The 72,089-nt window shown below is 34.4% G+C and overlaps 3 protein-coding genes and 1 pseudogene across 3 annotated transcripts in view; 2 read left to right on the top strand and 2 right to left on the bottom strand.

Moving 5' to 3' along the window:
- The first annotated feature begins 7,495 nt into the window (after positions 1–7,495).
- LOC120123657 lies at positions 7,496–10,811 on the top strand (annotated as a pseudogene).
- A 19,563-nt stretch (positions 10,812–30,374) lies between these two features.
- Positions 30,375–38,856, top strand: LOC120123603. Its single transcript, XM_039142453.1, has 9 exons — positions 30,375–30,763; positions 31,030–33,702; positions 33,790–33,893; positions 34,616–34,685; positions 35,329–36,141; positions 36,572–36,774; positions 37,677–37,800; positions 37,934–38,140; positions 38,465–38,856. The coding sequence occupies exons 1-9, from the start codon at positions 30,608–30,610 to the stop codon at positions 38,603–38,605; spliced, it is 4,491 nt and encodes a 1,496-aa protein (XP_038998384.1). The 5' UTR covers positions 30,375–30,607; the 3' UTR covers positions 38,606–38,856.
- A 986-nt stretch (positions 38,857–39,842) lies between these two features.
- LOC120123628 (probable WRKY transcription factor 29) lies at positions 39,843–54,942 on the bottom strand. The gene is made up of 4 exons (XM_039142476.1): positions 54,921–54,942; positions 40,748–41,094; positions 40,543–40,656; positions 39,843–40,230 (listed from the first exon to the last, which is right to left on the bottom strand). Exons 2-4 carry the CDS (start codon positions 41,056–41,058, stop codon positions 40,041–40,043), a joined length of 615 nt encoding a protein of 204 aa, XP_038998407.1. The 5' UTR covers positions 41,059–41,094; positions 54,921–54,942; the 3' UTR covers positions 39,843–40,040.
- A 15,538-nt stretch (positions 54,943–70,480) lies between these two features.
- LOC120123655 overlaps positions 70,481–72,089 on the bottom strand; it is a 14,064-nt gene continuing 12,455 nt past the window's right edge. The window contains exon 12 of the mRNA XM_039142497.1: positions 70,481–70,497. Coding sequence (XP_038998428.1) covers positions 70,496–70,497 — 2 coding nt within the window. The 3' untranslated portion in view covers positions 70,481–70,495. The remainder of the gene's footprint in view (positions 70,498–72,089) is intronic.

Raw genomic sequence — 72,089 nt, 5'->3', positions numbered from 1 at the left:
TTGAACCTGGAGAGTACTTTGTTGATGTACTCAGCCTGTGATAACATCAAAGTCCCTGACTTTGTGTCTCTCTTGATCCTCATCCCAAGAATCTGCTTTGCAGCGTCCAGATCCTTCATAGCAAACTGCTTCGACAATTTTTGCTTCAAGTGTATAATCTCTTGCATGTCTGAGCCTACAACGAGCATGTCATCAACGTACAATAATAAAATAATGAAGCTGTTGTCGAACCTCTTGATGTAGCAACAATGATCTGCTTGGCATATGATAAAACCACTGCTACTCATGAAGCTATCGAACTTCTTGTACCACTGTCTAGGAGCTTCTTTTAAACCATAAAAGCTCTTCTTCAACCTGCATACCAGGTTTTTCTTGTCTGCCTCTATGAAGCCTTCTGGCTGCCTCATATAGATTTCTTCCTCCAAATCACCATGAAGGAAAGCTGTCTTTTACATCACCAAATCGTCGGTGGATGACATTATTCCAACGTGATGAGGACGTTTGGCCATCTTTAGGGATAAATTGAGATAACACGATTCCTACGCGATGAGGAAGTCTGGCAATCTAAGGAGGATGGCGCGGCTCCTACGTGATGATGAGATCTGGTCGGTGGATGACACAGTTTCTACGTTATGAGGACGTCTAGTCATCTTTAGGGATAAATGGAGATAACACGGTTCCTACGTCATGAGGAAGTCTGGCTATCTACGGGTGACAGGACTCCTACATGATGAGGAGATCTGGTCGGTAGATGACATGGTTCCTACGTGATGAGGATGTTTGGCCATCTTTAGGGATAAATAGAGATAACATGGTTCCTACGTGATGAGGAAGTCTAGCTATCTAAGGATGACTCGGCTCCTACGTGATGAGGAAATCTGGTCGGTGGATGACATGGTTCCTACGTGATGAGGATGACTGACCATCTCTAGGGATAATTTGTTTCAAGAGAAACTGTCTCAAGAGAGACAAAATGTTTTTCAAGGGAAACAATCTCAAAGGTTATGTTTCAAGAGAAACTGTCTCAAGAGAGAAAATTTGTTTCAAGGGAAACAATCTTAAAGGTTTTATCAATTTTGTTTTTAGTGAAACTTCAGAATTTGCGTTTTAAAGAAAAACTATCTCAAGTGAGACGAAATTTTTTTGAGAACAATCTCAACTGAGATTAATTTTGTTTCAAGTAAAACGAATTCGAAATTTGCATCTCAAAGGAAAAATGTCTCAAGCGAGACAAAATTTATTTTGAGAGAAATTGTCTCAAGCGAGACAAAATTTGTTTCTAGAGAAATAATCTCAAGTGAGATCAATTTAGTTTCAGGTGGAACGAATTCGAAATTTGCATCTCAAAGGAAAAATGTTTCAACTGAGACGAAATTTGTTTTGAGAGAAATTGTCTCAAGCGAGACAAAATTTGTTTTTAGAGAAATAATCTCAAGTGATATCAATTTTGTTTCAGGTGAAAAGAATTAGAAATTTGCATCTCAAAAGAAAAATGTCTCAAGTAATACAAAATTTGTTTTGAGAGAAATTATCTCAAACGAGACAAAATTTGTTTTTAGAGAAAAATGTTTCAAGCGAGACAAAATTTATTTATAAGAAAAACTGTCTCTAGCGATACGACACTTTGTTTCAAAAGAAACAATCTCAAAGGCGACAGACAGTCTACTTGTTCCTGCATAATGCCTTCAAAAGATCTGATTGTTCACTTTAGGCTGTTTGAATCTGTAGATGACATTGTTTCTTCATGTTAAAGACATATGGTCATTTCTGAACTTTATTTCCTGAAAGATCAATAAATGATGCTTTTATGAATGATTATCTTGGATGTTATGATGGATGCCAAGATGAAGTTTATTTTATGTGTTTGATTTGATGAATTTTTGAATTTGTCCTCATGAGAGGGGAAAATGTCTTTATTTCACATGATGATGAATGTATGATGCAAAGATGCAAACTCATGTAACATGTATGTATATGTTGATGTATGTTTTCTCGATCTGGAATGGGAATGGTTGCGTTGGTAGTCTTCATTCTTTGTTTGCACCAGCGTGCATCCTGGCGAATCTAGACTAGTGACAATTTCTTCCTGCACCAGCAAATTTTTCCCCTGATAAAAAAATTGGATTTCTCTGTCTGAACTTGTTTAGAAATCCAACAAATCTTCCCTCCTGATGCCATCATCATCCCTGTCAGATGGTTTGAAAAGAGAATACATCATTTCAAGCTTCGGATATTGTGTATGCACAGCTGCTCTGTAGCGAGAAATAAAATACCACTGCTTGGAGTTAACCACCACAGTAATTGATGGAGTATCAGACTGCCCCAAAAAACCATGAGACATATCAATGCCAAGGATGATAGTTGGACCCTTAGAAACAACTGAAATTGAAGGTGTTTTCTCAATTGTTAACATCGAATTCATTCATCCAAGCTTTGTATTGATTTTAAAAGCAAATTCTTAAGGTGTTGATCATTGACTCTAGTTGGAGCCATACACAGTGTGACTATGCCAAACTCCTTCAAATTTTTGTAAACTTCTTATTCGATCCGATTATTCGAATATTTTATCGAACTTTATAACTTAATAGACTTTTATACAAATCTCGAATAAAAAATCTAAAACCCACGAAAAGTTATTCTTGGGGTGAACTATTCATTTAAGGGCCCAAAATATAAAACTTTTAAAAATTACACTTTGGTCCCTAAACTTTTACAAATTTATACTTTGGTCACTAAACATTCAAAATTTATATTTTAGTCACTAGCAAAATTTTTGGGATATTACAAAAAAGCAACTTGCTTTTGCTCAAATATAGAAGGATAAATAAATGGAGATAGAACAAAATACATCTCACAAAAAAATCATTCATGATCTACAAAATGATGTAGATATTGATGTTTAACAAATTCTCTAACAGCTATACCTGATCACGTAGGATGATCCAAGTATTCTAATTGTACACTAAATTCTAAAGTGAATTAGACAAGTCAAACCCTAATCATACATACTAAACAAGAATAATTTAAATTTAAACAAGCATCATGCATTTTCACATCAACATAATCAAACAATCAACCTACTTTTATTTAACAAGTTGATGAGATGCTTAGCCTATAAACAAATATTAAAATCAACTTCGTGAATATAAATATAGGGGCAGGATCCTCTTACACAATGTAAAACTCTTTAGTTTTACACAAATTTAAGGCTGTTGAATGAGTAAAAATAGATAGTTGATATTGACTTTTTTTCCAGTAAATATCTTTACATTTCACGTAAGGTGGGTATTTGATACAATACTACCTGTGGAATATTTATTTTCTTAAACATTGTTTAAATATTGTTATTCCTAAGCCTTAAAAGCTAAATCTTAAATCATAATCAATGAAATATAAATCCTAAACTCTGACCCCTTAATAAAAAATATCTTTACATTTCACGTAAGTGGGTATTTGATACAATACTACCTGTGGAATATTTATTTTCTTAAACATTGTTTAAATATTGTTATTCCTAAGCCTTAAAAGCTAAATCTTAAATCATAATCAATGAAATATAAATCCTAAACTCTGACCCCTTAATAAACCATGTCAATCCATTCAATCCTGCTTGTGGAGTTTCTCGACTCCAATGTTTGGGAATGTTTTTCTAAACGAGTTTTTCCAACGTAAAAGCATCATTTTTTCAGTTTTTTTGTTTGAATCAATAATCACGTTTCAAACGTGAATTTTTGGCTGAAAATGAGTTGTTTGGGAATGCTTTTGCGTTTCATACGGAATTTTAAATGAAAAAACACTTCAATAAGTATTCCCAAATTACCCCTGAATAATCGAAGAACTCAAGGTGTTAGCAAGTAACGTCCATTCTCAGGGAGAAGTCCAGAACCAACAGGTCTTGAATACGTAAAGAGCTGTAATATTGAATTTTATATCTCTCACTGATAAATGTTTAAAAATATCTTGTTGGCTAATGTTCAATGGCGGAACTTCAACTCCATCTTCATAACCAAATGCTAAATGAAATAAGAAGTTGAAAACACAAAACGTTGATGGATGAATCGAGATTAACCATGATGATTGTGACTCTCAAAGAATATGAAAATAATTTTATATTTAGGGTTTGGATTTTATTTGATTTCTTAAACATTTTTTATCGAGTTTCTTCTAATATATTGTTATATATTTTAACAAGATTGTATAAATCGAGGAAGCCAACTTCTTGAATGTTAGCTTGTTAGAACGAAAAATGTTTAAATATATACTAAAAAGATATATCCAACAAAACTAAGATGTGGTGTTAAAATTAGGGTTGTTCATAAACCGATCGAGCCGTAATTTTTTTCCGTTCATCAATCGGTTAATTTTATGTTCGGTTGGTTAATGGCTAATAAATTTTTCAAAGTTCAGTTATCGATTAATTTAGTTCGAAATCGATTAATTAATCGAATTAATCAAATATTTTAAATATTTAATATATTATTTATATATTACTTAGTTTTAGGAGTGTTTAAGTTTTGATTTTAACCGAATTAATCGATCAAATTAAATAAATTAATCGATTGAATTAACTAAATTAATTGAAAATATTTAATATTTAATATATTATATATATAATTTAAAATTTTGGTTAATTTGATTTACTGATCGAATTAACCAAACTTTTTTTTATTCAATTAATAAAATTTCAAAAAAAATTAATTAAAGGTAAAAAAATTCAGTTAATGATTTTTTGTCAGTTCAGTTTAATCGTCTAACCAAACCGACCGATTGAACACCCCTAGGTAAAATTGATGATTAAGGTTTTGTTGTGATGAACAAATTTGCTGTCAAAAAACAGTGAACAGACTTTTCAATTAATTTTTCATTTATTTAATTGAAAATGAAATAAATTTTAAATAAATTTTTATAATTATTTAATTAACTTTTATTTATAATAAAAAAATAAATTTATTATAAATTTTAAACCCTTTGTTTGAGGAAATATACATTTCAAATTGAAAAAATTTACTAACAAACAATTTATCTATTAGATGAGTCGTTAGGTCTATTATATTTCAAAGTTTAAACTCAAATGTTATGAATGTAGAAAATCATAATTGGAGGATTTAGTGACGAATCCAAAAAAAAAAAAATTGTAGGTCGGGCCAATTTATACATAATAAATAATTCATGCATATTTTTTTAGGGTAAACTACCTATTTGGTCAACACATATTACTTAATTTATATTTTGTGTCTTAACTATTATTTTTTTCAAAATCATAGTGAACCTTACAATTTGGTTCTATTTTGATCACCTACCGTTAAAAATTTAAAAAAATTAAGAATGATGTTAATATGATATTTTTTAATTATTTTTCAATCATGACATGACATTATCTTATAATGATACGTCAACATCACATCTAATCTTTTAAAAACGAGTGACAAAGATAGAACCAAAATGTAATATTAAATATGATTTAAAATAAATAATGATTGAGTGGCCAAAACATAAACTAAATAGTAAATTGGTGGCTGAATAAATCATTTATGCTTTTTTGGACAAAGGGGGTACATGGCCTAGGTAGGTCTAGACCTAGATACGCCCATGAGAGGTTTGCCTCATGGTTGGTATGTACATCATTCTATTTAAATTAATTACTCAATAAATAAAAAACTAATGATTAAATAAAATATACGAATTTTTTATTATTCATTCATATTTAATTAATTTTCTAAGTCAAATTTTACAGAGTTTTATGTTTCTTAAATAATGTCTCGAGGTCGAATATTTTGGACGAGAAAAGAAGCGCAAGGAGAATATGTCATCAAAAACAAAGTCAGGCCCAACTTCTCTCTCAATTTAGTTGAGGCATTTATTACTATAAGAGATGAGTATGGGTTAGGTTTGGGTCAACGTGATTCGACCCGAAAATTTTACATCTTTCATCTGATCTGATCCGATTAAAAAATATATATTCTACTTCACTCGAGCCGAACCCAATCTAATTTTTTGAAATAAAATCCAAACCCGATTTGACAAGATCCGAAATAATAAAAAAAATATTATTTTTATTCAATAAAAACAGTGATTTAATTGAAAAAAAATAATATATAGAGTGATATTATTGTAATTATTCTTAAATATATAAGGTAACATTTTTTTTCGGTTCGGGTATTTTTCACCCTAAACTCGAATTCAACCAGATCTGAACCAAGTTTTTTAATAAAAAATCGACCTGATTTAATCGAGTCGAATCAGAATCTGTCGGGTTCGGGTCCTATGCCTATCCCTAATTACTATAGTATATGATCAGCATAAAAACGGACTTTTTTAAATCAATAACATTTTTATTATTTTATTAAAAATGACCCCAATTAGTATTATTTAGAAAAAACGAAGTTCAAATAGCCCACGCAAGAATACCTTGAGTTATGCAAGAGGTAAGGTCTAATTTCGTGTTATGTAGAAAGCGAGTTTCATATATTTTTTGTGCTTAAATTCGTTTACATCAATGGATTTCGCATTTTGCAAAAAGTGAATTCAGACCTCAGGTTCGGCAGATAGCGAGGTATTCATACATAACCAATTAAAGGTCATTTTTCAAACAATTTTAGATAAAAGTTATTTTTGTAATAAATTAATAACAAAAGGTTTTTTCTAATAAAAAAGTCCATAAAAACACATTCAATACAAGAAAATATAATCTGATTCACGAAAATATAACTTCATCTTTCGTAATTACATTATTAAATATTATACAAGCATATAGTTTTTCTGTTAATACTTATCATACCCCCAAACGCATGACCTTTACTACAATCAAGACCTACAAGAAGTCAAAATAATGAGGTATTATTAAATAAAAAAACTATATTTATTATTTTATTGAAAATACAATCCCAAACAGCATTAATTGAAAAACAACCCCTAAGCTGCACACGTACGATGATATCGCGTTATGTAAAAAGCGATGTTAGATCTCGCGCTTTGCAAAGCGTGAGATCTATCAACTTTTTATATAACTTCGCTTTTCATAAAACGCGAGGTATGACCTCATTTTTCTCAGAACGTCAGGTTATCTTATGTGAACAGTTTGAGGATATTTTTTCAATTAATATTGTTGGGAGTTGTTTTTCTAATAAAATAATAAATGAGGGTTATTTATTTAATAATACCAAATAATGAGCTAATAAAATACCGTAATTTTCCCATATTTTTTATGGATCTCAAAATTACTTATAAATATTAAGGGTTAGATTTATTGCTTTTTGAGTTAAAATTGAATAGATTGATTATGTAAATATAAAAAACTAAATATATTATTATATAATTTTTTAAAAAAACTTTCATATCATCTTTTAACTGTAGAGTTTAATGATTTAATAATTATAATCAAATCGATCTTATAATTTAGGGACTATTTTTATAGTTTACCCTAAATAGTTTTTTGGATTAGCCTAAAGCATTTCCCCCTCTAAATGGACTTGTGAAAGAGGTGTAGCACAATATCGGTCCCCAATTCTCTTAAAACACCATTCGCTGCTTCTCCATGAATCACCGATAAAGATAAAGGAAACAAACGACATCCGATTTAAGAATAAAGGGAATCTCTTTTTTTTCCCGTTCCCGTTTGAGAGAAGAAGAAAAAAGGTGGTTCGTGTTTTAGGGTTTCTTTTAGATGGACGAGAAACTGCTGGATAATATCATAAGGAGGCTGTTGGGGACAAAAAATGGGAGGACTACCAAGCAAGTGCAGTTGACGGAGGCTGAGATAAAGCAGCTTTGTGTTGCCTCCAAAGAGTGCTTTCTTAGCCAGCCTAATCTTGTAGAGCTTGAGGCTCCTATCAAGATTTGTGATAATAATTACTGTTAATTTGAAGTTTTCCCTTTTATTGTTATGTAAACGTGGTTAATGGTTGTTAATCTTGTGTATCGTCGATGTAAGAATTTGCTAATTTTATACCCATATCCCGAGCTTCTCATTGTAATAGAGTTATTGAGATGAAATTGTGAATTATGGAAGATTATATTGACTTGATGTAAATGTAATGGAGACACGTAAAGGAAATAATTAGTAAGATTGTAAAGAGCAGAAAATGTATACTAAAGGACTTTCGACTTAGATTGTAAAATTGAATTGTTATTGGCATTTGGTAATGCATTGTTGGGAGATAACAACCCAAAGATACTTTATCGATTCGCTTCCAGCCAAGTCTTTGCATTCCGAGAAGATTATGCTAGTTCTTTATTTGGTTCCCCCAGCTTTTCAAATGTGAGTTGGGCAATTATTTACATTGAGTTTTTGCCTATAATGCAGTCTCATATTTTAGTAATACAACTCTAGGTTGTTGCTTGGGAAGCAGTAACATCATTAATGGGTGAATTTTGTGTAAAGATACATAAATTGTGCATGTCACCAGGACTCAACTATTATAGCTAGTTGTATGTGATTTGCATCATCCATATGACATATGGAGGTGATGCTTTAGCCTATAAGAAGTTTTGGATGTATTAGTTACTACTTAGTGTCTTATGAACACTGGTTTTTGTTATTGAACTTTGATATATGCAATCTGGTGGAAAATAGGGATACTTTTCTTTGACAAGAGTCTCAGTTTTGAAAGTTATGTGCCATCGGGAAGTTAAAGAAATTATTGTGCCTTCCATGGTGGAAAATAATAAAAGCATTTCTGGAAAGTCTTGCTTTTGTTCTCATATCAAGCAGAAGTTAGAACTTCATATTATGAGGAGAAACTGTTTTGATGACACTGATGGTCTTCATATGAAGATTCTAAATTGCCAGCATTATGTTAACCCATAGATGGAGGGCATGGAGCTTGAAATGCTTTGTGTCTGGTTGAATTTAAAGTAATACTTTAAAGCTGCACTATTCTGTTTGTTTATTTGTTCCTTTCCTAAAAGCTGGACTTTGTCCCTTATTTCCTATTCTTTTCTTCTCTTCTCTTGTATTTTATTTTTGTTTGTTTGCGTGTGCGTTGGGGTAGGAGGCCTAGTAAGTTGTCATCAGTACAGCATATGTCAAAAAGGGTTCATTACAGTTAAGAGTTTCTCCGAAGCTGTTGGGTGCTGTGATTTTTGTATTTTACTTTTTGGTGTATAAGATCACAGTCTCAATAATTTTAAGGCCTTTTAATTTGGTCCATAAGGTATGTTTGATGATTCTTTTACCTCCAAGAGGCTTGGACTTCTACCTGATCATCATCGGACAGGCTCGGTGTGCATGCTTTTATTTGCATATATGTGATTTGATTCCTGTTTGTTTAGCATGCTTCAACAAATTGGGCATGTCATAATCTTCATTTACTTTCATACTATTTTGGCAGGAGATGTTCACGGTCAATTTTCTGATCTTCTACGCTTGTTTGAGTATGGAGGATACCCTCCTACGGCAAACTATTTATTCCTAGGTGACTATGTTGATCGTGGCAAGCGGAGCATTGAGACAATACGCCTTCTCGCATACAAAATCAAATACAAGGAGAATTTTTTTCTCCTTAGAGGCAACCATGAATGTTCATCAATTAACCGTATATATGGTTTCTATGATGAGTGCAAAAGAAGGTTTAATGTTCGTGTCTGGAAGTTGTTCACCGATTGCTTTAACTGCCTTCCAGTTGCTGCACTAATTGATGAGAAGATACTTTGCCTGCATGGTGGCTTATCTCCTGAGTTGAAAAAAATGATTCAGATCCGAAGATTTCTCGCCCTGTTGATGTGCCAGATCAGGGCCTTCTCTGTGATCTTCTTTGGGCTGATCCTGATAAAGATCTTGACGGCTGGGGAGAGAATGATAGGGGTGTTTCATTTACTTTTGGCGCTGATATAGTTTCTGAATTCCTTAAAAAACATGACCTTGATCTCATTTGTCGAGCACACCAGGTATTGTCATTTGCATTGACCTTTTGAATTGGCTTACAGCATAGGTGTATGGAAGCTTCCACTTTTTTTTGTCTTTCTAAATTTTCATTAATTGATGACAGAAGAAATGGTGGGAAGTATGTGAAAAATGTAGAGTTCAGTACATCAGTAGAGATAATATCTTTGCACGTCAGCAGATGCACTTATGTCCAGGTTCCTCGAAACTTCATGTTACTGGCAGAATAAAAACATGGGCAGACTAAATTCTAGTAATAAATATATCTGCATCCATGTATTCTTAATGACTTGTAAATTTTTCTTTTTAATGCTTTGTTTAGGTTTTAGAAGATGGTTATGAGTTCTTTGCAAAGAGACAGTTGGTGACCATATTCTCTGCTCCAAACTACTGCGGGGAATTTGATAATGCAGGTGCCATGTTGAGTGTGGATGATAGTTTAACGTGTTCATTTCAGATTCTTAAATCTTTAGAGAAGAAAGTGAAGGGTGGATTCATTGGCAACAACGCATTCCGACCAGGAACACCACCTCACAAGGTAAGAAACCTTGGTTGCAATGAAGCGATAAACTGAGTCAGTGGAGGATGTGTATAACTTTGACCTGTTGTTTCTGCACAATGGATCAGTTATTACCGATTGACCCTGTGACCCATGTCGGAACATGCCACTGATAAAAAGAGATTTAATGCTATCAAAATTTTCAATTCAACTTCACATGTATTTGTATAGGTTTCTGAACATCCTCTTCCCTGGACTCAGCTTTAGTTTGTCGGTGATGGGAAGTGCAGTTTTAATTAGAGTATCCATTTATGAGAAGATCTTTCCTTCTTCCCTGTTTGATTCATTGTAAATGGCTTTCAGTTGTTGATTGCAAGTGATTCTTTCCTGGAGGTTGTTGTTTAGTTTTTTGGTGCAAAACAATTCTCCCCATTTATCTTCTCTGTTTCAGGGTGGGAAGAAGGCGGGGAAGCGCTGATTGAAACCGTGGAGTTGGTATTCATGAAGTCCGAAGCGTGAGACTAATATGTTCTTTCTCGCATCTATCTGCTCGCTGTTCCATTGCTGGAATTGTGATGCCTGGCATGGATGTGGATTGATGATTGTTGGATTCAAAGGGAAAAACTGGGAAGGTAATTAAATAGGAGAAGAGCTAAGGAGCCCATTTACTAACTGGAACTCAAAAAGTTTTTCTTTTCATGCGTAAAACTGAGGGCAATTCATAACGGATGTCTTCCACAGAAGTTACTCTCAACCTAGCATTGGGGGCAGCCTACTACCCTACCTCCCCTTATCCTATTACATATGGGAATAGGGTCAGCTAATTTATTTATGATTAAATGAGTTAAAAACATATAGTTAAGGGAGTTTTTAAATTTTTATAGAAATTGACCAAATTTGTAATCTACTAAATTTGAAGATTTTTAAAAATGCAAAAAAATGAGAAATATTGATTTTTTTCCCACAAGAAATACTTTTAAAATATCTTAAACTTTTAGGATTTAATGTGATGGTTTAATACACCGAAAAGTGATTATTTTATTTAAAAATTTAATTGACGAGGAGGATTTTTATGTTGCAAAAAATTCTTAATTATATTAAGATATAATATTTTTACGGAGGGCATTTCATAATTTGGAGGTCTCCTACGGAAATTGCTCTTAACCTAATGTTAGGGACAGCCTATTATCTTACCTTCCCTTATCCCATTACATATGGGAACAAGGGACAACCATTTTTTTTATTTTCTTGGGAGTAATTTTCCCTCTAATAATGAAAGATGACCTCATAATAACAGGTGGGGATTTCTTTTCATATTAGGTGAAACGTAAAAAAGTTACTAATGCAAGTATGAATTAACTTATCTCAGTGGTTAAAGGAATTGTTGTTATTCGTAGAAGTTACGGGTTTGAGCACCAACGACTGCAATAAGATGATTGAGTGTTCATTATCAAATTATTGAGAGTATTTAGAACAAATATTATTTTGTAATCATCTTAGTTTAATAAAAAAAATACTAATACAAAAAATAATTACTTTGATTAACGGTATTAACTATTTGCATGTTTAATGTATTTATTCTTTTGAAGTTTGTTTTATATCTTTCTAATATTCGAGAAAAATCACGATTTATTATAATCTAAATAAGTAAAAAAATTAAATGAAGAAAGTTGAGGGAGAATCCTTTTTGAAATACATATGGTTGGTTAAAATATTGTTTTGATTATTTTGATATATTAAACTTGTGAAATTTATAAATAATTTTTAAGATATTGTTCGATTAAAATTATAAAGTGTTTTTAGTTTTAAAATTCCATTTTTTATTTAAACACTTTGAATAAAGCTTTTACATGTTGAAAACGAGTTCATATATTTTTCCCCAAGTGTTTTTGGCTTAAAATCTATCAAAATTGGACTAAATGGTATTTTTGGTATCGATACTCTTCCTAAAATACCAATACTATAAGAATAGTGTCGATATTGCTTATATAATATCGATATTGACTTGAATTTTTTTTTTTTGAATAAAACGAAGTATTGATAACCTCACAAAAATATCGATATTCATTTTTCTAAAGTGAATTTTGAAGCTCAAAATAATATTGATACATCTATTAGAGTATCGATACTCCACTTATTTCATCAAACTTCGAGTATCATATTAGTATAAATATTTAATTCAAGTATTGTTATAGTCCAATAGAGTATTGATACTCCACCAAGAGTATTGACACTCAAGGTTATTTAATGGTTATAATGTTTTATTAGTGCAAGAGTATCAATATTTCACCTAGAGTATCGATACTAAGGCGTATGAGCATTATTTATTGCGTAAAAATTGCTCTCTCTAACGATTATAATCACTTCCACATCAACTCAAACGGCTAGAATTAAATGAAGGGTATATAAATAAGATCTTGTGACATATTTGAAGACAAAAAATCATAGAGAAAACTTGTGCAATCATCTTTGAACTAGAAAGAGTCGTTTGTAATCAATTCTTATATGTTTTCAAAAGAATACTAGCTTGTGTATTCATTGTAATTCTCTTTATTAGTATTATAGAGTGTTTTAGTGCTTGAATTGTGCAAACACTCTTTTCTTTTGAGGATTCTTATAATCTATTAATTATAATTTTTCCATTTGAGGGAGTTTAAGATTTTTAGGTATAAATCTTATGGGGATTGTAAGGTTACACTTTATCCTCAAAGGTTGAACAAAGTAGTGAGTTTGTAAAAATCCTTAGGTCAAATAACTAAGGTAATGAATTTAAACTTCATTGAGAAAGTTGAATCACTCTAAATTATTGCGTTTATTTTAATATTTTTCTCAAAGGTTCCATAAATTTTTATTTTCCAATTCACCTCCTCTTGACTATTTTCATTAATTGGTCGATTCAATAATTGACTTCGAAGTTTAACTCATTAAGATGTATAACAACCTCTTGAGAAAGATCCAAAGGGAGTTCAATAATCTTCTAGTTCAACCTCTTGGCTATTTTTATCTTCTAGTTAAAAGATTAATGATGATGATGTGTAACCATAAGATAATCTCACACCATTATTATATTATTATAAAAATAAAAAAAATTCACACTAACAATTCTGTTTATTTTTAACGGTGAGTAGGGATGGGCATCGATCGGGTCGGGTTGGGTTTTTGGTCTACTCGACTCGAGCCAAAAATTATATGTCCTTTACCCAACCCAACCCAACCTAAGAAATATACACCTTTCACCCGACCCAAACCTGACCCGTCGTTTTGATACAAAATCCAAACCCAAGCCGACCCAACCCGAAATAATATATTTATTAAAATTATTTTGGGCCAGATCAAGTTGGGTATTTTTCACCCCAAATCCGAACTTTGCCCGAACTATAACACCCTAATCTGATCCAACAGGAAGCCGATGGACTATGATGTCACATGAAGCCACCTAAGTAACCAACCATTTTTTTAAACTTCTTATCAAAAGCAAAATAATATATCATCCAAATACCATATACGGGCAAACTAATAGTAGTTTAAATATGAGGAGCTCCTGAATAAGTATCCAAAATATGATAATAACAAATACAGAGTTTACGACTCAAATACTCATAAGGGTCTATGACAGTGCATGCCCACTAAATACGTGAGACGTACTCTGAAGGGATCAAGTATGGAAGCTCTGAATTGACGACGTGCTCCTAGAAACAGCACCTAAGGACCTGCGCACAAAAACACATTCCACACGCTAAGCTCACAAGCTTAATGTCACATAAATGACCTTACTATACTACATGCATCCAACACATAAGCATGATACAATATGGTCGTGAACGATTGTAAACACTTAAGCAAACAAGTAAGTATCATGGTGTAGTTCAGGGTCACTTTGTAACACCCTAAACTCGATTGGGCTTAAAGTGCCACATTGGGCTATCGAGACAATCCCTGATTTTCAAAACATGTTTTCCTTTCAAACATACTAAATGATATCATAAATAAAACTTAAATAATGATTATAAAACATTTTACAAACCGGAGCTCTGTGACACGAATTTAAAATAGAATAATACATCTTAAGTTTACAACTCAAATATTAACGATTATAAAACATTTTACAAATTGGAGCTCTGTGACACGTAATTTAAAACAAAATAATACATCTTAAGTTTACAACTCAAATACATAAGTAAGGTCCTATGAATACACATGGCCACTAAAGCTACAGTATAATACTCTGTTTGAGATGCTGAAAGTCTTGCGGCAATGGTGCTCCACGAACTGCTCAAGCCACTGACTTACCAACAGAAAAAATCTTAAGGCTGAGCTTACAAAGACCAAAAATATAATCGCTAATCTAGAGCAGCATAAGAATTTCATAAACTAAAGCATGCTAGAGATGTGGTACTAAGTACTAGTTACATGGATTATCCCAATCAGTGTTGCTTACTTAAGGTTCTCCAGTTCTACCTCTTGAATGTCAGTCTCATGCTTCCCTTAGTCTCCACTAAGAGCCTCGTCAGGAGTAGACCTATAGCAGGTCCTAACCTCATTATTATCCTATAATGCATCATCATGCAACAAACAATGTCGGTACCCAGTATAACAAAGACGCCTCGTACCATCGCACAACAACAAGTAAGTATCATGGTGTAGCTCGAGGGTCACATAGCGTTGCAAGACGCACACCCCTATTTATTGATAGAGATTCTACGTATTTATATACAAGAATGAGAGAAACTAATTTAGGAAATACATAAATGATAATGCTAGAATTATGCTATAGATTATAGTGGACAGGTGTACAATACAAGGATAGAATCAGTTACACGTATGGAATTTATGACCAAATGTTTGTCATGATTTTAGGCTGAACATGCTCTGGTTTGATTGAGCAGAATCCACGCTTGTTTCCCTTATAAGATCTGGGTCACATAGCATCAGCATCTCATGAGTACCTTAAGTAAGGTCAAGATGACAAAGCATCGACACCTTATGGTATCTTAGGCTAGCTCCGGATCATATAGCGTCGACTTCATGCCAACATAGTCTACTCCTCTAGAGTACTTAAAAGTGTCTGGGTCACATAGCATCAACACAACATTCAACTGGTGACTAAGTGCTCTTGTACTAACTTGGATATATCCGGATATTCTATTAACACAAGACGATCGACCTACTACTAAAGTAACTCGGGTATCCTTACCGTTTCCCGTTTGACAAACAAAGGCATAAGTTTTATGGAATCTTACATCATAAGGCTTTTATGGTTATCACAGAATTAATGTTATTATCTCATTATTATAATAAGTCTTTGCTTTAGAGCGAACATCTTAACCCACGTTAACTGATGCCATACTAAGGCGATCGAAGTAGCTCGACTACTCGATACAAACTTATTAAAGTCAAGTGAGGTTATTTCCCCTTACCTGAACTATCCAGCTCGTCCTCTCACCTAGGACGTTATGGAAAGGTTTATTTATTAACCGTGGAACTGGCTAGATTGATACACAGCTCGGGTTCATATTTGAGTAACAACACTTCTAACACTATTATCGTACTTCTCCCAATACAACTTGAAGTAGCAGAAAGGCTTATCCATTTTCGGTTCAATGACATTCTCAAAGCACCACGTTCTTTGTCAATATTGAATCGAACATATTCTTTGTATTGTATATCGGATATCTCTTGTAACGATCCTTGATCCCAACTATCTGTATACATCCTTGATTGAATATACTTTGGCGTATTATGCTTAATATGGTTATACCCGACGTAACTTACTGCTACAAGTGTTTTAGATACGTTTGGTCATTCATGTCCTTCACAGACTAAGTCTTACTATTACAGGTCGTCCTTAGTCCTTAATGGGCTTAACTGGGTCAAATATGTCCATTCAAGTGAGTAGTATCGATACTATACTCGTAGTATCGATACCCTAAGGTCAAGTATCAATTCCAAAATGAGTATCGGTACCAAAAATACATTATACTGTTAAAATTAGTGCTCGGTCTCGAGACCAACACTTTCAGTCTTGAGACTGAAGGGGAAATATTGATACTCCCCTAGCAGTATCGATATTCCCTGCCTAATATCGATAATGTTCATCCCAGTATCTATACTCAAACCCATAAATTGATATTTTAGGCTCAGAAAAACACCCAAAATCATCATAAATGACTTGGGTTGGTTCTTAACTTATTTTGAAGTTTTAGTAAGTTATTTAGGGTTTTAAGGTGTCATAAAAACATGTTATTAACAACTAAACTGTGATTTGCTTGATAAATTAAAGATAAACCCTAAAATGCTCAAATCACCAAATCCTAGCCAATACTTAAAATTTATGAAAGCTTATTACCCCAAAGGATTATAAATACAATGCCTTGATTTAAAAACCCAAAATGAACCTCCTTTTGCTATCAAGCACTCTCCCATTTGAACTTGGTTGATTTTCAACCCCTTTTACTCAAACCAAAGATGAAAATAAAGATTCTTAGCATAAGGTTGAAAGGAGAAAGATTATGGACTAATTTTGAAGCTTATAGGAGCATGTACGAACACCTAAACACTTACCTTGAATTTGCCCTAGCTATGGAGGAGAATAAAGGAATAAATGAACAAAAAGATATGAGAAATGAGAACCCCCACGTCTAAAACACTCTTAAAAGCCAAAGATATCATCCTCTTTCTTTTAATGGTCTAATTATACTTTTAGTCCTTGGTCTTTTATCCTTTATTAGAAAATCCCCATTTTATGACTAATTAGGACCTAAAATCAACCCAATTGAGCCCAACAACTTAATTCATAAAATTTACAGGGTCCACTTACTTTTCGGGTAAGCTCGAAACTACTAGCCCGAAATATGGGGTGTTACAACTCTCCTCTCCTTAAAAGAAATTTCGTCCTCGAAATTTATTCAGTCCAAACAACAACTTATTCTTAAGCTAAACACTGAAGAACCTCGAAGCACCCAAACTCATATAAAAACTAATTCTGAAGGAATAAGTCCTTACAATTGGCATATATCTTGGAAATCTCAAAATTGATCTACAGTTTTCTTAAGGCGCTACCATAATGAACTTTACGTGAAAGTCCTTGAGAAGCTCAAGGATAAAGAATTATATTCTTGTTATCTGTCACTAAATGCTCAAAGCATTCCATAAGAATTACGCTGCCCTAAGATTTACTACTATCGCTAAATCCTTTTGTATGGTTAACCCTACTCAACTGAGTTAACTCACTATATAACCCAACAACCTCTTTTACTTGTTGAACAAGGGCAACTCATCGCACTATACCCTGATATCTTATGGAACTTGCCAACACTGTCCCGATACCAACTACTGAAGAGGTGACAATAAATTTTTTACCAACGTCTGTCTCAAAGCTTCTGCTACGCAACTTAATTCATACTCATAAATAAAATCTGATTGTTTTTCATACACTTTACGACCTACATAAACTTTTCTTACCTGATCGAGCCTCTAAGGTACTCATAACTAAAAATCAGCCACTCATCTAACAAAACTTACAAAACCTCCTAGAGAGTACATAATACAAGGCATAGATTTTTTTACAGTTAAACTCTGACTGAGGGGTTCTGAGACTCTACATCTTGCACTCTCTAATGCTTACCATCATGGAGCTAGTTGATGACAGCTAGCGCTAATTACACAACGCTTAACAAACTTGATTTCCTTTAATCTGAAGCACCCTAAGTATGTAATACTATGCAATACTACATACAACTATGTGTTGTATATAGCTCGCATTCATATACCAACATGAATACATAACTAACGAGGTCTTGCTCACTTAGCTGATTTACTTACTATTCAAGAAAAAAATATCATGGTGATGCATGATGGCTTACTGTACCTCGAGACTCATAACTCACTATAACACCTATATTACCTTTAAAATCTGGGTAAAATTCTAGAACTGCTGCATCGAAATATACACATGGCTAACTGACTCCTCCCGAATACTTGAAGCATCTGTGCCTAGTTAGAAACTGAAGTGACATGGCACCAACTGAGACATATCCCAATTGATTATATTAAAATGGTGATTAACATACTGACTTTGGTATTCTTAACACTCTCGTAGAGATCCTTATGTCCAACGCTAAACTTGGGATTTCAAAATTCTCTACGAGTCGAACGTATAAACCCTTAAAAAATCTAAAATAAATTTATTTGTTCCACTAGGGTCTACCAACTCGACACTTAGATCCTCAAGCGAAGGTTCTCTTTATCTAGTTCACGTAACACCACAAAAGAATATATGCACTCATGCCTACTGAAGCAACATTAATAGTTGAGAAATCTGAAAACATATCTAACAACTCATATGCGATATCAACATCAACATCCCAACCCTGCCCTCTAGCAACTTACAAGCAGGATCACGCACCGCTAACTGAAGGTATGTTGATCTAATCATCTGCACTTCTAACAAAACATAGAACCAACACTAATCAGACTAGGACAATCATTTACTATATGTGCAAGGATCCGCATCCATAGCACTCCCTAGGGAGCTGGGATCATCTTCCTCAATACTTCTTACCATAATGCTCGCACTCTGAATACTCCTTAACTCTATTGGAGTTCCTAACACCCGGCTCAGACTGTGAAACTGATGGGCTTTTATGAGATGTTACATATACACTCTGGCTCGACTGGAGTGACAAGGTTGATGTCACTCTCATATATTCACGTGAATCTATAGCCCTCTTGGCCAACGACTAAGGCAGATCCATTGATACACGAATCCTCAAACTTGGGCTACCTGATTCGCCCAACAAACTCTTCCTCATAGCCTGCATCCTATCTACGGTCTTAGCCTACTGTGATAACTCTGAAAATATTCTAGGTGGGTATGCTGCCAAATGCTCATGGATGTCAAGAGGAATCCCTCCAAGGAATCTCTTGCACCTTAAAGACTCGATCACGACTAACTCTAGGGCGAAACAACTCAATCGAAGAAAATCAATCTCCTACTCAAACACTAAGTGGACACCCTAAACTGACTAAGAGAACTATATCCTCAAACCATCTATATGCTCATCCCTGATATATTTTCCTCTCAACTTACTCAAGAACTGATCCCACTAGGTAATTCTGACTGTAGATCTATCTCTACAGTCTCCCATCGGTCGATAGAATCATTCTTGAGTAAAGCGATGACACACTCTAACTTACTCTCTGGCATAAGGTGAAGTTGCCTCTAAGTCCTCATGGTCTCTCTCAACCACTAATCAGTTAAAATTGGATCATCATCGCGTTAAACATAATAGTTGATTGTCTTATACCTTCTTAGTCTTTCTACTGGGGTCTCTGATGGCACTAACGCACTCTGGGTGACCGGTTGAACAGGATGTGCTCTAAAAATTGTGTCCACTATTTCTTCGAGAGTGGAGGTCAAACCTCTGAAGAATGTCGCCTTACAACTCATGTGCCTAATGGAACCCCACAATCCTCTGCCCTAGGCAGGAATTCCTCACTGAAACTGTTTGGATGAGAAGCTCAGTTCTCCATCTTATTCTCAAAAACATGCTCAGAATTATCGACCATAACTAATTTCTATGACATAGATTTAGAAAGGAGGCACCATCAGGATTCCAGACTTATACGAGTACCTTGAGCACCTATGGGCATGAATTCATTGAAACTTTACTAAAAACGACCATTGGGTCCCAGGATCGACTCAACCTGACACTCTAATACCACTAAATGTAACACCCTAAATTCGATAAGGCCTAAAAAGCCACATTGTGATACTGAGGTAACCCCTAATTTTCAAAACCTATTTATTTTCCTTTCAAGCATACTGAATGATATCATAAATAAAACATTAATAATGATTATAAAATATTTTACAAATTGAAGCTCCATGACACGTAATTTAAAACAAAATAATGCATGTTAAGTTTATAACTCAAATACATAAGTAAGGTCTTATGAATACACATGCCCACTAAAACTACAGTACAATACTCTATGGGAGATGCTGGAAGTCCTACAGCGACAGTGCTCCATGAACTGTTCAAGCCACTTACCTACCAACAAAAAACATCCGAAGGCTGAGCTTACAAACCCTAGCAGTATAATTGCTAATCTAGAGAAACATAAGAATTTCATAAACTAAAGTATGCTAGAGACGTAGTACTAAGTAGTAGGTACATGCATGATCCCAATCAGTTCTACCTACTTAAGGTTCTACAATTCTACCTCTCAAATGTAAGTTCCATGCTTCCCTTAGTCTCCGCTAAGAGCCTCATAAGGAGTAGACCTATACCATGTCTCTAACCACAATATCATTCTATAATGCATCATCATGCAACACACAATGATAGTACCCGGTATCACAAAGACCCCTTGTACAGTCGCACAATAAGTAAGCATCATATTGTAGCTTGAAGGTCATATTACGTCACAAGACTCAGATCGCTATTTGCTTACTAAGGTACTTTAGGTAAGATATGGGTCACAAAGCATAAACATCTCACGAGTACCTTAAGTAAGGTTCCGATCAAAAAGCATCAACACCTCACTAGTATCTTAGGCTAGGTTTGGGTCATATAGTATCGACACTATGCCAAGCTAGTCTACTCTTCTAGAGTACTCGGAACTTGTCTGGGTCACATAGCATCAAAACAATGTTCAACTAAAGGCCAAGTGCTCTTGCACTAACTTGGATGTATCTAGATATTCTATGTACACAAGAAGATCGACCTACTGCTAAAGTAACCTGGGTGTCCTTACCATTTCCCGAGTGACAAACAAATGCACAAGTCTTGTGGAATCTTACCTCATAAGGCTATTATGGTTATCACACAATTAATAATTATTTGTTCTAGACCGAATATCTTAACCCATGTTAACTGATGCCACACTAAGGCGATTGAAGTAGCTCGACTACTCGATAATGTACTTATTGAAGTCAGGTGAGGTTATTTCCACTTCATATTAACTATTCCACTCGTCCTCTCACCTACGATGTTATGGCAAGGTTTATTTATTAACCATGGAACTGGCTAGCTCGATACCCGGTTTGGGTTCATTTCTGAGTAACAACACTCCTAACACTCTTATCTTACTTCTCCTAATACCTCTTGAAGTATTGAAACTGCTTATACATTCTCGATTCACTAACGTTCTCGAAGCACCATGTTCTTCATCAATATTGAATTTGACATATTTTTCGTACCGCATATTTAATATCTCTTATAACTATCCTTGATCCTAACTATTTGTATACGTCATTGATTGAAGATACTTTGGAATATTAGGCTTAATATGGTTACTCGCAATGCAACCTACTCCTATGAGTGTTTTAGATACGTTTGGTTATTCATGCCCCTCACGGACTAAGTCTTACTATTGTGGGTCATCTTTAGTCCTTACCAACCTTAACCGGGTCAAATCTACTCATCCAAAGTGACTAGTATCGATATTATACTCGTATTATCGACACTCTAAGGTCAAGTATTGATACTAAAAATGGGTATCGGTACCAAAATTACATTCTGCTGCTGAAATTGGGGCCCGGTCTTGAGACCAACACTTTCAGTCTCGAGACCAAAGGGGAGGTATCGATACTCCCCTGGCAGTATTGATACTCCCTACTTAATTCATATGGTATCGATAATGTTCGTCCCAGTATCGATACTCGACCTAGAAATTGAAATTTTAGGCTCAAGAAAACACCCAAAATCATCCAAATGACTTGGGTTTGTTCCTAAACTTATTTTAAAGTTTTAGTAAGTTATTTAGGGTCTTAAGTGTCATTAAAACATGTTATTAACACCTAAATTATGATTTACTTGATAAATCCAAGATAAACCCTAAAATGCTCAAATCACAAAATCCTAACCAATACTTGAAGTTTATGAAAGCTTAATACCCAAAGGATTATAAATACACTACCTTGATTTAAAAACCCAAAATAAACCTCCTTTTGCTATCAAGCACTCTCCTTTTTGAACTTGGTTGATTTTCTACTCTTTTTTCCTCAAACTAAATATGAAAACAAAGATTCTTAGCATAAGGTTGAAAGGAAGAAGATTATAGATGAATTTTGAAGCTTAGAGGAGTATGGAAGAACCATCAAACACTTACCTTGTATTTGCACTAGCTTTAGAGGAGGAAGAATGAAGAAATGAAGAATAAAGTATGACAAATGAAAACCCCCATGTCCAAAGAACTCTTAAAAGCCAAATATATCATCTTCTTTCTTTTAATGTTCTGATTACATTTTTAGTCCCTGGTATTTTATCCCTTTTTTTAAAAAAATCCCCTATTTATGAATAATTGTACCCCAAAACCAACCCAATTTAGCCCAACAACATAATTCATAAAATTCACGAGGTCCACTTACCTCTCGGGTAAGCTTTAAACTGCTAACCTTGAATTTGAGGTGTTACACACTTACTCTCATGGAACTCACACCCCTCTTTACTAAAACTACAACACCTAAGGAAGACTCGGGTCACATAGCATCAATGTCCCCCTGAACATTGGGTTAAGTCCAGGTCACAAAGAATCGATACTTTACCTTGTTAGTCTACTCCTCTAGAGTACTCAGGATGTGTTCTAGTCATATAGTATCGGTAAAACCTCTAACTAGAAATTAGAGTACCTACGAACTTATTTGGAATTATTCGGATAATCCTTACACATTCATACTAACATCATTAAGTAACTCGAATGTCCTTATCATTTTCCTGAGCATCAAACAATGGCATCATACAGTCTTGATATTGTTCTTCTAGTATCGAGATTGAACCTGCAGAACACATTGTTTTATCACGGAAAAACTTAACTTTCTATCCCAAAACCCCTAAAGTGGTCCTCAAATGATGTTTAATTCTTATTCAATCTATAATGGGCATAAAAGGACCACTACTTTACACAAGAACACAACAAAATCCATCTTCATGCTTTAAATCCCCACCCAAGTGCACACAAATGTTCTCACACACAACATGCATCAAAGTTTCACATTTTGAATTATAAACAGTGGAGGAAGGTTAGAAATGTGTTACCTCACTCCTAAGAGTTGTAAAAAAATCCCAAAATCACTCAATCACTTTCTTCTCCTTGCCTTTGTTCTTAGAGCTTTCACCTTCTTATCTCACTAGAACACATCAAACAAATGAGTTATAAACTCATTTAAGGATCTAATAAGGTTAAAAATAGGGTCTTTAAGCTTCTAAAATGAATTTGGAGTCCTATGAGGTTCTAAAACTCAAAACCCCACTTAACTCTCATCTAAGCTTCCATGGTCAAACTACCAAGTTGAGAGCTCAAAATGTAGCTCTAAAGAAGATGATTACAAAGCTTACCTTCTTAATTTTAGATTAGGGATGAACACCAACAAATTCCCATCTTTACCTTGAGCCCAAGAAGAAATATGAGGGAGTTTGAATAGGAGATAGAAGAAAAGAATGGAAGATGAAAACAAAAAGGGATGAAAAAGATGAATGAATGAGCTCTGTATGTTTACAACATCTCCCTTAATTGAATTCAACCTTTAAACAAATTAGGGGTAGTTTACACACCAAGTCTCTCTCTTTTGATACATACTTTGAAAACATCCTTTTTAACCCCTATTGGGCTCAAACCCAAGCCAAAACAACTATGCCTTGATCCAAAACTCTTAAATGGTTTTCCTTAGTCCATTGAAACTCATTCAGGTTTTACCTGAAACTATTAACCTAGGAATCGGGGCGTTACAACTCCCACTCCTTAAAAGAAATTTCATCCTCAAAATTTACTTGAGCAAAAAAGATACGGATACTGAAGTTGCATGTCCTCTTCGGTTTCTCACGTTGCTTCTTCAATACTGTGGTTCCTCCATAAAATCTTTACCAAAGGAATACGCTTGTTTATTAATTCCTTAAACTCCCAATCTAAGATTCTTATGGGTTCATCTTCGTAGGTCATATCTTGACTTACTTCGATTTGTTTTAGTGGAATAACATGGGACGGGTCTGAACGATACCTCATTAGCATCGATACATGGAAAACATTATAGATGCGTTCCATCTCCGATGGTAAGGCTAGATGGTAGGCCAACACTCTTTTCCAAGGTGACACCTTAAGGAAAACCTTATCGCCAACCTCAAACTCAATATCTTTGCACTTCAAATACGTATACGATCTATTTCAGTCAAAATTCTCTCTCAATCGATCTTAAATCAGTCGAACTTTCTCTTCCACCTCAAAAATTAAGTTTGAACCAACTAGTTTCCTATCACTAAGTTCTGTCAACACAAAGGCATCTTACATTTCCTCTCATACAAAGCCTCATAAAGAGCCATCTAAATTCTTGACTAGTAGCTATTGTTGTAGGCGAACTCAACCAACAAATGGTGATCCTCCCAATTGCCCTCTATATCTAATACACAATATCGGTATACGTGTGAAAGACAGTGCTATAATGTAGTTGGGTACCCAAAGCCTCATGAAGGAACTTCTAGAACCTCAATGTAAAATACAGATCTCGATCAGAGATAACCGACATCGGAACTCCATGCAATCTCACTATCTCCTGAATGTATATCCTAGTCAACCTCTCTAGGGTGAGGTCCATATGAATAGGTAGAAAGTGGGTAGAGTTGGTCAATTAGTCGACTACTACCCAAATGGCGTCGTGCTTCCTTTGCGTCATAGGTAACCCAATCGCAATGCCCATGGTTACCCTATTCCCCTTCCACTGTGGAATCTGGATGGGCTGGAGTAACCCTGATAGAACCTGGTATTCTGCCTTCAATTATTGACATGCTAAGCATCTTGATACAAATTTAAATATTTCCTTTTTCATGCCCAACCACCAATATAATTGATGAAGGTCTTGGTACACTTTGTTTCCTCCTGGGTGGACTAAAAACGAACTACAATGTACCTCTACAAGAATCTTGGCTCGTGATAACTCCTTAAAAATACTATATTTTGGGTCTTTTTACTTAAGTTATTGATTGTCTAAAAGCTATTGTCATCATTTTAGTTGTATATAGTTGCATTTAGGAAATTTCATTGCATGTGGTGGAAAGGTTTTACCGCAATAAATTTTGTTTGATAAAACTGATGTTGCTGATGAGAAGGGTTGTGTGATGTCTGTGATGATGCATGTGATAGGAAATGATCGAGGATAAAATTATTTGTCGAGATAAATTTTTATGCGAGGGCCAAAGGAACTGAAGACGATAATAGTGAGGAATTTTTAGCCACGATAAGTTTTATCTTGCAAGTCTAACGCAGTACGAGACCAAATTACTGACGTCGCGTGGCCAGCTGTCCATTGCACCTCACGTGAACCTCTGCCCATGCCAAGGATCTGAGATCACTGCTAGCTTCCATATTTTTTATAAAATTGGCATCAATTCAAGGGTAGTTGGGGAAATTTCAAGGGCACTAAACCCTATAAATTTTCCACTATAAATAGCACATTATGCCCACCATTTTAAAAAAATCCCCACTCTCACCTACTCTAAAAGCTTTAGAAATAGTGTTGCAACACCTTCTTCTCCACGGTTCTCATCTGTTCTTTTCTTGGTGTCCTCCATAGTCGGGCTTCACCGGAGTAACGGCTTGGCCCTCGAGAGAGGCTAGCATGCTGGAGCAGTCATGGTGATGGTCAAATGTCACAACAACAACTCTATTTTTTGGGAGTTTCCTTCTTCTTGTTCTTCATTTCTTATCTTTTAAGGGCTTGTATTTAATGAATATTTTTGGGATGATTTTAGCCACACCATGAGCTTTTTTTATATTTATTGATGTTTTATTCACCATTTTAATCTTATGCCTTAGCACTGTAAGAGCTTTTGAGAGATTTCATGTGGCTTGGCATAATATTCATAGTCTTTGTAAGAGTTGTTGTGAGATAGTCATTTTTCTAGGAGTTGATACCTAATAACGAGAGATTTAGGTTAGATCTAAGTGAACAAGGGAACTAATCTATGATGGTGATGTTCTAATTTACCTTAGAGATAAGGAGAGGGTTTCAAGCAACTAAAAGGGATAATACTTAATCATTAGGCTAGGGACACTATTTATGCTAAGAGGTATTGTCGTGCAATAGTTGTATCAGTTCCTTACTAGAGATAGCTTAAGAATACTTTAGTAAATCCTATCGGGTAGCATAGGCACATCATACTTAATTCATCCTAGGCATTGAATAATTTATCACCATAGCAAATCCAACCCAAGTGCTCCATTAGAAGTATGATTGTGTGAGGTTGTTAGTATATATTCAGAACCCAAACATTTTATCGCCTTAGCAACTTTTATCTACTTACTCTTGCAATTAATTTTTGCCTTAGCAATTTTTATTTATTTACTCTTGCATATTTTTCTTGCCACGACAAACATTATCTGCTCACTTCACACATTTCTTACCTCAACAAATGTTTTCCATATGTTCATACTATCTAGCATATCACATTTCTCATTTGTTTATATCATTAGATTTAGACTCTTAGTATTAGTTAGTGACACATATTCCTAACTGTAGCAATCTTTAAAGAATTCCCCCAATCCCTATAGAGACGATACCCACTCACTACTGTATTACTTGCATCGATTATGTATTCATATACATATTTATATGTCATACCACACATATTTACACACGATCAGCTCGTAACTTGCTGACTGACGGAACACACAACTGTCCCTGATAATATTGCACATCATTGTCCTTTAATTCAAAACTCAATGCTTCACCTCGACGAATCTAATCAATCTTGTTCATCAGACGAGTATTAGTCCTCTGAAGTTCCTTGAATTCTTTAACTAACTCGGGCTCTACTTGTAACTCAGCTAATAGTCTCCCCATCAGCAATCAAACTCACATGTGCAAGTAAGTCTCGAAGATCAGATACTGTCTTCTGGCTTAGAGCATCAACTACTACATTCTCTTTACCCAGATGATAGTCGATCACGTAGTTATAATCCTTGAGCTACTACATTCGCTGCCTCAGGTTTAGCTCCTTTTGGGAAAGTAGGTACTTCAAACTCTTGTGGTAGATGAAGATGTAACACTTCTCCCCGATTAGATAGTGTCTCCAAATCTTCAAAGCGAATACAACAACTGCTAATTCCAAGTCATGGGTAGGGTAGTTACACTTATTCGATTTAAGTTGTCGGGCATACACAACTACCTTGCCCTATTGCATCAATACACAATTATCGTTTAGCGAATCATTACTAAACATTGTGTAATCATTGCCCGACTCTGGTTGCGTCAACAATGGTGCTCTGGTCAAAATCTCTTTTAATCTTTCAAAGCTCTGCTGGCGCTTATCATCCCAAATAAACGATATTCCTTTTCGTTACAAATTTTTCATTGGGGAAACAATCATAGAAAACCCCTTTACAAACCTTCGATAATAACCAGCAAGTCCAAGAAAATTGAGCACCTTAGTTACGTTCTTTGGTAGTCCCACTCAACCATGGCTTGGATCTTCTGCAGGTCTACCTGAATACCCTCAACGGCCACCATATACCCAAGAATGACACTTCTAACAACCAAAACTCACACTTGCTAAACTTGGCATATAATTGACGCTCTCTTAAAGTTTGTATAACGATGAGGAGGTGGTAATCGTGGTCCTCCTCAAAATGCAAATACACCAAGTTTTCATCGATGAAAGCCACTACGAATTGATCTAAGTATTGATGGAAGATCCTATTCATCAAATCCATAGACGTTACTGGCGCATTTGTGACACCGAAGGGCATAACTAGAAACTCGTAGTGACCAATACCGGGTCCTGAATGCAGTCTTTGTTATATCGGCCTCCTTAACTTTCAACTGATAGCATCATGACCTCAAATCAATCTTGAAGAACACTCTAGCTCCCCTGAGATGGTCAAACAAATTGTCGATCCTTTGAAGCAAATATTAATTTTTCACGGTTAACTTATTCAACTAGCAGTAGTTTATACATAACCTCATTGAGTCGTCTTTCTTATTTACAAATAACATCGACGCTCCCCCATGGTGACACATTGGGGAGGATGAATCCTCGCTCTAGAAGTTCTTAGACTTGGGCCTTCAGTTCTTTCAGCTCTGTCGGTGCCATGCGATATGGAGCAATGGACATCGGAGCTAAACCTGGCATAACCTCAATGCCATACTTTAGTTCTCTATCAGATGGTAAACCCGACAATTCCTCCAAGAAGACATCTGAAAAGTCTTTTACTGCAGGGATCTCATACTAACGTTATTAAGTAACTAGGATATCCTTATCATATTCTCAGGCATTAAACAAGGGCATAAGTCTTATGTTATCACACATTTGGTTATGGTTTTTCTCTTGTAGTCTTATGCAAAGGTAACATTTAGCTTGCCTTGGGTCCCTTAAGTCAATTTCCATAAATTTTAGTCCTATATGCCCTAAAACTGACTGTTGGTATCGATACTGGTCCTTTAGTATCGATACCCATGACCCAATCTCGATACCCTACATGAGTCACAAAATTAAAAATGACTACTAGAATATGGGTCTCGATACCAAGATAGTCTTCTCGAGATCGTGGCCACGATATCGATACCCATGAACGAGTATCGAGACCCTTACCCAGAAAACCCAAAAATTAAAAAACAATCTTGATATTGTTATTCCAGTATCGAGATCGAACTTATATAACACACTGTTTTATAACAAGAAAGCCTAACTTTCTATCCCAAAATCCCTAAAGGGTCCTCAACTGATGTTTAATGCTTATTCAATCTATAAGGGGAATAAAAGGACCACTACTCTACACAAGAACACAACAAAACCCATCTTCATGATTTGAATCCCCACCCAAGTGCACACAAAGGTTCTTACACACAACATGCATCAAAACTTCACATTTTGAATTAAAAACAGTATAGGAATGTTATAAATGTGTTACCTCACTCCTAAGAGTTGTAAAAACAACCCCAAAATCACCTAATCAATTCATTTTTCTTGCCTTTTCCCTTGGAGCTTTCACCTTCTTCTCTCACTAGAACATATCAAAGAAATGAGTTATAAACTTATTTCAGGCTCTAAGAAGGTTAGAAATAAGGTCTTTAAGCTTCCAAAATAGATTTGGAGTCCTAAAGGGTTCTAGAATTTAAAACCTCACTTAACTCTCACCTAAGCTTCCATGGTCAAACTCCAAGTTGAGAGCTCAAAATCTAGCTTAAGAGAAGATGATTACAAAGCTTACCTCCTTAATTTCGAACTAGGGATGGACACCAACAAGTTCCCACCTTTACCTTGAGCCCAAGAAGAAAGATGGGGGAGTTTGAATGAGAGAAATAATACAAGAATGAAAGATGAAAACAAAAGGGGATGAAAAAGAGGAATGAGGGAGCTCTGGACGTTTACTTCATCTCCCTTAATTGAAATTCAACCTTTGAACAAATTAGGGGTAATTTATACTCCAAGTCCATCTCCTTTGATGCACACTTTAAAAACACCATTTTTAAGCCCTATTAGACTCAAGCCCAAACCAAAACAACTATGACTTGACCCAAAACTCTTAAATGGTTTTCCTTAGTCTATTGAAACTCATTCTGATTTTACCCGAAACTATTAACCCGAGAATCAGGGCGTTACATGAATATAACATCTAAAAAGACCAAACCGGTCTTTAACTTGAACTTTTTTTAAAAAATCTGAATCAATCGGTTCGGGTCAGACTGGAACAGTTCCCGTGCACATCCTTAACGGTGAGCGACCAAAATAAAACCAAAACGTAACATTGAATATGATTTTGAAAAAAAATAGTTTGGTGGCCAAAACAGAAACAAGAAAATAGATTGGTGACATAAACATGTAATTTACCGTATTATTGACTTTTATTTTTTAAGACTTGGATAAAGAAATTAATCGGCGAATAATATATACCTATTGGCATGACAAACAAAATAATTTGTTAAAAAATTATATTATTTGAACAACCTTTCTTCTCATTTAGCAATTTAACTAAATGTGAAGATTTTGATAATTACCGTTTGCTTATTTTGGAAAGCTCTCTCATTTTACGTTTACTGGAAAATTATTGAAGTAGCAGTCAGCCAGTGACCAATAGAGGGAAGGCAGGGAGCCTTGTCTGAGGTCTGTTGAATTCAATTTTCACTTGAAATCTTTCTCACCCACAACAAAAAATGAATCTATGGGTCCAAAATTTGAACACTTGATCATCAAATTTCTAACAACTTCAACGCTTTTCAAGGCAGAGCTAGAAAAGCCATGAAGTGCCGATCCGTGGCGTGTATTTGGTCAAGCACGCCTCCGGTCCACCGCGTCACAGCCACCGCCGCCCTCGATCACCCTCCGACTCTCTACACCGGCGGATCCGATGGCTCTATCCTCTGGTGGAACCTCTCCAACACAGATTCCCATTCGGTAACCAACTAACTTCACTCGATTCAAATTAGGGAATTAATTTAGCTACAAGATTCCGGCTCTCTATAATCATCATTACCATTAAGAAACTAGCTTATTATATTTGTATTATGCAATTGAAGGACCAGAGAGCTTGTATTTGTTTCCCTTTTCCTTTGGTTTTTGATATTACGTTTAATATTTCTATGTAGTAAATCTGGGTTTTGTTAGGGTATAGTTCATATCGTTGGTTTTAGTGAATGACAGTTGGAAATTGTCATATTCAGGAAATTAAACCGATTGCTATGTTGTGTGGTCATGCTGCACCAATAGCTGATCTCGCCATTTGTTGTCCCATTGTAGCATCTGGAGAAAAAAATACAGTTAATTCAAGTAATGTTGCTTTGAATTCTAGCTTTGATCATGGTGGTGCATTACTGAGTGCTTGCACTGACAGTATGTTGTGCGTCTGGAGCAGAAGTAGTGGCCACTGCAGGCGTAGAAGAAAACTGCCACCTTGGGTTGGCAGTCCATTGATTATTCGTACACTGCCTTGGAATCCAAGATATGCTTGTTTAGGCTGTTGCTTTATTGATGCTGCCCATTTATCTGACCATCATTTGGAGTGTGCTGAAGGGGGTGAGATTTCAATGGATAAAGAATCTCAGAGCAGGAAGCCTCCCAAGTGTACTGTTGTTATTGTTGATACGTATACTCTTACCATTGTACAAACTGTTTTTCATGGGAATTTGTCCATTGGGCCTTTGAAGTTTATGGACATTTTTTCTTCAGTTGATGGAGAAAAGCATTTTTCACTCTTGGCTGACTCCTTTGGTAAGCTACAATTGGTTCCCTTGCCAAAGGACTTTTATCAAGATGGTGGTGAGGGCGAGACTAGGTTACAGAGATCTTCTAAGGAGGAAATAATGACATTGGAAGATGGCCTTGTTGAGGCTGGACAAGTTGTATCAATTGCAACGTGTAGGACCCTTGTTGCTACTGTGATAAAAGATCGGTCTATATTTAGGCTATTGGGAAGTGGCACTATTATAGGAGTGATTCTTTTTATGAACAATGTCCTTTGCATTGAAGACAAGTATGGTCGGGCACATGTTGTAGGGGCTATGTTTCTCGAAAGTAAAAATTCTGGGAATGCACAAAGTACTGGTGAAACCCATGAATCTGAAATTTTTTTAGTGTGGAATAATAGAGGATCTGCACTTTTGTATGAAATATCATATCTAGATAACAAATTTAATTCTGAACCTCTGTGCGAAATCTCTGCTGCTTCTGTTCCCCTAGCTGCAAGGTTGTCATTTTCTTTTGTCCAGTTGAGCCAAATACTTCTTCGCATTGAGTCAGTTTGCTTCATTGTTGAAGACCAATTTCAGTGGAAACCACGTGTTACAATCTGGTCTCTTAAACGGAATCATGATCATGCTAAACACTTTGATGAATGTAAAATGCTTGGAGAAGGCATTTCTTTTCTTGGCTGGACTTCAGCTGCTAGTTTGGATCATAAAAACGAGTCTTTGGGTGGATGCAATACCAAATTAACTTCTATTCAGAGCTCTGTTTCCAGCTCAGAAACTACAAATAGCATACATGTCGATGATAGTTCTTATTTTGTCCCTAAGGAACAAATTGTATCTTCTTCCATGGTTATTTCTGAAAATCTTTATGCTCCTTCTGCGATTGTATATGGCTTCTTTAGTGGTGAAATCCAAGTTGTGTGGTTTAATTTGTTTCGGGGGCTTGATTCTCCAGTTGGAAGTCCACATCTTGCAGTAGACTCTCATATATCCAAACAAATCTTTGCAGGTCACACGGGTGCTATACTATGTCTGGCAGCACATCGGATGGCGGGTGCTGCTAAAGGATGGAGTTTTAGTCAAGTTTTAGTTTCTGGAAGCAAGGATTGCACTATTCGTATATGGGATCTTGATTCTGGTAATCTCATTACTGTCATGCACCACCATGTAGGTCCTGTGCACCAAATCATTCTACCCTCTGCTCGAACTGAACGCCCTTGGAGTGATTGCTTTCTTTCCATTGGAGAGGACGCTTGTGTCGCTCTTACTTCACTTGAAACTTTGAGAGTGGAGAGAATGTTTCCTGGACATCCTGACTATCCTGCAAAAGTTGTTTGGGATGGTGCAAGAGGTTATATTGCATGTCTCTGTCGGGACCATACCAGAATTTCTGATGCCATTGATGTTCTATACATATGGGATGTGAAGACCGGGTGTAGAGAAAGGGTCCTTCGTGGGACTGCTTCTCATTCGATGTTTGATCATTTCTGCAAAGAAATTAGTGCAACTTCCATTTCTGGTTCATCACTGACTGGAAATACATCAGTTTCATCATTACTTCTTCCAATACATGAAGATGGGAGCTTTACTCATTACAAGTTAAATAATTCAGAAAATGGAGCTACTTTGTCAAAAATGACTGGGTCTAGCACTTTGCTAGCAAATAATAATAAAGTGAATTCTGGAAAGGGACCATATGTTTCTCGAACCAGAAAACAACCCATTAAATGCTTTTGCCCATATCCTGGAATTGCTACCCTGAGCTTTGATCTTGCAGCATTGATTGATCCTTTTCAGAAGAACGAGCCTATAACCAAGAATGGTGATGGTCAAGAGAATAGCTATATGAAAGAACAGTGGAGTGAGACATTTAGTCCCCATCATATGACTTCAGATGGTGGCTTTAACACTGATCAGAGTTCAACAGATGGTGTAGTAGGGCATGACTGGATCAAAACGCTTGAAGAATATCTTGTTCGATTTAGCTTGTCCTTTTTGCATTTATGGGATGTGGATTGCGGTCTTGATGATTTATTAGTAGCTGACATGAAGATGAAAAGGCCTAATGGTTTTTTGGTATCTTCTGGTTTGCAAGGCGATAAAGGGTCTTTGACACTGTCATTTCCTGGTTTTACGGAAAGTCTTGAGGTATTTTGAAGGAATTGTACTGGTATTGACATTTGTTGTCCATTTCACTTATTTCAACTGCTCCTAAGTTGTTAATTAACATTTCAGCTTTGGAAATCATCATCGGAGTTTTGTGCAATGAGGTCACTGACAATGGTTTCACTTGCCCAACACATGATTAGCTTGTCCCACTCAAGCTCAGCCACTAGCAGGTATCACACTTGTTCCTCCACAATTATATTTATTGTACACTATTATTCTCCATTTACTTTGCCATGTTAGGTGATTTACAGCAAAAAGGCCTATTTTTTCCTTTTGCTTAATCACTGTCCAAATAGCTGTTGACAGAATCAAGTAACATACTAACATGTCAAATACAAGCCTTAGCAGATATTTGATGTTGTAATCATGATATATTATTTTTGTGGATGGAAAGGTTGATTTCTTTGTTGTTGACTGTGACCATACCTAAGGGAATGTTGCTAGAATTGGATTCTACCTTTCTATATTTCAGGATACAATTCTGTTTAAGTGAATGGTTATCTTGTCCATACATTTTCTGTGTAACGATAATTATTTTATGCTCATAATACTTGGAAAATTATTTTAATTGTTAAATGAAGATTAGTTTCACCTCTTTAAGATATCTTTATTTTGATCAATCTTGAAGGTGAGACTGACTATAAGGTTAGTCTTAATGACATGCATGTCCTTCTGGTTATTAGCATGATGTTTTGTGGGTCCATTGCAAATGCTGATATATTTCATAATTATGTGCCTTCCTCTAATAAATTTAACAATGTGACATTTTCATCGAGCAATTATTATTCCAGCCTGTGAAATATTTTCACTATATTTCTCATTTGTTACTTCTAGCCATTTGCATTTATTGGCAGTGCTTAATGATTTCACCTTTATTGTCAATTCTTTGCAGTGCCTTGGCCGCGTTCTATACTAGGAGTTTTGCAGACAAATTTCCAGAAATAAAGCCACCTTTACTCCAGGTCCCATCTTGTACTAATAACTTGCGTTTTCAATTTCTGACAATTAACTAAAAACTGTGTAATGATAATGGATTTATATTTGCTGCATTCTACATTTGATACATTGTCATTGAAGAATATGTTGCCACGTTGTAAGTGAGTACGTTTAAATTGTGATTCCTAAAATGTAAATATCAATAAAATTTATTCTTTTTAGATGAAACAGTATGTTCCTTCTTACGAGTTACAAAGTAACGTCTCAGTAATTTTTATCTATCTTCTCCATTACCAGCCTCACAACAATCTCCTTTTACAATACAATAACTTATTCTTTCAAGTACACTCAAGCAAGATAGCCTAGAAAGTAATTAACATATCCATACAATACAAGATAATGAATCCTTCAACTCAGCCCGTCCCAGGAGAAAAAAAGGAAATCTTGAAATCAAACCATGGCTGGTTATAAGATCTTGGTTTTTTTGTTTGTTTGTTTGTTTGATGGGTTGGGGAATGGAAATTTTGGATTGGATTAGAGTGCCATGGTTTCTGACGAATTGGTACTTGGTAAATTGGCAGCCAGCAGAGATGGTGTAACTAGAATTGATTACTGAGTGTTGTTTTCAACATTGTGTTTATTCTTATTCTGTTTTAATTATCTTTACAGCTATTGGTGAGTTTTTGGCAAGATGAAAGTGAACATGTACGTATGGCAGCACGGTCTTTATTTCATTGTGCAGCATCAAGAGCTATTCCAGCCCCTCTGTGTAGTCAACAAGCAACTAAGTATGCAAAACTTGTTAGATCTCTGAATGGAATTGAAGAAAGTGAACATGAAATTTCAAAAAATGAAGAAATGATTGTGGTTGGACGGAGTTCTGAATGTTTGTTGGAAACTGAAGGGACTTCCCAGGTTGAGAAAGCTAAACTGCTTGCATGGCTAGAATCTTATGAAATGCAGGACTGGATTTCTTGTGTTGGGGGAACAAGTCAAGATGCCATGACGTCTCACATTATTGTTGCTGCAGCACTGGTGATATGGTACCCTAGCCTAGTGAAGCCAAGTCTTGCCACATTGGTGGTTCAACCGCTGGTGAAGTTGGTTATGGCAATGAATGAAAAATATAGTTCCACTGCTGCAGAACTGCTTGCTGAGGGAATGGAGAGTACATGGAAGGCATGCATTGGCACTGAGATACCTCGTTTGATTAGTGACATATTCTTTCAAATTGAGTGTGTAAGTAGTCCGTCAGCCAACTCAGCTGGTGAAAACCCAGCTGTACCAGCATCTATCCGTGAGACATTAGTTGTGACCCTTCTTCCAAGTCTATCAATGGCTGATATTCTTGGGTTTTTAACTGTGATAGAGAGCCAAATTTGGTCAACTGCATCCGACTCGCCTGTCCACCTAGTGTCTCTTGCAACTCTCATCAGGGTTGTGCGTGGTTCTCCAAGAAGTTTGGTTCAGTACCTTGATAAGGTTAGCATACACTGCTCCAAGTGAGTAACAGTACATATTAAATAGATCATTTCGTAAATACATCAAAAATATTTTAATAGATCAGTTTTGTTATACTTATCTAGGTTGATATATTATCTTAAATTTGAATGTAATATATTTTTATTCTTTACTGTGCAAGATATTTCCATGAAATATTGGTGGTTTACTGTCATTTGCTTTTCTTTTTTCGTTCTTGTTGCTTGTTTCTGATAAATTTTACTTCTTCATGGGCTGCAGCAGCGTATATTTCCTTCTCCTCGGGTTTTCCTGATTAAATTACTCGATAAAGCATTCACTACACTCATGTGTTAAGAATCATGGTCACTCTCTTAGTAAATTAGACTTTGCACATCTATTATTGTGTTTGAAATGTTATCGTGAATTATTCTGATATTGGACAGATTCACAGGTGGTTAACTTCATCCTACAAACCATGGACCCTGGCAACTCTGTCATGCGCAAAACTTGCCATCAACGTGCAATGACAACGTTAAGGGAGGTTATACGTGTGTTTCCAATGGTAACCATGAATGAAAGCTCAACCAAATTGGCTTTTGGTGATGCTATTGGGGAGATTAACAGTGCCAGCATTCGGGTGTATGACATGCAAAGGTAATCATATATTTTTTGAAATTAACGAGGCAATAATAGGGGCGAAAATTATTATGAAGTCATTTAATCCACGTGTCATGAATATGAATACATTCTTTCAATAGAGTTTTATTCTATCCAGTTTTTTGTGACTTTTGAGAAAAAAACTTGCATTCAGTAAAGCTTAATGAAAATGGACAGTCATTTATTTGTATAATAATTTAAGCTGAATATTAAGGTTGTGGCTGGGTATCCCTGTTTATAATATTACTGGCAGTAACAGGGAACTGGTGACTTGATATCTCTTTTCTCAATATGCATCCATAATGATCCGTGGTATGAATTTTTTCTTTTACATTACTCATCTCATCAAGTCAATGCAGTCCATCCATTTTTTGTGGTTCTCATGCTTGTCTAGTCAAGTTTTAGGTGTCTTCTTATTAGAACTAAATGATTCCAATAGCTGTGCAACAAATTTTCTACAGTAAAAACATAGAATTCTGATCTGTTCAACTGGAAATTCCTGATCACGTCAAGTTACTATACAAACAACTGTCCCCCTCCCCCATTCTCTCCCATTTATTGGAAGCTAATGGCTTTTGGGGATTTTATGTTTAATTTTAGGCAAAAAGAGGATCCTGAAACATCTGCTTTCCTTCAAAATGGAAAATCTATGAGTGAGGAATTCTACCTGTAGGATTTTAGAGGTTATGTGACAGTGATATCTTGTTCTTTGTTATACTTTCATGAGATTGTTCGACAATAATTCACTGTAATTTTTTAATTTTGTTTGTTCACTGTTCTTGTATTGCTATCTTTTCAGTTAATTGCGACAAGTTTCTGAGCTGGTAGTTTTCATATTTTTTCTACTAGGAATGAACCGAGAATAGCTTCTGTTTACTGTATTTTTTTTCTGTATGTAGTGTTACAAAAATAAAAGTATTGGATGCGAGTGGACCTCCAGGACTTCCGAGTTTTCTTTTAGGAGCACCTGAAATGTCGGTGACTACTGTAATATCAGCTCTAAGCTTTTCCTCAGATGGAGAGGTATATCTCATTACCAGATATTCCATTCTTGTACTAGTTGCTAATGCACATGTTATCATCATTTTTCAGTGGGCTGAACTCCAATTCACTGATATGTTTCTCTGTAATCATTTACATATCCTACTATTTGCAGGGTTTGGTAGCTTTCTCTGAACACGGGCTGATGATCAGGTGGTGGTCCTTGGGAACCGTGTGGTGGGAGAAACTGAGCCGGAACCTTGTTCCTGTCCAATGCACCAAAGTGATTTTTGTTACTCCAGGGGATGGATTCTCACCGAAAACATCAAGAACAAGCATAATGGGAAGCGTATTGGGACATAGTACCGAGGCCAATTCACCGGTAATATTTTGTCCCCCATTATTAGTAAAGAGAATTAGGTCATTACAGGACGATATATATACACGTCTCTATGCTCCTGTTTCACATTCATGTTTGTGCTTTTGAGAAAGGTGGAACTAGAAATGTCAAATTTGACCCGAAAACTGACACAATCTGACCCTGACTTGAACCCGAAAGATATGGCCTTAACTCTGAATTATCCAAACCTAAAATGACCCAAACAATTAACCTGAAATGATCTCCAGTAGGATGTCAAACTTCATATTTGCTTTGCTTTGGTCCGTCCATAGTTGAACCTCATATTTGCTTTTTCTCCCCCTGCAGGAGGGTGCTGCTAAGAGTTATTCTGATAGATTAAAGCTCTTGATTCATGGCCTTGACCTTTCTTACCGTCTCCAATGGGTTGGCAAACGTAAAGTAGTGCTTACGAGGCATGGCGTTGAGATAGGTAATTTCTCGTTATAACAATGCCGGCAACTGCACGGTATAGTCACCTTCAAACACGAATCCGGACTTCGAACGCTCTAATGGATGCATTTGTGTGTAGCAGAATCGATGTTGACGAGGTCCTTGCATAGTTTTCTTGGGGTTGCACCTGTTAGTACAATCAATTTTGGTTAGAAAATGGTGTATGTATTATCCATAACATAGACCACTGAGTTACGGGGAACTTATTAGTCTGATGGTGACAAGAATTTTACTATTGTGATTAGACGCATACTTGGACAGTAATATTAAAACATTCAACATATAATAAACGGGTTCTACACACCACAAAAATATTAGTATTAACCACAGTATACATATAATTAAAAGCTCCTATATATCATATAAGTAAATTCAAATTTGAATGCAATTTTAGCTACCCCTATTTTCATATTTTTATTATAAATATTTAAACTTAATTTTAATAATAGTTTAAGCAACTCGAGCTCGACTTAATAATGGTATATGTAATAAAAATCCAAAACAATATACGAATTTTGATGTTAAATGGTTAATACTTCAAAATACCGACTTTTTTATCTTAAATTGAAACGTTGAGAGTTAATATGCTCCAGAAAAATGATAAAGAGAAAAGTGATTATTTAATCAAATGTTAAGGATTTTTTTGTCCTAAAATGAAACGTTTGATCAAAATGTTCAGAAAAAAAAAAAGAATAGAATGGTGATTTTAATAAACGTTGGAAGACTAATTTTGAGGCTTAGAAAAGACATATAACATGGTATCCTATCAGGTTTCAAGAGTGCTTCTATGTACTCTTGGACGAAGTTGGCTACAACTTTATCGGATACATTTATAGTTTTTTTTTATAATTATAATTATTTAATTTATTAATCAATTAGTTAAGATTGAATATTATATATATTATTACAAAGATTACTTTTCAATCTAATTAATTCTATGTATATATAATTTTTATTCAAACATTAACATTATTTAATAGATTTAATATCTCATTTTATTTTTTTATAATAAAATATTAAGATTACATCAACATAATTCTTAGATTGTTTAACATAATTCAATGGATGATTCTTATTTTATATGTTTTGGGTTCGAGAATAATATTTATATAGATATTTAAATGTTTATTATCAAATGATCCAAAGTATTTCGAATAGATATTATCTTATAAAAAAAGTCACATGCCTCTTTGACGACTGCAATTGCATAGACTATTAGATGGACCGGTAAAATGTTCATTCATGGACACAATATTTCATGATACAAATCCGGAAACTGCTCTAAAAACACACCATCGAAATTCTTTAACCTTTGACCTAATTCATGGTCACTAAACATAGCATCCGGGGTGAGAATTTTGGCCCCTTCTTCACCATCTAAATCCTCCATTTTTACCCTCCCTTGTTCCACACTCTCATCTTTAGTGGCCATCTAATTTTTGCTGCCTGCCATTACCGACTTCTTGCGAGTGCTCCCGGCGAGCGAGCTCCGCCTAGTAGGGTGACTGTGGCAGTGCTCCGCGCCTGTGTAGGTTATAATAAAAACTCCAGGATTCGAACAGCTACGCTCCACTTGCTTCCTTGCCAAACATCCTTTTGAGCTACTGCACCTATAATAGCTTCTGTTTTTCCCCAGTTCAAGCAAAGCAACATTAATGAAAATTTAAACTACCCCTTGATCCAGTAAAACAAAACAAAAAATAAGCATGTACACAATCATGGATTTAAACAGTGGTATACTATCGGAATAGCAGCTGTTATATAGTAATAATTATATCGTTCAAATCGTTATTGCATGACCGTGATACCCGCAATGATTGCATGCAATATTACTTATTATAGCCGTAATCACGAATTTACGATAAACACAAAACAACTGAAAATACGACTAAAACCACAATTTAAATATCTAGACACAATAAAAGAAAATTAACCTCGGAAATGGTGACCCTTTGATGGGTTTTTGCCCATATTTTCTCCAAGCCCACGCATCCGATGGAAGCTCATCTGCTGTTACATGCTGCACCACTGTACTTTCCTTATTCTTCCTGCTGAATTAATACATATGATCAAACTGTAATAAACTTAGGGTTTCCCACACTCAAAATCTCTAGTACTTTGAAATATATATATATAAACCTGAATCTTTTAGGTTTGTTTGAATGTTTATTTCCAGAAAAAGATTGCTGCCTTTTTGGTTTCTCTGCTGGTAGGGAAGTTGTGACGATGTTTTGAGTTGAATTTGGAATCAAACGAGGGTAGAAAGGCTTGTAAAGTTCCTCCAGCTCGTCAAGAACATTAGGGTTTGTTTCAAAATTTTCTGGGAAAATCATGGAATGATCATCTTCATCTTGCTGGAAACCCCAAGGACCAAAACTGAACTGTGGGTTTTCCATGGCATCACTGCTGCTTCCTCCTCCTACAACGGCTTGCAAATCCCACTTCTCCATCTACAATTAACTCGTCAACAATATCTGTATGAAGAAGAAGAAGAAGAAATATGGTGATTTTGATGAAGAGATATGGGAGCAAATCTAAACTTAGGCCTTTGTGTATATATTGATAAGGAAGATGGAGATTCCCCCCCCCCCCTTAAGTTTTGTCTCTATATTTTACTTGTAATTAAGCAGGCAATTATGGGAATCTGGTTTTGAATTTCCACTAGGTTGACCTTAACTATAATGACGTATTTTCATTCTGGTTTTAGTTATTGTAAACTATCAATTTAATCACTTAATTATTCTTATGCTTTTACTATCCAACTATTAAAACTTTTATTCTTGATATTGATAATAATTTTTTGTTTTAGTTATTGAGTATTAAAAACTTATTAAAACAATGTTGTAATTTAATATAATAATAAATTTATTTTTAAAACGTATTATATTTATTAATTTTATTTAATTTAAAATAATTTAATAAATTTAATTATAATGTTTACAAAGTTTATTAATCCTCAAACTTCATCATCATCCTTTGTCAACAGTGGCGGATGTAATGGTGGGCACGTGCCCACCCTGAAATATGAATTTCTTTGTATTAGTTATCAATTTTATTGATGGTGTACACTCTAAAATTTTATTTGTGTCTATCTCATATGAACAATTTATATTATTAATATATATGCGTCCACCCTCAAAAAAAAATTCTGGATCTGTTTGTCAACCACTTCAAATTTTCAAGTCAAAAAACAAATGATTAGATTTAACAAACTAGAAAAATTAAGAATATATAAAATTAAAAATTAAAAATAAAAATATAAAATTTAAATAATTCAAAATATTTTTTACGTTCAAAATCGCTTCTTTAAGACAAGTTATACAACCATTATATTAAATTATATCATCATATTCGTTAATTTTCTAAATTATTTTAAATTAAAAATAAATTGATAGAATGTATGAATTTTAAAAAATAAAACTATTACTTATATCAAATCATGTCATCATATCCGTTAATTTCCTAAAGATCGATGACTAAACTGGATTGAAATTGTTAAATTATTGACTAATAAAATACAAATTTTAGTAACAAGGTAACGGAAATAGAAACACTGTAATAATCTGATGATTAATATGTGATTTACCCTTAAATTTTTTATTATGATAGAATTTTAAATTTAACCATTCTATTTTAATTTAGTATAACTTCACATTTCTATTTAATTTTTTTCATGTTATCCTTAGCTCCAAATTGATAACATCATAGTTGCTGGTATTAAATGAAATAGATTTTATTTTTTTTAATAAAAAATAAAAAAATGAAAATTTTGATGTCATCACTTTAATAACAACAACTAAAAGTATTACCAATTTGAATCTATTAAGCAAATGAGTCAATTTATGTCAAATTAAAATAGAGAAATTAGATCTTAGATTGCAACATAGAGAGAGAGAGAAAAAGAAATTAAACCATTTTACATTCAAGTAAATAACAATAAGGGTACATTACACGTTTAATACCCTAACTATCATTCTTATTCTGTTTGTCACCCAACTATTATTTTTCACAGTTATATCTAATGTTACGTTTCGATTTTGTTTCAGTCACCCACCGTTAAAAACATAATTGCCGATGTGGCATTTTTTTAAAAAAATAGTGATGATGTGGCATTATCATATGGTGACAGATTTGCATCACCGTTGATTTTTTAATAGTGGGTGACCAAAATGAAAACAAAACATAATGTTAGATATGATTACAAAACAAAAAATAATTAGGTGACTAAAACAAAACAAAAGTGATAGTTGGTACTAACTTGTAATTTACCCTAACAGTAATAATATGTCGAAATGTTGAAGGAGATAAGGATATGTGATGAGCCCATTTATTGCCACTTGCCCGTTTATAGAATAGGGGGTATTGTAATGGTTGGTCCTTAGTCTCATATACCAATGAAACCGTAGCCTTTCTTCGTTTCAACATTCTCCCATTCCATGGAGGTCCAGCTTACAGAATTCTGAATTGTCATTAGGAGTCAACTTTTGATAGGGTCGAGTTAAAATTTTTGAGTTATTCGAGTTGACGAGTCTTATTTTATAACTCAAATTTTATTTAAAAAATTTTCGTGTTGAGTTGTTCGAGTTTCTATTTAAATTTAAATGTAAATGTTTATAATATTATGATAATATTTTATTTCAATTTAAATGGTTTTATTTCAATTTAAACAGTTTTCTATAACCATATACAATACATATATTTCTTCATATTTTTTATATGTGATATACATTTGTAGACACCCGTTTTTGTCCGGATTTTCATTTTATTATTATTATTGTTGTTGTTGTATTAATGTTTATTTACATATTTTTGTAGGTCCAATCCAAATTACGAAGCCCAAAATACGAGAGCACCCAACCCAGACCCGATTACACCAACCCGAAGCCCAATGTACTTGCCCAACAGCCCATCAACTTGGGCCCAACAAAGGAGGCCCACGTGTGACTCGTGCCATCAGCTAGGGTTTTTTAACACACTCTTTAGTGCCGTCAATCCACAGTTGTTGGATCTGATTGAGATCCGACGGTCCACAAGTGTCCAAATTAGGGTTTTTTGACCATATAAAATACATATATTTCTTCATATTTTTTATACGTGATATACATTTATTATACAAAATTGAGGAACTCGACTCAAACCTGAAAATTAATTATCTAATTACTAAAACTTTCAAGTTATTCAAGTTTTATTTTATAACTCAACTTAAATCTAAAAAAATTTTAGTCGAGCCAAGTTAAAAGATCAAATTTTTTAAATTAAATCGAGTTTTGATCACATCTAATCGTGATCGCAGTCTAACCTCATCATCTAAAGAAATGGAATATACATGATCGGTAGCTATCTGCAACTTGTAAAAGACAATTACAAACACTACGGTCAATATTCTCCATTTTGCAACTACGCAAAAAGATGTATTGTGGCTATGTAAGCTTTGAGCAAATAGCAGTGTGGGTTGAAGAAAGTAAAGCGTAAGCAACGACCACGTAATTTAAGGTTAAAAAAGGACGGAAGTAGATGTAACTGAAAATGCGATAATAAGTATAACATTTTAGGTTAGGTATAATCTAAAACATTGCATTTTTTTAGTATTTCCGGTTGAACCTAAAATGTTACATTCTTCATAATATTTTTTGTTGGTAAGTGAAAGATAACATTTAGGTTGTGCTAACCTAAAACGTTATGTTTTTTATCACATTTTTTATTATGCTTATTTTTATTGTTTTTAGCCTTAAATTAGATTGTTGTATCGCATAACAAACAAAAAAATATGATATTATTACTTGAGGAAAATTCTACGGTGCACGTCGCACACCAAAACACACCACTAAAGCGACACAAATAAACACACTACTATCTAAATTGTCCTTAAATATTAAAGGGTAAATTACATGTTTTGTACCTAAATTATCATTTTTGTTTCATTTTAGTATTTAAACTTTAATATTTACTAAACGTGAAATGACCATCCAGCTCAGTTGGTAGAGCACAAGGCTCTTAACCTTGGGGTCGTGGGATCGAGTTCCACGGAGGGTATTTTATAATTTGGAGGTCTCATACGGAAGCTGCTCACAACTTGGCGTTGGGGGCAGCCTACTATCCTACCTCCCCCGTACCCCATTACATATGGGAATAAGGGTCACTTAATTTTTATTTACTAAACATATAATTTACCCTTTTAATATTTACTTAATAAGCATAATTTAATTAATGATGTATTTCAATACATCACTTTAATAATGTGTTATAGTGTGCGACGTGCACAATAGACTCCTCCATTACTTGAAGTGCAGGGAAACTCCATATAGTGGAAGCTTATTTATTTTTTTGGTTTGGACTTTGGACCACCATTTAACTCATGGGAACCATTTGGCTCTTTCCTTTTTTGCTCAGTATATTCATACTCCAATTTGGGTTGTTTAAGATAAAATCATGGCTTCATTGTTTTAAGAGTAGTATTTTAACTATCAATTTTATTTTATTTTAATAATTTAATTATTTTTCTAAATCAAACTTAATATTACATTTTAGTTTTATTTTGGTTATTCATTGTTAAAAATTTAGTGTGATATTTTTAACGACATGATATTATCTTATAGTGACTCGTCAGCATCACAGTTAATTTTTCAATAATAAATGATCGAAATGAACCAAAACTAAACAATAAGTTTTGTAGATGCTCAATTTGCCCAAGGCCAAGTCGGAGCAGACCCGAATTAATGGCAGGCCTAAAGAAGAACTCAACCCATGCATAACCCAAATAAAGACCTGGCTTGGGAGTAAGCCCGGACCAATGGACCGGTTGGTTGGAGCTGTCTAACCATGCAACTGCTTTGATGTACTGGAATCAGAAAAAGAGGACTTTCAGCCACGTATGGTAACTGGTCAATTATCATCAGTTAATTAAAACAACCGGGGAGGGGTATAGGAGCAAGAGAGAAAAACTGTAAAAGGGGAGTTTTTCTGGAGATAGATTACACGGACACAAGGAGATATTTGCAAAGAACCGAGAGCAAAAAATACAAAAAAAAAACCTCCATTGTTTCTCTTTACAGAAAGTAGATAGTAAAACAGAAAACATTGTACTATATTTTCCTTCAATTTGAAAATCAAAGGAACGGAAGAGTTCGATCGTTTCAACGAATCAAAGCAATACAAAGTGAAATTTAGTTACTACAAGCAATACTGGTACAAGCAGTGAGTTTCGAAAGCAATACTAGCAGTCCATAAACAGGTTTTCCTTTATTTTATTATCATCATTTATTTCCTTTTTACCTTTGAAATGTTTATTTATGTATGGGTTTTGTAATATTTCTTTTGAAGCATATAATAAAAAGAGAATTTGGGGATTACCTGGGATGTTAGAACGAATGAGGGTCTTGTTGATTCCATGTTTACTCTGTATGGGCTTCATTGGGGTGAGATTAAGCATAATAAAACTTTTGAAATAAAAACCAAACTAAAAATAAAACAAAATTTCATAGAAAGAAAGAAACTCTTACCCTTTTGGAAAACCCTTCGTTTCCTTGACTGGTGAAGTTAGAAAATCTTCTAATCAGAAATAGAATACAAAAAAGCTTTTTCGTTGTTTTTTTGGGATTGAGGGAATACACAGTTGGTTCGATTTCATGTTTAGTTTGGGCGTTTAGTTCGGTGGGTTATAAATCGGTTTAAAAGAGGAGTTTGGTCAGAGAGTTTTAAGTGACATGGGAACCCTTATCGGGGCGTAGCGTAAGGCAGTGGCCATGGTGGCTACCACAATTTTTGCTTGAAGTTTATGTTTAATAAAAAAGAAAGGGAAGGGAGGTCTTACGGGTCATTGGGACCATTGTTTAAGCATCGAGAGGAAAATGAGATAACCACCGAGGCCCGGTGGTCGGTTGTCGGCTTCATAGGGCTTGATCTAGAAGCTTTGGCCGAGAGATGGAGAGGGTTGCTGAGAGTAGTGTCGTGTGTGCCCAAGAGAGGTGGAGAAGATGAGACTTGAGCGGCTGAAGGCTTATTTGCACGTGATTTACTTGGGCGTTTAGGTTTAGTGAGTTTAGCTTAGGTATTTTAGTTTAGGATTTATATTTAGACATTTGGTTTAATTATTTTTAGCCACCATGACTTTAGGGGTAAATTATGTTTAGACCCTTTCAATTTAGACGCATTTTACAGAGCAGTCTATTATTTGTTTTAATTTCCTTATTTTTTTTCGAATGTGCAGACACTATTATGTTATGTTGCATTTTATTTTAACTTAAACTAAATAGGATAAATTTTATATCAGACCCTGTAATTTATACGTATTTTATATTTAGGTCGCTGATTTAGTATTTTATGTTTAGGTCACTGATTTATTTCTGATTTATAAATTTAATTTTGCGTGCATTTAAATTTAGTCATTACATTTATATATATATACACTTTTTAAAATTTATAGTTTAGCATGTTATGATTTTGTTTTTATATTTGAGTCACATTTGTACATTATGTGTTAATATGCGTAATTTATGATTTTTAATTAAAATATATGTATATAATTTTTTGTAAGTCACGTTGTATGATATTTTTAATTTTGCTTAATTAATTTTTGGCATGACATACTTTTTGCACAATTTGTATGATATCCTCATTTGCATAACTTGATATATTACATAATTGGATTATGGGTAATACACTTTTAATTTAAAATTATTTTAAGTGGGTTGTCATAACGCATTTGAGGTCCGCTTTTAATGATTTTAAAATAAAAGTGTATCCCATTAGTGACACCTAAAAATTGATCCATCACTTTAAAATTTGGGAATGGAAGAAAAAGAAATATTCGGCTATTTAAATTTATTGAGAAAATGTTGTTATAGCTTTTAAGATCTGGTCTCGATATTTGTAAATAATCGAACATTCTTTATATTTCTAAAATGACTCGGTAATTTTAATTTAATTTATTTGAGTGCTTTTGAATGTTTTTAAATTTACATCTTTGTTTTATGGGGTCAAAAATCAAATTAAGTTCGAATTTCTAAAGTTCATTGCAAAGACGTTAATTAATCGACTAGGTACCGATTTAGGGCGCTGTGGGGTGCTAATCCTTCCCCGCACATAACCGACTCCCAAACTCAGATTTTGGTAACACAAACCTTAATTTGTTGTTTTAATAAAAATTAATTTTTATTTAAAATAACAAATATTTTTGGGTGCGCAATCACACCCTAATCAAAGATTGGTAGCGACTCTTTAAACCGTATTTTTTCGATCGTAAAAGAAATCCAATTTTTTTTGAAACGAGAGGTTTTTAAATCGCATTTTTTTTAAATTAAAAATCAATCGAAAGAGATAAGTCAAAAATTGATGTGATTTTCAAAATCTCGCTTTTTCACCTTTCATAAAAAAATTGTTTCGACGGCTTGGCGACTCCGCTGGGGACCATTTTTTAGAGAGTCAGGCCGATAGTCAATTAATTAATTGTCTTTGCAATTGAAAATTATAAATTCGTTTTAATTTGGTTTTTGATCCATTGTTTGGTTTTTAATAAATTTTGTTTATATTTTGATTTTTTTGATTTAATCCGATTAACAATTAAATAGTTGTACTAATTTGTTTGCTAATGGTTTCAGATTAATTGTGTGAATTTAGGAAATTTTGAGTGTTTTTATTGTGTTTTTTCGCTTTTCCTCACACACTGCACAGTTGCATTTTCATGACATGAGATAAAACCCTGCTTCGTCCTAATTAAGTAGGAGTGAGAGACTATGCCCTCGTGTGGTTTTCACCTCCGCATGGGATAGTGGATCGCTCCTGAACCTCAGGCCTTATGGTCCTCGTGATGGTAATCACCTCCGCATGGACATAAGGAGGTGTGTTCCCTCGAAATTGAACTCGATCTCCTAAAGCCTGTGATGGGCCAGGATTGAGGGTTCGGTAGCCCAAGGAGGCACCGACAAGGACAATTCGAGAACCTATTACTTTAGAACTGAACCCGGTATATAGTGAACATAGAACCTGAACTTAGGTTGAACCAAACCCGAACCTTAAGAATCCCGTGAAGAGAGTACACAAGGAAAAGCTTTTTTTGAGTTATTTATTTTCGTTTTTCGAATAAATGCTTGCGAACTAGATATCATGCGGTTAGGTTTATTTTTCTCGAACAAGCACGCGAATTAGATACCATGCGGTTAGGATTTCTTTTTGTGAATAACAAAGCATGGGGGTAGATATCATGTTGAGTAGGATCTGATAAAGCATGATTGGGTAGCCAGCATGTGGGTAGGATTCTTTAACAAATTATTATCCCGACTTAATTACTTTATGTTTACTAACCGATCTGTTGTTGTCTTTGCCTTGTTTCTTTTCTGTTTTGCATTGCACTATCCATTACATGGTGTTGATTTGGGATCGATGTCCATATAGAAGGACAATAATATGGAATGAACGGTTCAGAAAGAGGTTGAGGACAATGCGGATGTTCTGAGGTGGTCGGAACAGTCCCAACTGACCAATGGGGACAGTGTGATACCTGGATACGTGTCGGAGTTATTTGGTTACACTCACATCAACGTACGTTAGAATGATCTGAGTGAGCTAAGAGATGGGAAGATGGGAAGCAGCCAATAAGGAGATATTTTATCAGTTGTATTGCAACATTTTTTATCTTCTGGATGTTTCTATTGACCGAAATATGTTTAGAGCATTGGCGCAGTTCTGGAATCCGGTTTATAGCTGTTTCACATTTGGTAGGGTGGATCTGACATCAACAATAGTAGAGTATCAAGCTTTGGTCCGTTGTCCGAGGTCCCAAATGGATAGAGTATATACCAAGCTGTCGGTCACTCGTTCATTTAAGAAGAAATTACTATTGACGACCGGAATGAGTGAAGATTGGGTAGTCAGAAACATTAAGAAGAAGGGAGACAGTGAGTGCATCTCTTGGTCTGCTCTGAAAGAAGTAATTAATCATCACCCTGATAAGAGAAACAAGTTTGACTTGTTTGCTTTAGGGATTTATGGGCTTGTTATTTTTCCAAATGTGCTAGGATATGTATATGTATCAGTCGTTGACTTGTTTGAAAGATTAGACAAGCACGTGGATCTTGTTCCAGCCATTCTAGCTGGGACGTTCCGGTCTTTGAGTTCTTATAGGCGCGAAGGAGAATGACGCTTTATAGGGTGTGCGCCTTTGTTACTAGTATAGACTCTAAGTCATTTCAAACATGTTGAAAAGACACCAGGACGAGTGTTTCTAGATGGGTTTTCGCCTTTGAAGGATTTCTTTCTAAAGAATGGCCTGGGGGTTTCACCAAAGAAAAATGGATGGTCATCTTCAAGGATATCAGAGATGGTGATATTTTGTGGCGAGCTTCGTGGAATGTATCTTCTGATATACTTTACCGATGTGGAGAGCGAGATTGGGTTCCTTTTCCAGGTATATGGGGTTCTGTTGGGTATGCACCGCTACTAGTTTCCAGACAATATGGGTCAAGGTAGTTCATTACAGCCACATGGGACTTGGTAGGGTCAGATTTTGCATTCAGAGGAGATCAGTATAAGGGTAAAGTTAAAGGGGTTGTTGAGGCCTGGAGGTAAACTCGTCGTGTGAATTTGTTCACTTATGATCTCGAGTTATCTCAATAGTACGAGCAGTGGAGAATCGGTTGAGTAAATGACAACATCCCGATAGTGAATCCTAAAAATATTCAGCCGGTGGAAGAACAGTTGAGAGTGGTGCCATCTCCATTAGAGTTAGCTAAGCGCGATTTCGAAGCAGAACGGAGACAATGGAGAATGACTTTATAGAAGTTAGAAGATTAAGTGTATCAAAAGGGATTGGAGATTGACATTCAGAAGAGTAGAGCAGATCGAATTGAAAAAGTAGATAAGCAACTTCGGCTAGACTTTGACGATCTTCGATCAACTTATCAGCGAATGGTAAAAGCTCAGATAGGTTCTAGCTCGAGTAAGTCATCTGTCGAATAGAGGCAAGAAGTGGTGAGCCTCAAAAGAGTAGCCGGAGAGAATCAAGAAAAGCTCAAGCAAAGCAGACACCAAGTTAAGATTTTATCGAAGGAAAAGGATTCTTTAGAGCAGAGGTTACAAGAGAGTCAAGCCCAGAATGAGAAGTTGAAGGAGAAGGTTTCAAGTTTAGAGACTGTATTACGATAATATCGAAATAGGGAAGGTAGCTCAAGCAGTGGGGAAGTTGAGAAAATGAAAAAGCGAGTGAGTGAGCTTGAAGCCATGGTTCAAGATTTTCATAGGAGAGCAATTGAGCTATCGATAGTTCCTTATGAGGGGGATATACAGTGGCGTTTTCAATGAGAGCAAGCTCAGGCGAGAGTTAAGTAAAGAGATGACCTTATTGCTTGTTACTTAGGACACGCGCGGAGAATAGCTCAATATTTGGTCATTCTATCTGAGGAAGATGCTGATGTGACTTAAGAACTGGATCCCAAGGCTGAAGAAAACCAGAAGATTGTGGAGCTGTTAGCACATGTACAACAAATATGAGAGATGGTGCAGATTTATTTGTGATATGTTCCAACTTTGTAATTGAACGTCGTTCTAATATAAAGAGTTGTTCTAAGGAGTCGTTCCAGGATCAACACCCTGCATTTTGCATATACATTTTTAATGCATTTAAATTTTTGCATCTCATTTTATTCATTCATAATCATATATTTCAATATTCATTAATAAACATCAACATTAATAAAAAGACTGTATGACAGAGTAATACTGGGAACTTCCAAGTATCCCTATAATACCCGAAAGAAGGTCATGGATGATAAAATTGCTCAACTTGAGAAAACTCAACTGGAGTTATAAGAGAATATGAAGAAAATGCAAGAAGATATGATGAATTGCCCAGAAGGAGATGTTTTTCAAGTTTGCGAGTCTGTTGGAAGGAAGAAATCCGGAACATGGGAAAAGCCCTGTGCCAGGAGCTGTAACTGAGGACCCACTTTATCCTCCAGGGTTCACCCTAGAACAATCTCAGAACGTTCAAGTGACCCCTGTTCATGTCGAAAAGGTACACATTAATCCAGTCGGTGCTTCTGTTAACGTACAGCCTAGATCTGGTTCGTATCAGGAAGAACATCAATATCATCAAGTTTCGGACCTTGATGAAGAAGACAAGAAGGACCAAAACAATCCGCTGGAAGAGAAATGGAAACAGTTAGAAAGAGAAGTCAGAGCCATGAAGGAAGATACTAGTGTCTATGGATTTGACGCGAAGGAATTAAGTCTAGTTCCTGATTTGGTTTTGCCTCCAAAGTTCAAGGTTCCTGACTTTGAGAAGTTTGATGGTACCAGGTGTCCCTCTGCGTATATCATGATGTTCTGTAGGAAGATAACCGAATACATAGGGGATGATCAATTGTTGATACACTTCTTTCAGGAAAGCTTAACTGGTTCGGCAATCCGGTGGTATAACCAGCTGAGTAGAACTAATATTAAATTGTGGAAACACTTGGCTAAGTCCTTTCTTGAGCAATACAAACATGTAAAAGATGTTAGGCCCAACAGGATAATGTTGCAAGGAATGGAAAAGAAGTCTAACGAGAGTTTTAGACAATATGCTCAAAGATGGAGAGATGTAGCGGTGTAAGTCCATCCACCATTGGAAGAGGATGAAACAAATATGCTTTTTGTCAATACCTTAAGGGCTCCTTTTTTCTCGCATATTATCGGCAATCCTTATCGAAGTTTTACTGATGTAGTCACGGTGGGAGAAATGATTGAAATGGCAGTTAAGAGTAGAAAGCTCGAGGGAGGAGAGTCTAGTAAGAGGCCACCAATGAGGAAAAAGGAAAACGAAGTCAGTAATATGAGGCAGTACGATTCTAATAACATCACTGTTTCCTGTCCTCAAGGAGCAGGGTCATCAACACAAAATGACAATAGACAAGGGGCAAGGGACCAGAGGAGAGAGAGGCCTCAATTTGATCCAATTCCGATGACTTATAAGGAATTGTTTCGGATTTTGTATGATCGGCATGTAGTTTCACCGTATCACGTGACACCAATGCAACTTCCTTTTCCCAAATGGTATGATGCTAGTGCTCAGTGTGAGTACCATGCGGGGAATCCCGGGCATTCCATTGAGAATTGTACTGCATTTAAGAAGGTTGTCCAAGCTTTGAGAACGAGGAATGTCATCAACTTTGGTGACAGTAAACAGCCGAATATAGCTTAGAATCTGTTGCCAAGCCATGCAGGGGCAGGAGTTAACGCGATTACTGAAGAGAGAAGAAAGAGAATTGTAATGAAGGTTAGTGATGTGGTATCACACATGAGTTGGGTGTGGTGCCAGATGGTTAAGGTATGATTGTTGAAGCCCAGTTTGATGGGTGAACAGTTTAACAATTGATAGGAATGCCAGTATCATAACAATGAAGGACACAGTATTCAGCAATGTCCTGACTTCCTATCTTTGGTACAAGACATGATGGACAGTAAATAAATTGAGTTCTTTAAAGAGATTGCTGAAAAAGAGGAAGCGAAAGTTTGTGCTTCAGAAGGATCGTCTAAAGGGGTATACAATTCTAGTTGTCCCCTAATCATTACTCCCAAGAATCGATTGCCTGAAAAGGTAGCTCCGAAAGTGGTTATTACACCTCCATCTCCATTCCCATATCGGGATAATAAACAAGTGCCTTGGAGATATGATTGCCATATGGGAGATGTAACAAAAGAGAATGAGGAAGTAGATGAGGTGGGACACTTTACCAGAAGTGGTAGGTGTTATTCTCTTAATCCACCTAAAGAGTCTGAGAAGAAGGTTACGGTTGATAAGGGGAAAAAGGTTGATATTCAGATAAAAGAAGATGAGCATGTTATCAATGAATCAGTAACCGAGAGTGAAGCGGTAGAATTTTTGAAGTTTCTGAAGCACAGTGAGTACAGTGTTGTTGAACAATTACATAGGTTGCCTGCCCGTATTTCTGTTTTATCATTACTTTTGAGTTCAGAGGCCCATAGGAATGCTCTGTTAAAGGTTTTGAACCAGACTTTTATTCTGAAAGAGTTGCCCATTGAAAAGTTGGACCGGTTAATTTCCAATATACAAGCTGATAATTTTTTATCTTTTTCTGATGATGAGATCCCTTCTGGGATGATTGGTAGTCAGAAGGCTTTACATATCACAATTAAGTGTAAAGGGCATGTGTTGTCCCGGGTTTTGGTTGATAATGGTTCGGCTTTGAATGTGATGCCCTTAGTGACTCTGAAGAAGCTTCCATTAGATAATACGCTTATGAGAACCTGCCAAAGTGTGGTTCGAGCTTTCGATGGGACTAAAAAAGAAGTGTTGGGCAAGATTGATGTTCCTCTAACTATTGGTCCAGCAACTTATGAAGTTGAATTTCTCGTAATGGACATTATGCCTACGTACAACTATTTGTTAGGATGGCCTTGGATTCATCAGGCTGGTGTAGTTCCGTCCACATTGCACCAAAGACTAAAATTTGTAATTGATGGAAGGTTGGTATGTATTCATGCTGAAGAGTACATTATTGCTTCTGTTTCTAGTATTGCTCCGTATATTGAAGTGGATGAGCAAGCGGTCGAGTGTTCTTTCAGATCATTGGAGTTTGTCAATGCTACGTTTGTGGCTGAAGGCATGAAGATACCAAAGCCTATATTATCAAATTGTACCAAGATGGGGCTTAATTTGACTCTTGGAAGAGGAGCGAAAGTTGGAAAGGGGTTAGGAAGTCAGTTACAAGGACCGGTGAATCTAATATGCCCTATTACTAAAAGAGATTGATTTGGTTTGGGGTATCAGCCAACTTCAAGGGATAAGCTGAGGGGAATTAAGAAGGGTCAGGAAATGAGAAAGGCCAGGTTGGCTGGTGAAGACCTTAGCTAGGAACCCATGACCTTCCCGCCATTGAGCAACATTTTCATATCTGGAGGGCATATGTTTCAAGGGAATTCAAAGAGTAATGAGATGATGGTTGAGAATGCCTTAGGATATTTAGGCATTAATGTTATAACTGATGATGAGTTTGAGGAAATGAGAGCTATGGGCATTTATCCTGCACCGCCGGGCTTCGTGTTGAACAATTGGACCGCGAAAGAACTACCTGTAGTTTACAAATCTATTACAGAGTAATGCACTGGAACTTTCTCCCTGTTGTTCATACCCTGGGGAAATAGGTGATTTTATGTAAAGGGTTAAGATGTTTGTTTTTTCTTGCTTTCAATAAAAGATGCATTATGTTAGTTCAAAATGGCAAACATTCTCCCATGCATTTGTTTCATTCATTCATTCTTTGTTGTATATGTATATATTTATTTCTTTCTATTTATTTATATGGGAAAAGATCCTCCCATATGTATATATGTATATATATCTTCTCTTTCATTTTTCTTTCAGGAACTCAAATATCAATAATATGAATGCTAATGACTCTGACCCGGAGATTGATTTCGAGAAGCCCATATGTCAAGGGGAGATAGAAGATTCTGATGATGATGACGGATGTGAACTACCTTCTGAATTGTTGAAAATGGTGGAGAATGAAGATAAACAGATTATGCCTCATAAAGAGTCTACTGAGATTTTGAATTTGGGGATAGATGAGAATAAGAGAGAAGTAAAGATTGGTACCACTCTGTCAGTTGGAGGTCGACAAGATTTGATAGAATTGCTTCAAGAATACAAGGATGTGTTTGCTTGGTCATACGAAGATATGCTATGTTTAGATAAAGAGTTGGTTGTCCACAAACTGCCAATAAAGCCTGAGTATAAGCCGGTACAACAAAAACTGAGAAGAATGAGACCTGAGATGCTGCTCAAGATTAAAGAAGAAGTGAAGAAACAATTTGATGTTGGGTTTCTTAAAGTGGCTAAATATCCTGAGTGGGTGGAGAATATCGTCCAACTACCAAAGAAGGATAGGAAAGTTCGAATGTGCGTCGACTACAGGGATCTCAACCGAGCTAGTCCAAAAGATAATTCTCCTTTGCCACATATAGACACTCTAGTGGATAATACTGCTGGAAATTCTTTGTTCTCTTTTATGGATGGTTTCTCTGGCTATAATCAAATTAAGATGAACCCTGAAGATATGGAAAAAATGACGTTCGTTACCATGTGGGGAACGTTTTGTTATAAAGTAATGCCGTTTGGATTGAAGAACGCAGGGGCAACATATCAAATGGCCATGGTGACGTTATTTCACGATATGATGCATAAATAAATAGAAGTTTATGTCGATGATATGATTGTCAAAGCTAAGACAGTGGAAGAACATATTGGGAATTTAAGAAAACTCTTTAAAAGACTAAGAAGATGCCAGTTAAAACTCAACCCAAATAAATGTACTTTTGGGGTGACATCTGGGAAGTTATTGGGATTCGTAGTAAGCCAAAAAGGAATTGAAATAGACCCAGATAAAGTAAAAGCTATTCAAGACTTGCCAGCCCCATGAACACAGAAAGAAGTCAGAGGATTTTTGGGGAGATTGAATTATATAGCTCAGTTTATTTCATAGTTGACTGAAAAGTGCGATCCCATATTTCACCTTCTTCGCAGGAATAACTCAGGGGAATGGAGTAAGGACTGTCAAAAAGCTTTTGAAGCAGTGAAAAGATATTTGTCGGGTATTCCAATCTTAGCGCCACCCATCTCAGGCAAACCCTTGATTCTTTATTTGTCAGTTTATGAAAATTCAATGGGGTGTGTGCTGGGGCAACATGACCAAACTGAGAAGAAAGAAAGGGCTATCTATTATCTCAGTAAGAAGTTCACTGAATGTGAGACAAGATACTCACCCATTGAAAAGTTGTGTTGCGCTTTAGTATGGGCTACCCAAAGGCTTAGGCAATATGCGTTGTATCATACTACTTGGCTTATATCCAAGCTTGATCCCTTAAAATATCTAATGGGTGTACCTGCGTTATCTGGAAGATTAGCTCGTTGGCAGATCCTATTATTTGAATTTGACATCCAGTATGTAAACCAGACGATAATTAAAGGAAGTGCTATAGCGGAATTCATTGCAAGCAGAGCTTCGGAAGAATATGAGCCGTTGAGATTTGATTTCCCATATGAGGATTTAATGTCTATTTTGGTGGAAGAAGCAGTTACGTCCACTAGTAAATATTGGAAGTTGAACTTCGATGGTGCTTCAAATGCCATGGGACATGGAATTGGGGCAATTTTGGTCTCACCAGAGGGAGAGTATTATCCTTTCACCAGTCGGCTTAATTTTGATTGTACAAACAATATGGCCGAGTATGAAGCTTGTGTTCTGGGTCTTAGAGCTGCTGTTGAACGCAAAGTAAAAATGCTCAAGGTGTATGGGGATTCAGCTTTGGCAATTTACCAACTCAGAGGAGAATGGGAGATAAAAAATCCTAAGCTTATAGAATACCGTAAGTTGGTTATGGAACTTGTTGAAGAATTTGAAGAAGTAACTTTCAATTATCTCCCCAGAAGAAGAGAATCAAATGGCAGATGCCTTGGCCACACTGGCAGCAGCATTTAAGATGAACGAGAATTTAAATATGATGCCCATTGAAATGAAAGCTTATGAGTATCCAGCCCATTGTTTTAATATTGAAGATGATGAAGATGGAAACCCCTGGTATTATGATATCTTGCAATATATAAGGTATCAGAGCTATCCAGAACATGCCATTTAGAATTATAAGAGAACCATTAGAAGAATGGCATCAGGGTATGTACTTGATGGTGAGACTATGTATAAGAAAAGTCTAGATCAGGTCCTGTTAAGGTGTGTGGACACGAAAGAAGCCAAATTGATTCTTGAAGAAGTGCATGAGGGAATATGTGGTACCCATGTTAATGGGCATGCTATGGCTAGGCAAATTATGAGATTTGGGTATTATTGGTCAACTATGGAAACAGACTGTATTAATTATGCCCGAAAATGTCACAAATGTCAGATTTATGGAGATAAGATACATACTCCTCCTCATCCGTTGCATGTAATGACAGCGCCGTGGTCATTCTCAATGTGGGGTATGGATGTTATTGGAAAAATTTCGTCCAAAGCTTCAAATGGTCATCGCTTCATTCTGGTAGCCATAGATTACTTCACCAAGTAGGTAGAAGCAGCTTCTTATGCAAATGTTACCCAATCTACAATATGCAAATTCTTAAAAAATGAGATCATTTGTAGATATGGTTTGCCAGAGAGGATTATCTCTGATAATGCGTTGAATTTAAACAATAAGATGATGGATTCGGTCTGTAAGCAGTTTAAAATAAAGCATCATAATTCCACCACTTATCGCCCAATGATGAATGGGGCAGTAGAGGCGGCTAATAAGAACATCAAAAGGCTCATAGAGAAGATGACTGAGACCTATAAGGATTGGCATGATAAGTTGCCATTTGCTCTGTTTGCCTATCGAACTGCAATACGGACGTCAACTGGGGCAACTCCATTTTTCTCTGGTATATGGGATGGAAGTTGTCTTACCTATTGAGGTGGAAATTCTCTCACTTCGGATTTTGTCAGAGGTGAAGCTCAATAAAGCAGAATGGGTACAGGCTAGGTATGACCAATTGAATCTGATTGAGGAAAAGAGATTGAAAGCTATTTGTCATGGTCAGATGTACCAAAAACGTATGATACGAGCACATGGTAAGAAAGTTCGCCTTCGAGAATTCCATGAGGGAGATTTGGTGCTTAAAAGGATTCTACCTGTTCAGAAGGATTTCCGAGGAAAATGGATGCCTAATTGGGAAGGACTGTATGTTGTCAAGAAAACCTTTTCTGGGGGAGCTCTAGTCTTAACTGAAATGGACGGATCGGAATTACCCTATCCAATGAATTCTGGCGTTGTTAAGAGATATTTCGCCTGAAAATAAAAAATGAAAAAATGAAAAAATGAAAAGAAAAATGAGAAAAAATGAAAAATGATGAAAAAATGAAAAGGAAAAAATAATAATAATAATGAAAAAAGAAGAAAGAAGAAAGAGAAAAATGAAAAAGAAAAAAAAATGAAAAAATAAATAAAAGGAGGGTTCAAGATGAAAATCCGAAAAGGGTGTCTTGAAACCAAAGGAGGTCTCAAGTTGTAAACCCGCAAAGGGCGACTTGAGTTTTGTTTAAATTCAGAATTCGTGAATGGTGGAGGTTCTGAATTGATTTTGGAAGTGGAAAGAGCTCCTGATATGGATAGTAACAATGACAGTTGGTGATCAGGGTTGAGACTAAAGATTAATGAGTCTCGATTGAAACAACCAAGAGAGAAATTGAATGCACATGAGATTCAATATTGGTTTAGGGAATCCAATGAAGAAGATTTGGGAGTTTAGAAGTAGCTTCACACTCTTAAGCATCATCACAATTTTGGAGATCCTTTCGACAGAAGCTACACTCGAGTCAGTCTAACGGCGTGCCAATTCAAAAGTATTTGCATTATTGATATTTGAAGATGCCTACTCTTTTGTTCTTTTACTGTTTCCAGTTAAAAGCTTGTCATGTAGTTACCTAAAAATTCTCTGCATTATATAAAAAAAAAGATTTTTCTTGTTAATTTCCCTTTTACAGGCATCTTATCTTGAAAGGTTAAAACATATAGCTTAACTTGAAGTACATGAGATCATTTTGTATTATTGTGCAAAAGGTTTTGGAAAATGCAGGTATTCTGAAGTTGATGATGGTTTTAACATGTAAGCTTGTGTGGTTATGGGAAACTAAAATCTTGGAATTCATAGAAAATCTCAGCCATGATAAGAAGACCCAAAGAGATTGTCATTGATCAAGGAGTTGGTCATGGGTACTAGCGGGTTTCAAGAAAGAAATAAGTCAAGGTACTGTTAAACCGAGAGATATGGAATTGAGATTGTTAACTGGGGTGAACTGGTCAAATCTTCTGTACCAAAGATGAAACCGAGTTCCATCGGGATCAAAAGAGATGGTGCTCCTTCGAAGAAGAAGAAAACGCATTAAATTGCATAACTACATACATTTTAGACATGAATAGGATCATGGCATTCATAATTGCATGATGGCTTAAATATCTACAGGTTCTCAATGATAGTTGAAGATTGAAGATATGAAAGCATCAAGATGAGGATAACTAGTTTTGAAATCTTGAAAAAAATGATGTTTAGACTACAACTGAGCCAAAGTAGATTCACATATCCAATGGCTTCCAGATAAGTTTTCACGATGGAGATGGATTCTCAGAAAGTTTCTCAAATTCTAAAATTTTTAGTATAATATTTTTCAAAAATACATTAATGATTGGTAATGTTTGATTTTCAGGTTTGACATTCGAAACAAGTTAATCTTAATCCTTCACGAAAGAGCAGTGAAGCAATTTAAACTTAAGCCTTCATAGAAGAGTAGTGAAGAAATTCAAACTTAAGCCTTCACGGAAGAGTAGTGAAGCAAACTCATTTTATGAAGATCGAGTCCTATACTCTCTGAAGGAATAGGGAGCGGACATGTTTGTTGAAGATCGAGTCCTATACTCTCTGAAGGAATAGAGAGCGAACATGTTTTATTAAGATTGTTCGAGTTCTATACTCCTTGAACAAATAGGGAGCAGAAACATTTGTTGAAGATCGAGTCCTATACTCTCTGAAGTAATAGGGAGCGGACACGTTTGTTGAAGATTGTTCGAGTTCTATACTCTCTGAAGGAATAGGGAGCGGACCCGTCATTTGAATATTTTTCAAGTCTCATTTATCCCGACGTAACAGTGAGTGGTTTAATCTTTTGAAGTTATCATGACCGGACAAACTCGATCATCTTTTGATCTTTGCTCTATTCTCATTATATGACATTGAGCAAAGAGGGGCAGCTATAGATGCTTGATTTGCCCGGGGCCAAGTCGGAGCAGACCCGAATTAATGGCAGGCCTAAAGAAGAACCCAACCCATGCATAACCCAAATAAAGACCTGGTTTGGGAGTAAGCCCGGACCAATGGATCGGTTGGTTGGAGCTGTCTAACCATGCAACTACTTTGATGTACTGGAATCAGAAAAAGAGGACTTTCAGCCACGTATGGTAACTGGTCAGTTATCATCAGTTAATTAAAACAATCGGGGAAGGGTATAGGAGCAAGAGAGAAAAACTGTAAAAGGGGAGTTTTTCTGGAGATAGATTACACGGACACAGGGAGATATCGGCAATGAACCGAGAGCAAAAAATATAAAAAAAACCCCTCCATTATTTCTCTTTACATAAAGTAGATAGAAAAATGGAAAACATTGTACTATATTTTCCGTCAATTTGAAAATCAAAGGAACGGAAGAGTTCGATCGTTTCAACGAATCAAAGCAATACAAAGTGAAATTTAGTTACTACAAGCAATATTGGTATAAGCAGTGAGTTTCGAAAGCAATACTAGTAGTCCATAAACAGGTTTTCCTTTATTTGATTATCATCATTTATTTCCTTTTTACCTTTGAAACGTTTATTCATGTATGGGTTTTGTAATCTTTCTTTCGAAGCATATAATAAAAAGAGAATTTGGGGATTTACCTGGGATGTTAGAACGCAAGGAGGGTCTCGTTGATTCCAAACTAAAAATAAAACAAAGTTTCATAGAAAGAAAGAAACTCTTACCCTTTTGGAAAACCATTCGTTTCCTTGACTGGTGAAGTTAGAAAATCTTCTAATCAGAAATAGCATACAAAAAAGCTTTTTCATTTTTTTTGGGATTGAGGGAATACATAGTTGGTTCGATTTCATGTTTAGTTTGGGCGTTTAGTTCGGTGGGTTATAAATCGATTTAAAAGAGGAGTTTGGTCAGAGAGTTTTAAGTGACATGGGAACCCTTATCGGGGCTTAGCGTAAGGTGGTGGCCATGGTGGCTACCACAATTTTTGCTTGAAATTTATGTTTAATAAAAAAGAAAGGGAATGGAGGTCTTATGGGTCATTGGGACCATTGTTTAAGCGTCGAGAGGAAAATGAGATAACCACCGAGGCCCGGTGGTCGGTTGTCGGCTTCATAGGACTTGATCTAGAAGCTTTGGCCGAGAGATGGAGAGGGTTGCTGAGAGTAGTGTCGTGTGTGCCCAAGAGAGGTGGAGAAGATGAGACTTGAGCGGCTGAAGGCTTCTTTGCACGTGATTTACTTGGGCGTTTAGGTTTAGTGAGTTTAGCTTAGGTATTTTAGTTTAGGATTTATATTTAGACATTTGGTTTAATTATTTTTTAGCCACCATGACTTTAGGGGTAAATTATGTTTAGACCCTTTCAATTTAAATGCATTTTACAGAGCAGTCTATTATTTGTTTTAATTTCCTTATTTTTTTCGAATGTGCAGCCACTATTATGTTATGTTGCATTTTATTTTAACTTAAACTAAATAGGATAAATTTTATATCAGGCCCTGTAATTTATATTTAGGTCGCTGATTTAGTATTTTATGTTTAGGTCACTGATTTATTTCTGATTTATAAATTTAATTTTGCATGCATTTAAATTTATTCATTACATTTATGTATATATACACTTTTTAAAATTTATAGTTTAGCATGTTATGATTTTGTTTTTATATTTGAGTCACATTTGTACATTATGTGTTAATATGCGTAATTTATAATTTTTAATTAAAATATACGTATATAATTTTTTGTAAGTCACGTTGTATGATATTTTTAATTTTGTTTAATTAATTTTTGGCATGACATACTTTTTGCACAATTTGTATGATATCCTCATTTGCATAACTCAATATATTACATAATTGGATTAAGGGTAATACACTTTTAATTTAAAATTGTTTTAAGTGGGTTGTCATAACGTATTTGAGGTCCGCTTTTAATGATTTTAAAATAAAAGTGTATCTCATTAGTGACGCCTAAAAATTGATTCATCACTTTAAAATTTGGGAATGAAAGAAAAAAAAATATTCGGCTATTTAAATTTATCGAGAAAAGGTTGTTATAGCTTTTAAGATCTGGTCTCGATATTTATAAATAATCAAACATTCTTTATCTTTCTAAAATGACTCGGTAATTTTAATTTAATTTATTTGAGTACTTTTGAATTTTTTTTAATTTACATCTTCGTTTTATGGGGTCAAAAGTCAAATTAAGTTCGAATTTCTAAAGTTCATTGCAAAGACGTTAATTAATCGACTATGTACCGATTTAGGGTGCTGTGGGGGTGCTAATCCTTCCCCGCACATAACCGACTCTCAAACTCGGATTTTGGTAACGCAGACCTTAATTTGTTGTTTTAATTAAAATTAATTTTTAATTAAAATAACAAACATTTTTGGGTGCCCAATCACACCCTAATCAAAGATTGGTGGCAACTCTTTTAACCGTATTTTTTTTATCATTAAGGAAATCCAATTTTTTTTGAAACGAGAGGTTTTTAAATCGCATTTGTTTTTTAAATTAAAAATCAATCGCAAGAGATAAGTCAAAAATTGATGTGGTTTTCAAAATCTCACTTTTTCACCTTTCAGAAAAAAATCGTTTCGACAAGTATGATTTAAAAATAGTTAGTTTACCACATTTGAATAAAAGTGATAATTGTGATACTAAAAGTATAGTTTACTCTTTATTTTAATAGAGACAGCAGGAAATGTTGATTAAAGCAGCTGGTTTCCGCGTGATGAACAGTCCCCAAACAACCAAACAATTTTTCATTTTTCAAAGAGGTTTGGCAACCGAATTAATTACCATCAACATTTGGATTGGACTTGCGACTCATTCAGCTAATCACTATATTTCAACGTACCATTTTCCTAATAAAAATTGGGTAAAGTACACAAATGGTTCTCCGATTATAAAATATTATTTTGTTAAGTCATACGACTTTTAAAAGTTATACAGTGATCCTTAATTATATGACGTTACTTTGTTGATTCCCCTGACTATTAAAGTTACAAAATGATCACCCGACCATCCATATGTTCCAAACTCATCTTTTTCTGTTAAAAATTTGACGACAGTCTGAACTGGACATTAACCCACTGACTGAGATATGATAAAATTTGATCCAAGAATCTCAAACAACTATCATATCTTAGTCGGCATGTTAACGTCCACTCAAGCAACCGTCAATTTTTAACAGAAAATGATGAATTTGTAACATATAGATGGTCAGGTGATCATTTTGTAACTTTTATTAGTCGAAGGACTCAAGAAAGTAACGTCCTATAGTCAGAGGATCATTTTGTAACTTTTAATAGTTAGGGGACTAAATAAAAAAATGTCTTATAGTTGGGGGCTATTTGTGTACTTTATCCTTAAAAATTTCATAAATCAAACACCCCACTCCTTTGGATAAACAACTTTGTAACTCACTCAACTTTCAATGTATTTTTGTTATGGCTATTCAACTATAAAAGTTTTTTATTTCGATCACTAGACTTTTGAATTTTATTCTCTTAAATTAGTCCAACGCTAATTCTTTAAAGCCTTGATGTCACTGTCGACACCCGTTTTCGCACGGACAATTATTATTATTATTATTATTATTATTATTATTATTATTATTATTATTATTATTATTATTATTATTATTATTATTTTATTAAATAATTACATTTTATTTGCAGTCCCAGTTTTAATTGGCCCAAATCTAACAACAAGGCCCAAAGGACTCAACCCAACAGACCCATATCAGATTTCAATCAGCTGACCTGAAGCCCAAATTTGACTCGGTTAAAACCCGACCCGTACCCCATTGCAGCTACACCAACCTTCTGCCAACACCATGTTATTGCCTGCCACCACCATCCCGTCCCCATATTGCTCCATCTTCTACGTGAAGCCACTGCCAATACGAGGACCACTGCAACACTCCAAAAATCAACAAAGTCAACCGAATCAACAAAACATGATATTTTTTTCTTTGCATATAATGGGATATATATCCCAGCAAAAAAACAATGTAAAGGAGGGGGACCCTGATTGAGAAAAATAGATTACAATATTGGGGGCAGATTCGAATAAAAAAGTGGTGAGAGGGTCTCGGATTTTAAAAAAGGGACCCCGATTAAAAAAACAGATTATAATAGGGGAGGGGACTCCCGATTCAAAAATAATGTAAAAAAATCCTCCCCCTTTTCAGGTTTTCAGATGAAAAAAGCAATAAAATAAAAATAGGGTTCAAGCATATATCTCTTTTTTTTCAAAACCAATGTAAAGAGGTGTCTTTTATTCTTTTCTTTTCTTTTCTTTCCTACGAAACTAAATAAAACCAAGAACGAATGAAGCAAAATCGAAAGCAAGAGAAAGGGGAGAGGTAACATTTGGTCGGAGCCTCGCCGGAGACCGGAGCCTCCTTTCCAACATCCAAACGATGAAAAGATTCGCAAGGGTGACGAGACCAACATACTGAAAAATCACGACGATCTGACGACGGACGGTGGAGATTGGAGCTTGGGAAAGTCGAACGGTTTTTTGATATTTTTACGACAAACGACACATCTTCTAGCAAAACGGAGCCCAGATCCGAGACAAGGAGCCCGAGACAGATCTTCAGGTAAAATTTGGTGGCCAACGGCAACCGACGACGGGCGGCGAGTGTAAGCCACCGACAACGGTTGATTTTCTAGAGAGAAGGAGGGCCTCTCTCTCTCTAGATTTTAAAAAAAATGAAAATTAATAAATAAAAAAAAGATGATATTTATAGAAAACTTTAGGGGAAATTGCACTTAGATCCCCCTAAGTTATGTGTGTTTTTGCAAAATGGTCACTTAAAGGGATTGGTTTTATAATTTACCTGTTTCTTATGCTTGTTATATATTTTTTGTTTAATTTCTGTTTAGTTCTTGTATGTTTAGGCGTGTTTTATATTTTGGTTGTATGTAGTGATTGTTTAATTTTTTTTTAATTATGGACTGATTTAGTGATTTTCCCTTTTTATTTCTCAACACTAACTTTTTGGTTTATTTTCTTATAGGTCCCTCTACTTTATGTGTGTTTTTCCATTTCAGTCACTGATCCTCTATTTATCTTATTTTTTTAATTTTGTGATATAATTTGTGTTTGTTTTAATTTAGTCATATTTTTATTGTGGTTTATTCGAATTAATTCACTGGTTTTATTTTTATTCATTTTATCCACTGTTTGGGTTCTGATTATAATTTAGATACGATATCTTCAATTTACGCATTTTAGTCACTGATTGATTATGAATTGGCTATTGTTTTTGTTTTTTATTCCATTTTAGTCCCTTTCTACTTATTATCTTATTTTTAGGAATATTTTAATTGGAGTACCTTACTTTAAATATTTCCATTTTGGTCTTAAATGATTGAAGTTAGTTTATTTATGATTGTAGAACCTAGTTTGTAAAATATTTGCAATAGTTGCCTTTATTTCTTATTGGTTGTATATTTTAATCCCTAAAGTCAGGATATTTATTATTTTGATCTATCATTTACATATTTGTTAATTTCCTGCTAGTTATAATATTTTCAAATATTATTCTACTCGAGGAATTTATAGAAACATGTCTTAACTGACAAGGAGTGTGTTTCCAAGAATTGTTCGAACAAAATAATGCCTTTTATATATTCGAATGAATTTGTTTTTTTCAATGTGTTTAATATATGTATTTTATCTAAAAATTTGGGCAATGTTATTTTGTATGGGGAATCCATAGAAATGCCCCCTTAACTGACAAGGAATGTATTTCGAAAATTGTTCGTGCAAAATAACAATCCTTATATTTTTTTTCTAAAAATGATCATAATTTAAATGTTATTCGAATTTGTCAATTTCAATATTTAGATGACGTATAATCAATTAGGTACCGATTTCGGGCGTTGTGGGGGTGCTAATCATTTCCCATGCATAATCGACTCCCGAACCCTTTTTCAAAACGAATTCTTGATTAAACACATATCATTTTTTATCTTTTAAAATTATTTTTCTTAAAATTATTTTAAAATGTATTTTTAAATATTCGATCTACCTAACCCAAATATCGATGGCGACTCTAAATCTATTTATTTGTTCATTACTTTAAAACCCAATCTTTTCCACGATATTTTTACATTGACAAAATTAGTTTGAAGTTCCCTATTTTTTTCCTATGGTACAATCCATCCCACCCACTTGTGGGCGAAGAACCCATTTTTAAAGTATTACATTAATTGATTATAAATGTAAATATATATTATAAGATAAAACCTTTTTAGGAAAAAAAAACAATAATTCTATAGATTCAGCGAGGAAAAGGATATATATATATATATATCGCCTTCTCGATTCCGAGGCTTCATTTCGACTAATCTGGATCGACTTACGTCGCACAATTAGTTTTGGGAGGAGTCTCCCAACAAAGTTACATGCACAAAATTTTTTAATGTTCGATAAATAGTCATTATAACATTTATTATGTTGTTTTCTGGAGTATTTTAACTCCCAACATTTTATCTTAGGACAAAAATTCATTTTTTGAAACCTTAACAATTGGTTAACTATCAAAACAATTTTCATCCACAAAGTGATTTTTACCCCCCAAAAAATGTTAAAGCCAAAATGTTAAAAAAATATTAGTAAAAGTAATTATTTAATTAAACATTATGATATTTTGTTGTTTTGTGTCTAATATTTTGCAGTATTTTTTGTTTTAATTATTTTCAAAATAATTTTAAAAAAAATTATACTCTCTTATTCCCATAATTTATGTTTTATATTAATTATACACATAATTTTAGAATATTAATTTAATCAAGAAAAATGATAAAATTATCCCCAAAAGGTTATTGATATATTTGACAAATTTATTTTGATAGATGTAAAAAATAAAATGTATAATGATAAAAATGAAATACAAGATTTTTATTTGTTGATTTGTCTAATAAGATATTTTAAATAAGATAATTTAAAAAAAATAGACAAAAGAAATAATATTTTCTAAATTTTTCATTAAATACTCGAAATTTTTATAAAATCAATTATACCTTCAAACTCGCAAAAAAACCAAATCTCTCTACCAAAATTATTCATGTAAACTATTACATCAATATTTTAAGTTATCACATCAATATAATTAACTATCAATATAATTAAATATCACATAAACAACCCATCATATCAATATGTTTAACTATCATATCACTAATGTAATTATTGACAACCATTTAATTGATCAAAGAGGAGAGATTATGTGATTTAATAAGTTCAAAAACTAAATTTAATACAATTAAAATATGATAACATAACTAACTTGAATGTATTATAAAATAAAATTATCCTTAAACCTATTTAAAATTAATGAATAGTTATATTAGAACATCCAATTAATACTGAAACTAAGAAGTTCAGTTCCAATATTTTATTCATTGGTCAACCATTAGTAAAAATAAAAAAAATAGAAAACCAGTTTCAGGCTTAAACCTATATTTTTTTATGGGTTAACTATACGGTTGATCACTTATTTCATACCCCAAATTAAGGCCTAAATTTTTTTAATTTTTTTGAGGACTAAATTAAAATTTTAATTAAATTCGAAGACCAAAATAAAATTTTAGATAAATTTATGCCCAAATTAGAAAGTAACCAATGTTTGAGGACCTACAATGTAATTTACCCATTTTTTGTTGGGTTTAAAACCCAAAAATTCAACCGTTTCCTTTTTGGAAACTTATTTTCTCTCTCTTCAAACCTTCCCTTTTTAATCAAGAAACTTTGATCGTCATATGATTCTGACCATTACTCTGTGGTCGACACTGCCCATACCATGGTGTTCCTTACATCATCCAGAGTTCAACGATGGTCGCCTCGTTGTCTTCGTCTCTAACGTGTGGAGGGGTGAGTGAAAGCAAATTCTCTTTGTTATCGAATCGAACTCTTCGTCGTTCACCGTTGTAAACTGAGACTTGTAAGTACCTTAAAATTCTTGAAAATAATTTTTATGATTTTTCGGTAAATTTTTCGACCCCCGAAGGCCCCACACATCCCCATGCACCGCCACTACGCGTGGGAAGTCCCAACGCCTGGTGGGTTCTAGAAATTGGGTCGACCCGCCTACCCTACCTGACTCGCCTGTCCGACCCGATCCAACCCGAACCGAACGGGTCAGCCGTTGTCCGTTGATTGTTGACCGACATTGACTTTTTTCGAAAACCTCCATAATGTCGTTTTTCGACGTTCTAAGTTTGATTTTGTGATCTGTTTTGCCAAATTCTGACCTGAAAGCTCTGAATCGAGCTCGTTAATCCAGAAATACTTATTTTTTTAGCATTTTTGCTTATTTATTTGAGATTTGGTTTTGGAATTGATTCGAGAAAATATTTTTATGAATGTACTCGTGTTGCACCCAACCGAGGGTTGGTTAGATCCGGTGTTTCTCGTCCGTCAAATCCGTTCGATTCGTGTTCTTCGAGAGTTACTCGTTGGTTTCTGTAAATTGTTTAAATAGATGTTATTATTATTCATATTAAGATTATTATATAGATTTTTTGATTCATAGGATCTAGCAGTGTCGTTGATCATGATCGGTAGACTCAGCAGTAGGCTTTCCTATCAGACTACTCAGACCGATACAGGTGTGTTTTCTGATGGTGTTACATTACTATTTTAAACTATTCAGCTAAATTGTTTTAGATTTATGATGATACTGAATATTTTTACGGGATGATACCTAATTTTTTATTATTGTTTATCTGATATCTGATTTACTGTATATTTCTGATATGATCTCTGATTACGGTATTTTTGTATCTGATTTCTGAGTATGAAACATTTTCATTTTTTAATGGATTAAACTATAACTTTCACTCGAATATATACATGTTTATTATTGTCATTGGGGGTATTATTGTGGATATGTAGGCTTTGAGCAAATAGCGGTGTGGGTTGAAGAAAGGAAAGCGCAAGTAACTACCACATAATTTAAGGTTAAAAATTATGGAAACAAACACAAATAAAAATGTGATAAAAAGTATAATATTTTAGATAATGTCTTGTTGAACCTAAAATGTTATATTTTTATAATATTTTATATTACAACCGAAAATCTTACATTCTACAAAAATATTAGAAAATTGTAACATTTTAGATTGCACTCAACTTAAAATGTTATAATTTTTATCATGCTTTCTGTTATATTTATTTTCAAAATATTTTAGCCTTAAATTATGTTATTGTAACGTATATATATATATATATATATATATATATATATATATATATATATATATATATATATATATATATATATATATATATATATATATATATATTATTACTTGAAGTGCAGGGAAACTCCATATGGTGGAAGCTTATTTATTTTTTGGGTTGGACTTTGGACCACCATTTAACTCATGGGAACCATTTTGCTCTTCCCTTTTTTTGCTCAGTATATTCATACTCCAATTTGGGTTGTTTAAGATAAAATCATGGCTTTATTGTTTTTGGGTTTAACCATTTTTCTAAATCATGCTTAATATTACATTTTAATTTTATTTTTTCCATCCATTATTAAAAAAATTAGCGTGACATTTATGATGGCGTGACATTTATGATGGCATGACATTATCTTATAGTAATACGTCAGCATCACAATTAATTTTTCAACTATAAATGACCAAAATGGAATCAAAACTAAACATTAAGTATGATTTTAAAAAAAAAATAGTTGGCTGACCAAAATAGAATAAAAGTAATAATTGAGATACTAAAAGTGAAGTTGAGCCTAAATGATAAGATTAACAAATAAAAACCCACAATTAGTTAATTATTTACTCATTTTTGTACATGACTTAAAATATTCAACTTAAAGTTTATATTAGATGCATTCATGTAGGTATCGATTTTAGGGATAATAATTTAACTTAAACTCGACCTATAAGATGCATTAGAGTTTGTGACCTTTTTCATATTGTGTTGGTCCAAAACAATTACAATGTGATTTATTTGGTGAAAATTGAAAATTTTAGTTATAAATTAAAATTTTAACTATTTTTTTAATGTTTAATTATCAATATAATATTTTTTGAATAAGAAAAAAAATTAATGATTATGTTTAATTATAAATATAATATTCGATTTGGATCAAGTTTATTAGATCTAATTTCATATGATGTATTCGGATTATGTTTTAAATATATTTTTTATGTGGATTATCTATTATATATTTTATTTAATATAGATTAATATATTTTATTTTAGTATGAATGATAAAAAAATCATGTATTAATACAGATGATAAAAAAATTGTAATATTAAATATGTATATTAAATACAAATTTTTTTTATATATAAAAGGGATTATAAATTTAGTTTTATTTTTAATTTTTTATTCTTTATTTTTAAATTATGTAATTTTGATTTATAAATTTTAGTATTGTTGTTTGTTTCTTTGATTTAGAATATATATATATATTCAAGAATTTCAAATATAATTATATTTTTGTTAAACCGTTCCAGGCCATGACTCCATCTTTTTCTTTCTTCTTTAACGTGAAGAGAAAAAAATAGTAAGTTCTTTTCTGTTCTTCTCTTTTTTTTTTCCTTTTTGATATTTGATTTATAATCTAAGATGATCTATAATTTATAGTTTATATTTTTTGTTCTTTCTAGACAATCATATATAAAAGCAAGAGAGTAAAGGTTGCTTCGTTGAATACGGTTGATCCTAATGGAAAATTTTATAGCGCTCGATGAGCAGCAATAAGCATCATTAATAACGAGTACCATTAGTTTAATTTATAAAAATTTAAATTCTAAAGGATTTAACGTGTAATTATAAATTATTTAAAAATTTAAAGATAAATTATTTAAAATAAAAGGTAAATTATACCAATGACCACCTAACTATCGTCCCTTTTCATTTTGACTAATATTTTTGAAATTTTGTCAATCAGATACTCAACTATTTAAATGCATTAAATTAAACCACTTGCTATTAATATTTAACGGAGAAGCTAATGTGACATTTAAAATATTTGGTATAATTACACATTTGGTCACTGTTACTTATATATTCTATCAATTTGGTCCTAATTTTAATAAATTAAAATAAACATAACCTTCAAATATTTAATTTTAAAAGATTTTAAAAGTTATGACATATTCTATATTTATAACAAAACAAAATTTTACTAGAAATTCCATTTACGGTTCTCAGAAGCATCTCGTAATGGTACCATAAACTCTTTTAGTTTTACGGAAATTATAGTTTATCATTCTTATAAAGTTCGTTGGACAAAATTTTTAACCTACTACTATTTGTAAATAACATTCTACTAGAAAAAGGTTATATGATCTAACATGTAAAATTAATAAATTTTTATCTAGTAAATTTCTAATAGAAAAATGTGACATTTTTTTCACGTTTGACACAGTGGAATTAGCATGGAAAGTTTTGCACTAAGAGATTTACCTATATCAAAAGGATGATAAATTTAGTTTGCTTTAAATTTAATATCATAAATTATTGCTTGAGTTATTCAATTTTTTAGAAAAAGGTTTTGTTATAAATTGTGTTTTGTTATAAATATAGAATATGTCGTAACTTTTAAAATTAAAATTAAAAGTTAAATTTTGGGTCATTATACATGGCACCATTTGATATGAGGGTTAAGT

The sequence above is a fragment of the Hibiscus syriacus genome, unplaced genomic scaffold, assembly GCF_006381635.1.
Source record: "Hibiscus syriacus cultivar Baekdansim isolate YM2019G1 unplaced genomic scaffold, ASM638163v2 tig00110402_pilon, whole genome shotgun sequence".
Lineage (NCBI taxonomy): Eukaryota > Viridiplantae > Streptophyta > Magnoliopsida > Malvales > Malvaceae > Hibiscus > Hibiscus syriacus.
This window is presented reverse-complemented; position numbering and strand designations above follow the sequence as displayed.

Excerpts from the sequence above, each read along its gene's own strand:
- LOC120123603 (XM_039142453.1), top strand. The coding sequence starts at position 30,608 with ATGAAGTGCCGATCCGTGGCGTGTATTTGGTCAAGCACGCCTCCGGTC. Across the intron at positions 33,894-34,615 it reads TCAAGCTCAGCCACTAGCAG|TGCCTTGGCCGCGTTCTATA; the intron begins GTATCACACTTG and ends AATTCTTTGCAG. Across the intron at positions 37,801-37,933 it reads GCTTTTCCTCAGATGGAGAG|GGTTTGGTAGCTTTCTCTGA; the intron begins GTATATCTCATT and ends TACTATTTGCAG.
- LOC120123628 (XM_039142476.1), bottom strand. The coding sequence starts at position 41,058 with ATGGAGAAGTGGGATTTGCAAGCCGTTGTAGGAGGAGGAAGCAGCAGT. Across the intron at positions 40,657-40,747 it reads AACAAACCTAAAAGATTCAG|GAAGAATAAGGAAAGTACAG; the intron begins GTTTATATATAT and ends TTAATTCAGCAG. Across the intron at positions 40,231-40,542 it reads AAAGGGTCACCATTTCCGAG|AAGCTATTATAGGTGCAGTA; the intron begins GTTAATTTTCTT and ends GGGGAAAAACAG.